We start from the raw sequence: 72,089 nt of genomic DNA on the forward strand, positions 1-72,089 counted from the left end.
TCGACGTGTGATCGAGGCTCAACTCACCTCTCGCAATCTGAGTTGACTTTTTGACAATAGAAATTGAAATTACCTCAACAGTGTCCCGAGGCTCAACTCACCTCTCATAATATGAGTTAATTTTTTGAAAGGAAAAAATTGAAAACGGAAATTGAAAATACCTCGGCGTGTGACACGAGGCTCAACTCGCCACTGCAATCTGAGTTGATTTTTTGACAACAGAATTGAAATTACCTCGGCGTGTCACGAGGCTCAACTCACCTCTCGCAATATGAGTTGATTTTGAAAAAGTAGAAATTAAAAGGTTCAACCTACCTCTCTAATATGAGTTGATTCTTGAACAACGTAAATTGAAAGCAGAATTGAAAATACCTCGGCGTGACACGAGGCTCAACTCACCTCTCGCAATATGAGTTGAAATTAAAACACAAAATTGAAAATACCTCAACGTGCCCGAGGCTCAACTCACCTCTAGCAATATGAGTTGATTTTGAAAAACAAAATTAAAAGGCTTAACTCACCTCTCGCAATATGAGTCAATTTAAAACATAAACTAAAAATACCTCAACGTGCCCGAGGCTCAACTCACTTCTCGCAATATGAGTTGATTTTGAAAACAAAATTAAAAATACCTCAACGTGTCTTGAGGCTCAACTCATCTCTCGCAATATGAGTTGATTAAAACACAAAATTGAAAATACCTCGGCGTGCCCCGAGGCTCAACTTACCTCTAGCAATATGAGTTGATTTTGAAAAACAAAATTAAAAGGCTTAACTCACCTCTCGCAATATGAGTCAATTTAAAACTAAAATACCTCAACGTGTCCCGAGGCTCAACTCACTTCTCGCAATATGAGTTGATTTTGAAAACAACAATTAAAAATACCTCAACGTGTCTTGAGGCTCAACTCATCTCTCGCAATATGAGTTGATTTTCCTTGAAAAGCATGAATTAAAAACATCAAAATACCAAAACACGTCCTTTGGTAGAATTCGGTGTCTTTTCCTTTGATTCGATTCGACTTTCATTCAAGATTTCTTGCTCGTTGGAGTACTGATATGCCATGTATGATGTTATCATGATATGCACATGTTTGTCTTAAATGCTTTTATGCCTACATGATTATGCAAAGTGCTCCTTAAGCATGTTTGTCGTATGTCCATTTAGCCACGATTGTTGAGGATCTGTGTTCATTGCTTTGATTATCGACTTTCTCTTCAGCCTTATACATCTTCAAGCTTCACAAGTAATCGACGTTTCTCGATATCACTCTTTTGCCCCGATTGAACTTTGTTCTTACTTTGAGACTCTTGTGCTTATCAAATTTTCATCCGTAATGCTTAACATTTCTTTTGCTTAGAGTGTGTCATTTCACCATTTATCATGTAAATAAACACATAATGAGATGCATGAAAAAGGTCGATAGGGACAAAATGATATTTCATATTCATCTATTTCAAATGTGGCAAACAAAGCAAGTTAACCAATGAGAGTAAAAAATGTCAAAAGAAAGAAAGGATCGTATTCAATCGGATACAAATGCTCTAGATATTCAACACATGAACTCTTCCTCGTTCCTCAATCAAAATCTTTTCGAGCGGCTTCTTGTGTAGAAGATTTGAGCTTTTAGAAATGCTTCAAATCTTGTAGTCTCACTTGTTTGACCCATTGTTAAAACGCCACGCTCTTTAAGCGGGTTTACCTCATTAGGACGCCTCTCGGGTTTTCATCCTAATCTTTTGTGCTAATCAAGACGCCTTTGCGGGTTTTCGCCTTGATCCCTTTTTTTTTATGCCCTTTCGGGTTTTCATCTCAAGCATAATATTTCTTCACAAGATCATCGAGTTCACTTTGGATTCGAGAGCTCCTTGCCATCCATCTCGGTAAGGATCAAAGGTCCTCCGAAAATGCCTTCTTTCTGACGTATGGTCCTTCCCAATTTGGTGCCCATTTTCCTCGCAGGTCCTTTTGTATTGGGAGAATCTTCCTCAGTACGAGTTCTCCTTCGTGGAATTCTCTTGGCCATACTTTCTTGTCATGGGCCGCGATCATTCTCTTCTGGTACATCTGCTCGTGACAAATTACTCTTAGACGTTTTTCTTCGATGAGGTTCAACTAATCATATCGAGCTCGAACCCATTCTGCTTCTTCTAACTTTAATTCCATTAAGACTCGCAGGGAGGGGATCTCAACCTCAATAGGTAGCACAGCTTCCATTCCGTAAGCCAGAGAGAAAGGAGTTGCTCCCGTAGATGTTCGCACAGATGTGCGATATGCAAACAAAGCAAATGGAAGCTTCTCGTGCCAATCTTTATATGTCTCGATTATTTTCCCAATGATCCTCTTAATATTTTTATTGGTCGCTTCAATGACTCGCTCATCTTTAGGCGATAGGGCGAGGAGTTATGATGCTTTATTTGAACGCTCACACACTTCTTTCATCATCTTATTGTTCAGATTCGTGGCACTATCTGAAATGATTCTTTCAGGCAAACCATACCGGCAAATGATTTCCTTTTTTAAAAACCTGCAAACTGCAGTCCTCGTCACATTGGCAAACGAAGCGGCATCTATCCATTTTGTGAAGTAATCAATGACAACAAAAACGAATCAATGTCCATTTGATGCTTTTGGAGAAATTGGCCCTATGACATCCATGCCCCACATAGAAAAAGGCCACGGAGAAGTCATGACATGAAGGGGTGAAGGGGCTACATGAATTTTATCGCCATAGATTTGACATTTGTGGCATTTTCTGGCAAAATTGATTCAGTCATTTTCCATTGTCACCAATAATAACCGAAGTCTCATGATCTTTCGCCATATTGAAACCATTGACATGCGTTTTGCAAATTCCTCATGGACCTCTTCAAGTATTTTTCTCGCTTCAACATCATCCACACATCTCAAAAGCATCCGATCCTTTCCTCTTTTATACGGATATCCCCATTAAGAACAAATCCACCGCCATTCTTCTAATTGTTCTTTTATCGTTCTCATTCGCTTGTTCGGGATACCTTTGATTCTTGATATATTCTAAGATATCATGGAACCAAGGCCGTCTGTCTACTTCTTTCTCAATGCTACAACAAGTGTGCGGGGACCTCGATATGCTCATTTTGAGGGCATTATTTCGCTTCTCTACTTGCTTTGAACATTGAAGCCAAAGTGGCGTGGCATCACCAGTTGGTTCTCTTCTCGTGGGAAGTAATGAAAAGCTATTTCTTTGAATTCCTTGATCAATCCACCACTAAATCATTGACTTAATCAATTTTGAGTCCCTCACTTCCCACTCTCCACGGATTTGGTAAATCACTAATTTGAGTCCCCGTACACCTCCAAGATCTTGATGTTTTGTTCGATAGTCGCACGAAGCCCCATGATCTGAGCCTCATATTCTCGCGATATTATTGGTAGAAGAAGTTCGGTCTTGCGGTGAGCGGATAATGATTCCGTCTGGTGATACCAGATTGCTCCAATTCCATGCCCTAAAGCATTTGACGCACCATCAAAGCACATCTTCTATGACTTCTCTTTGATGACTCGGATTCTATTTCGTGATGCATATTAAGTCTTCGTCTGGGAAATCGAATCTTAAAGGCTCATATTCCTCTGTCGTTCGAGTTGCTAAGAAGTCACTATTGCTCTCCTTTTATCGACTTTTGACTTACATAGGCAATGTCATATTCGAAAGGAGGATCGCCATCGTGCCATTCTTCCCGATAGTGCGGCGATTCCATCACGTATTTTATTGGGTCCACTTTGAAATTAGCCATGTCGTGTGATACAACATATATTGTCTGAGTCTCCGAGCTACCCAAACCAGAGCGCAACAATATTTCTCAATGGACGAATATTTTGCCTCATATTCAGTGAACTTTTTGTTGAGGTAGTAGATCGCTTTTTCTTTCTTTCGACTCGTCGTGTTGCCCAAAGACGTAACCCATTGAACTTTCGAACACGATCAAATACAATATCAATGGTCTTCCGTGAGTTGGCGGTACTAGCATTGGAGGACTGGACAAATATTGTTTTATCTTATCAAAGGCTACCTGGCATTTCTCGTTCCATTCTTCAGGGTTATATTTTCAAAGAAGCCGAAAGATTGGGTCGCATTGGTTGGTAAGTTGAGCGATAAATCGGGCGATGTAGTTTAATCTCCCTTAAAATCCTCTAACTTCCTTTTGCGTGCGCGGAGGTGGTAATTCTTGGATGGCTTTTATTTTATCTGGATCAACTTCGATACCTCTTTCACTGACAATGAAGCCTAGCAACTTTCCCGAGGTAGCCCCAAACGTACATTTGGCCGGATTAAGCCTTAGCTGGAACTTTCTCATCTGTCGAACAATTTCTTGAGTTCACTACATGCTCTTCCTCCCTGGATTTAGCAATCATATCGTGAGCGAGACCTCTATTTCCTTATGCATCATGTCATGGAATAACGTTACCATAGCCCTACGATATGTTGCTCCAAAGATTCTTTAACCCAAATGGCATCACCTTGTAGCGAATGTTCCCCACATTGTTACGAAGGTAGTTTTCTCCATATCCTCGGGGCCATCTTGATCTGATTATACCCCGAGAATCCGTCCATGAAAGAAAACAATGAATGTTTTGCTGTGTTATCCACCAACGTATCAATGAGTGGTAAGGGAAAATTATCTTTAGGACTTTTCAGGTCACGATAATCCACGTACATTCGTACTTTGCCATCTTTCTTTGGTATCGGGACTATGTTAGCCACCCATTCTGGATATTTGGAGGCTTGTAGGAAGCCAGCATCAAATTGCTTCTTGACTTCCACTTTTATCTTCAACAACATCTCAAACCTCATCCGTTTTAGGTTTTGTTGAATGGGCTTGCATTCTGGCTTTAATGGGAGCTTATGGACCGCTATATCTTCATCCAATCCTGGCATGTCCTGATATGACCATACGAATACATCTTTGTATTCGCGGAGTAAAGCAATCAAATTATGCCTAGTGCCCCTTGAAATAGAAGTCCCAATCTTCACTTCTTGCCTCCTTTCTTCAGTTCTCAGATTTATTATTTCAACAGATTCTTGATGAGGCAAAATCTGTTCATCCTCTTGTTCCACCATTCTTAGCAAATCAGAGACGAGACATAGTCTTGACGTTTTCTTGGCTTCAATTCTCCTAAACAAACAAACCTTCTCAAAATCAATTTCGGGACTCAGAACGGGTTTGTTCATCTTTGTTGACATCCGAGCACTGAAAGTTGAATGGAAAAGGAACTATAGAGGGCATCCAAGTATTGAAACCAACAAACGAAATGTTATGGCATAGGATGAGGCAAATGTAAGGATTGGCTATGACATGAGAAAATGATTATGAAATTAGTGATAATGTGAAAGATTATGACGAAATGCATCTTCATTGATATTCATTTGAATGATAAAGAGCGAATGCTGAGCTCTTACAAAAGAATTCTATTATATCTAAGGACATAACGAATGTTAACGTTTGAGCATTACTCAAGACTTATAAACTACAAGAAGGTCCTCGGTAGTCCAATTGTTCAACATGAAACCGGGAGGACAAGGCGTATCCTCGAGACGTCTTTACTCACATCAGCCCCTTTGTCAATAACATTTATACTGACATTTTGAAGACCCTTTTCAATTAACCATAGCGTGTTTCGTGGACTATCTTGTCCAGGGTACATCATTCCCGCAGATGTAAATGTTTTTGACAAAGGAGGGTACTCTATTGGTTCCCATTCTGGTTCTCGGCCCAAAGTTCTTACAATCCTTCTTTCCGATTTTTTTCGTCTTCTTCTTTGCGCGATGTCATTTGGAACCCCAAACCGTATCGGGCCTGTGGTAATCGGCTTTAAAGCCCCGACTATTCCTTGCAGATATCTTCCTAAACCTCTTCTCGCCGAGCTCCCTTCCTCATCAATTTGACACCCATTCTAGTATTTCTCGACGCTTTTGGTACCGAATTGTTTCTCTCAACGACAAAAGTGGCATTGACAAATTCAAGGGATCGGAAGGAACATTCCAATGCGTCTTTGTTCACTTCAAGTACGGTGCATCAGCAGAGACAGATGCGACAGTGTCTTCTTCTCCTCAAAGGTGACCAAACAACCGTCCATGATAAATTTCACCTTTTGATGGAGGGATGATGGGACCGCTCGGCGAGAATGGATCCGTGGTCTTCCCAAAAGGCGCTTATAAGAGGGTGTAATGTCCATGACTTGGAACTCGACATCATAAATGTAAGGCCTACTTTCAAAGGATTTCGATCTTTCCCATGACTTCGCGCCTCGTCCGTCGAATGCCCTTACCGTGGAATGACAGGCCTTAAGTAGGACAAATCCATCGGTATTCAAAAGCGTGGCCAATGGCATAACATTTAACGCCGACCCATTATCGATGAGCACGTTCGGTATTATGTAGCCCTTGCAATGAGTCGTGATATGCGGCGCTTTCATCGAGCCTCTACCATTGGGCGATATTTCATCATCACTAAAAGAAATGAAATTATCCGCATTCAAGTTGTTCATCCATCTAGTCGGTTTTTCAACGGATACATTGTTTGCCACATAAGCTTGATTTAACACTTTCAGCAGAGCGTTTGGTGTGGTTCAATTCAACAAATAGAGATAATCTGAGATTCGTGACCGGTCGCTTACTCAATTATTCTACCACTATGCTTGATAAATTTTAAGAATTCTGTGCTTCCTCCTCGTCCACGTGATTTTTAGCTTCTTGTCCGGCAGATTTCATGCTCATCATCATCCGTGCATCGGTGCTTTTCCTTTTCGCTTTCAAGTCAACGTTCTTCTTTATCTCCTTGAATAACATCTTCCACTAAGAGTGAAATGACCTACTTCCCGACGTTTCCAGTCATGGCTTTGGGCTTTTCATCTTGGTGTAACAATGTTGACATCGTACTTCCACAGATCGCTTTTATTGTCCTTATAAGGGAAAGGAGATGGTACTTCAATTATCATTTTGGTTTCACCGGCTCCTTCTTCGTGTCATAATAGATTATTAACGATTCGGTTGGCGCTTATATGGGAAACCCGATGATTGATTGTGAGAGGCACATATTTCTCTTTCATTAGTCTCTTCCCTTTGTTAAGGACCTTAATCTCTTTATTATCCATCCGGTCTTGAAGCAACCTTTTAAATTCCTCACACGATCGAATGTCATGTCCCACAATTCCATGGAAATTGCAAAAATTTGACCTTTTTCTCCGAGAATTCTATCGGGTGACAAAGTAATCCTTTCTTAACTAGTACCTCCAGATTCTCTGCAGAGGTGTTTTATTTCAAGAACCCATCTTCCGACTTTCCATTCGTCCACTTTCCCCACTATGCTCACATCCCTTTCGGTATGGTTAGGGAATGGGTTCCCGATTGCATCATCGCACTATCGAATCATAGGATACCGCATCAATGAGTCCTTGAACTCTTCTCTTAAAGACTAGGCAGTTTTCCGTGGAATGTCCCTGGTTTCCCGTATGGTATGCACAACTAGCTAATTGTATGTTTTAACCTCAGCGAACGAGTATGGAATATGCAATGAATGAATGAATGCATAAATGAATGCATGAATGTTAAATGAATGTCAGTCATGAATGAATATGCAAAAATTTGGTGTTAATTTCAAGATAGCCCCTATTTAGGCATTTCCTTAATCAAAGGAGTATTACACAACGTTTGGTCACTCGATAATTGACTCCTCCATTAGAAACCCGTTTTTGGCAACCAATCTCTAATCAACACCTTCCTAACAAGATGCCTTCGATGCATGATGAAAAATAAAAATACAGACAAACGACCTTGGTTAGCGCAACACATATAAACATAGAAAAACTGTGGAAAATCTAACAAATTAAGCTACTTGGTCCAGTGGACTCGATTCCTTGCTTAGAAAGCACAAATGTAAAAGAAATAGAAGGTAAGATGTGCTTTTCCGTGTACTTATTTGGTGACTACTAAACGAGCGGAGGTTCGGCATGGCTCTAGTTAGGTGGCTCGATAGTTTATTATATGCGGTTTTGGTTCTAGATAGGTACTCGAATTGTCCGCATTGTCATCCGCTAAGATTAGTACGAAGCCTCATCATAACCCATCACAGCTCACGAGTTCAATTCGAGGATTACATTTACTTATGCCTATGCGGAGGGACAAGTTAACTCACGAAAGCATAAGTCATATGTAACCCAAAGTATTCACTAGCTTTGCAAGGAGGGACGAGTTAACTCACGAAGGCGTAGCGTTTACTTTCACTTAAACGGACGGAGCCCGGGTAGAGAGCTCATGTTATGCAACAAAATGCACGTGCACGGTGTGTGGGGAGAAACTTGCAAACCTTACGTTTTATTTAAAAACTAAACCAAACTAAAATCACAAAAATTTAAAGTGAAAAACAACCAGATAAAACAAGTTAGAATATATACAACACGATGCAAATGCATGATTTTTTTGAAAAAAAATTTGAAGATCACGACTAAATGTTAATTTGAACAAGGAACTTTGAAAATTTTGACAACGCGAGTTTAATTCGACTCGACTCTCAAAAGGGTCCCCAAGTGGAGTCGCCAAATGTAGCGACGTAAAAAAAAATTAGTTTCGCTTGGTCGCTAATTGTGGCGATTTATTAAACATTTGAAAACCAACTTTCGATTTTATTAACAAAGGAGTCGCCATCGATCCTTTTTATAGGTGTGATCGGACACCTAATAAAATTATTTTAAAATAAAAAGAAGGCCAAATTTAGGTCTACGTGAAAGTCCAGAGAAAAATTGGGGTTCGAGTCGATTCGCTGAGGAAGGTATTAGCACCCTCGCGACGCCCAAAATTGGTATCTCATAAACATTTGTTGACTTGATTTTCAAAATACGAGTTCAATATAATATTTAATCGTGATCCGATTGAAAATGAGAATTTTAGTTTTCGATTTCTTTTTAGAAAGGGTGTCCTGCTTTTTAACACAAGCCGATGAATTTTACCCAACATAGCGATGAAATCGATGGCTTAATATTAAATCGGTACATTGCCTTATTTTTGAAATTAATTAAAACATGAGAAAAAATATTCCTAAAGTGAGAAATTAAAATAGATAAAGGACTTAAAAAAATGATATCATTAATGAAAAATATTAACATGGAATACTAGAATATTAGAATAACAATAATAATGATATTTACAAAATAAAAACAAATCATGTACTAATAATAAAATAGGAAAAATGATATATTTGGTAATAATAATATATACACAATATGGTATTTAAAATATATATATATATATGTATATAATAGTATTTAAGAATATATACATAAGAAATATATAACTAATGGCATTAAAAATATATACATAATATATATAAAATACCTAAAAAAAGAAGGGGAAAGAAGAGAGAAGGGAGGGGAAAAGGAAATCCGGCAAGGGGGTCATCCACCGGTTGATCGTTGGTCGTCGCCGTCGTAAGTTAAATCATCCATGCCACCGCCTACTGATGGTAGGAAAAGTTAAATTTTTTAACAATATATGTATATATAAAGAAAGAAAAAACAATACAAAAAAGAAAAAAATTGAAAGAAGAGGAAAAAGAAAAGATGCAACCTTTTTATTGATGTTTCTTTTGTGTTCAAAATTTGAAGGGAATTTTATGTTTTTTTCAATCTTTGTAAAATCCCCCTCCTCTTTTTTTTTACATGATTTTTGAATGGCTTTTTATAGCCATCTTTTACATGATTTTCTTTTTTTTTTTTCTATTTTGTAGGTGGTGGTGGTAGACAATGGGAGGAAAAATGGGGCAAGTGGGAAAGTGGTTAGGTGGCTAGGTTTTTTTATCTTTTTTTGTTAGGTTTTTCTTTTTTCTTCTTTTTTTTTTTTTTGGGGTTAGGTTTTTTTTGGGGTAGGTTTTTCTTTTTCTTTTTTTTTTTCTTTGTTTTTTTTTTGGGTTAGGTTTTTTTTTGGGGGGCTTAATGGGCTTTTGAATTGGGTTTGGGTAGATGTAAATGGGTCATGGGTTAAGGGTTTTAGTGGGTTTAGAGGTTTGGTTGGGTTTTCATATAATTGGGCCCGGGCAATTTGGGCTTCTACACCCCTTAAAGGATCACTACTTGCCCTCACTTATTGCTTTTTCTCTCTCTCTTCCATTTCAGGACAGTCTCAGATGAAGTGGTCCAATAACCCACATTTGAAGCACCCTCTTTCTTTACCTTGGCACTAACCGAAATGCCGTCTACCACATTGCGAACATTCTGGCCTATTTGGCCGAGCACTGCTGACACTTGCGACAAAAATGGTCTGGGCTCTAGAAGTCGTGTTCTGCTGGTTCTTGTTTCTATTTGAAAACTCCATCGAAGCATTCAATCGGGTAGAGAATTCCTTAAATTTCTTAGATAAAAACTAATCTGATTTCCCTATCTGTCTTTTTCTTGAATCCCGCGACTCAATAACTGCCTTTCTCCTCTCTTTAACCAACTCTTCTGCCTTGCATGCTCTCTCAACGAGCTTTACAAATTCTCTTAGCTCTAAAATACCAACAAATACTAGGATATCCTTATTTAGACCATCCTCAAACCTTTTACACATGGTAGCTTCAGTGGGTACACACTCTAGCGCATACTTGTTGAGTTTCACAAATTCACGTTCATACTCGGTCACAGTCTTACTACCTTGCTTCAGCTCTAGAAATTTCTTCCTTTTCTGGTTTATGAACCTCTGGCTAATACACTTCTTTCGGAACTCTTCCTGGAAGAATTCTCAAGTTACTCTCTCTCTTGGTAACACAGACACGAGAGTGTTTCACCACTGGTAGGCTGAATCTCGTAAAAGCGATAAGCATATTTCACACACTCCTCACGTGTGCACGACAGTTCATCAAATACCCTGATGGTATTCTCTAACCAAAACTCTACTTTCTCCGGGTCATCATCTAAGTTAGCCCGAAATTCTTCGGCCCTTTACTTCCTAATCTTGTTTACCGGAGGCTTCTCCCTCTTGATCAAGTCTGCGCCTTGCGGAGCTACTGGAACATACTGAAGAATCGGAGGAGGTGGGGGATGTGAAGTGTTCGGATTCACATGAATGAACTTTGTATACCAAGCATCCATCATTTGGAGATAGGCTTCTCTAGCCCCTCCACCTTGGCCCATAGCCACGGGCTCACTCTCAACTGGCGCGGTCCCTTCGGAAGGAGCCGGTACGTTACTCTCCACGTCATCCGCCATAACTCTATCAGGATCCATTTACTATATGAAAATACAATTTATAATCATCAGAAATCACCACACTATCAATATACCATTATGGCATGTATAGCTAGACTCGTACTCTCGCTAGGTTAGTCCTAAAACTGACTAAACCATAGCTTTGATACCACTAAATGTAACACCCCATACCCGGAACCCCCATCGGAGTGGAATACGAGGTATTACCTAACTTGATCTCATGCATACAAACGTTCCCCAAGTTACCAAGACTTGGTCCACTTTAGAAATTTTTCAATTTCTACTTTAAACTTCTTATTATGGGCCTACGAGCCCCAAATCGACTATTGAAAACTATTCGGAATCAACCTGGGTCCATAAACCATCTATAGAAAATTTAACTTTGAAACACGGCACACGCCCATGTGGCCATTTCAACATGGTTGTGTTGATGACCCGTGTGGTTCACACGGCCTAAGCAATATAGGGACACGCCCGTGTCCTCCACCCATGTGGAAAGAATTCTAAATGCATACCTATAGGGGTTTTCACACGGCCATGACACACTCGTGTCCCTGGCCCGTGTCCTTCACACGGCCATGACACGCACGTGTCCTAGCCCGTGTGCAAAAACATGGACATTCTGTTTCTGATGTCAGCATCTCTATAATGTCACACAGCCAAGACACACGCTCGTGTGCTAGGCGGTGTCCCTCACACAGTTGAGACACACGGCATGTTTCTGCCCGTGTGTTTACTATCATGCATACTGTCTTAAAATTTTTACGTGCAGGAGACACACGGTCACACCACACGCCCATGGGCAGACCGTGTGTCTACCCGTGTGGACAATATAAGGCTATTTACCAAGCCTTTTTGCCACCCTTACTTACACAACCTACACAAAAGTAACCAAAACCAATATAAGACTATCTCATGCAACCAAATCAACCATAATAGACGACATTCCATTTGTGCATTTCACTCACCTATGACAATAACATCTTTGTATATAAATCAAAATGAATGCTAGCCATCATTCAAGGCTTAATACAAAATGAAGGGTTTCCAACCCAAGCCAACACATTCGGCCAATTCTCAATGACACAAAAATAGTCATGTCTAAGCCCTATACATGCTATATTCAAAAATATAAATCAAACTATACTGAATGCTTCGATTGATAGTGTGATCGATATCTTTGACTTTTGTTGATCCTTGAGCTAGATCGGCGACACTATAAGAAAATGAAAAAGGAGAGGGAGTAAGCATAAAGCTTAGTAAGTTGCACATAAATAAATATACAACATAACTTTACCATTCATCAACAAGTATCATAATACACAAGTGGCATAAGCAATACTTACTCATCAATATTCAATACACCCCATATACCATATATTGAGTTCACATTTCATACATTCCATATAGGTACTTGTGTCACTCACAACACGGTTAAACTTTCCTTGTTAACTTGAAATCTTGCTTTCACTGTTGAACCATTTGGAACATTATCGAATACTCATTTAGCCTCAAACATGAGGTCAGGTACTGATGCCATGTCCCAGACACGGTCTTACACAAGTTCTGACATATCTGTGCCGATGCCATGTCCCAGACATGGTCTTACACTGACACATCTCATAGCCGATGCATGTCCTAGATATGTCTTACACTGGCTTACGTCTCGAGGCCGATGCATATCCCAAACATGTCTTACACTAGCAATCGTCTCAATGCCGATGCCATGTCCCAGACATAGTCTTACATTGGCTCTCATAATGTAGCTGATGCATGTCCTAGACATGTCTTACACTAGCTCACATAACCCATATGTTATGGCATGAATATCCTATTTATTTCCTAGGTTCAAACGGGAACTCTACTATCTCTATTACCATCAGGTTTTCTCAATTCCACAATCAACCAGTTCATGCTATATTAAATTCAAGTACAATTCAACCCATACATTAACATTGTAGTTGTATTATTTACATACAACTTGCCTCGGATTACAACATGTGGCGACTAGTCGATTTAATCGATTTGCTTGGCTTTCCCCTAGTCTAGGTTCAGATCCGGTATTTCTTGATCTATAATAGCAAAATGTCCTTATTTAGTCACTAATTAAAATTAGGCAATCAAAAATCCATATCTTTGGTAAAATGACCATTTTGTCCCTAGACTTTAACAAAATGACCATTTTGCCCTTAGGCTCAAAAATTAATTTTTATCGAGTTTCTTCATATCTTAAGCCTATCCAAACCCTTTTTACTCTTATAGAAACTCCAAATTCCCACTATTCCATATACTTAACATCTATTTTACAACTTACACAATATAGTCCTTTTAGATGTTTTCATACTAACACCTTTCACAAAAGTTGTTCATAACACACCCAAAACTTATTTTATTCCATAAAAACTCAGCAAACATTACAAATTATTTAATGGAAAAACCTTAAAATCTTAATCAATTTGGGAAATAGTACCCTCATTTGAAAGCTTATGCTTCAAGGGTCTTAAAAATGCAAAAATCATCAACAAAGGGTATGGAAATCACTTACTTCTAGAGATGATAAGTTGCTGAAAATTTCAAACTTCCAAACTCCTCTATTGGCTGATATTTTCAGTTAAGAAGAAAGAATAGGTGAAAAAGATGAAGGCTAGGCACTTAGGGTATTATTTTATCACATAATATGACATCACGTACCTAACATTTTGACCATTCACTCTTCTTTGTCTCATAGCTGGCCAAGCTCTTTCAAAAAGGTCTAATTGCCCTTTAAAGACCCCCAAATTTTATTCTCTAGTATTTGACACTTCTAGCTATCAATTTAGGACATTTTAATTTTATGCGATTTAGTCTTTTTTCCCAATTGAGCTCACGAACGTCAAAATTAACTCACCAAATTTTTCATACACTAATATAAACATACAATAACTTTAAAATAATAGTAAAATAATTTATTCGACTCCAGATTCATGGTCTGGAGACTACTCTTCTGACTAGGCCCTAAATCAGGCTATTACATTTCTCCCTCATTAGGGATTTTCGTCCTTGAAAATCTTACCGATGAATAAGTTTGGGTACAGATCTCTCATTGTCTCCTTGGGTTCCCGTGTGGCTTCCTCGACTCCATGTATCTACCACAAAACTTTCACGAGTGCTATGCTCTTATTCCTCAAATGTTTGACTTCCCGAGCTAAAATCTTGATCGGCTCTTGATCGTGATATTCGTGTGATAAGTTTTATAAATTTATAATGAGTCGCTCTTGAGCCTAGACGAACCCTTTTTACTCTTATAGCAACTCCAAATTCCCACAATTTCATATACTTAACACCTATTTTACAACTTATGCAATATAGTCCTTTTAGATGTTTTCATGCTAACACCTTTCACAAAAGTTGTTCATAACACACCCCAAGACTTATTTTCTTCAATAAAAACTCAGCAAACATTACAAAATTTTCATGAAAAAACCCTAAACTCTTAATCATTTTGCGAAATAGTACCCTTATTTGAAAGCTTATGCTTTAAGGGTCTCAAAAATGCAAAAATCATCAACAAATAGTATGTAAATCACTTACTTCTAGAGATGATAAGTTGCTAAAAATTTCAAGCTTCTAAACTCCTCTCTTGGATGATATTTTTGGTTAAGAAGAAAGAATAGGTGAAAAAGATGAAGGTTAGGCACTTAGGGTATTATTTTATCACATAATATGACATCACTTACCTAACATTTTGACCATTCACTCTTGTTTGTCTCATGGCCGGCCAAGCTCTTTAAAAAGGGTGTAATTGCCCTTTAAAGACCCCCAAATTTTATTCTCTAGCTATTTGACACTTCTAGCTATCAATTTGGGACTTTTTCGTTTTATGCGATTTAGTCATTTTTCCCAATTGAGCTCACGAACGTCAAAATTAACTCACCAAATTTTTCATACACTAATATAAACATGCAATAACTCTAAAATATTTATTCGACTCTAGATTCGTGGTCCCGAGACCACTATTCCGACTAGGCCCTAAATCGGGCTGTTACATGATCTAACAGCAGCCGGATATCTTCGAGATGCTTCGATAGTTACATGTAACTCAACCCATGATTCCACCTATTCAAGCAATATGTTAATTCAAACATATAATAAACAAACAACATTTATTTTACTAACTACATATTATTATCAAATGATTTTTACTTTGTAACCAATGGGAACGTGTATAAGTCATTCACTCGGGGACATAGAAATGATAGTCGTCATTACGCCCATGATTGCAGCAGGAGCAGGCAACCACTAATTGACATCTTATAAAGTTCTGTCGCCCAATACAACTCTCAATACAACGTGGCCAACACGGTTGATTCTCAACTTAGTCGTCCGCATTTTTTAAAGTCGGCTAGGTATAGTAGCCACTTTATGTGTACTATACTTCGAGATTTATCAAACATTAGTATGTCCTGAATTAACCTTAGAATGAATGCTCGGGCATATTGTTCTTTACCGTCATTGGGCATGTTTAGAAGAAGATATTTGAAATTTGGTTTCCAACCACTTCATATCTAACTGACCACCTTGAAACTTATTTGGCACCTTCCCCAAAAATGCCTTGCAAAGGTCCTCTTCACTAGGAACGACGGACCCATCCATTGGTAAACCGAGTTGTAAAGCTATGTCCTATCGAGTCTCCATCTTTCCACCAACGCACTGATGAGTGTGGGATCAAGTTTGCATTCCCCGAGTATACGAGACGCATGCAAGAATCCTACATCTTGCAAGTAACGACGAATTTTGGTGTCTAGGCTCTTGGACAAGTTATGTATGAAACCTTCCAAAACACAATCATCTACCTATTTACATCGAAAAATAAATTAATTTAAAATATTTTAAAAAATAAAAAACTTTAAATTTAACTTAATTGAAAGTAACAAAATTTAAAATTTTGTCTTACCAGTATTGCTTGGGCGACGGAAATGTGCTTGTCGTCAAAAAGAATTAGAGAGCTTGTCATTTCTTGAAAATTTAATCGAAATGAATAACATACGAAATAATTAAATAAAACTATAATATTTTTAAACAAGTATATTGTAAAATTTAGAACAAAACTTGAGAAAATTGAGAGAGTTGAGAGTTTAGAAAGAATAGAGAGAATTGGATTTGAATGAAAATAATAAAAAATGACCTGGTATTTATACGGAAAAAAATTACCATTGGCCCTTAAAAAATTTTACTGTTGCCAACATTCAAAAAGCCGTTGGGGAAATGACATTTGGAGGAAAGTGCGTCTAGCTAGGTGTGCTTTCACACACTCCAAAAATAACCTATTTCCCAAATTTAAAAAAACGACATAAATGCCTAATTTAGCATAAATTTTTACTTATATTTTTTTATTCTTCATGTTGATTTTGCAATTTGTATTTAATGTTTATAGCCATTCCTCTCAATAACATCGTTTCTAAGATCCGAACTTGTGTATTCTTAAAGAATGCAATGTGCCTTATTGTAACTAAATCTTGTTAGTTGGATGCGCTTTTATACTCTCTATCCAAAAATGACCTACTTCCCAAATTTAAAAAAAAAAAAGAAGACATAAATGTCTAATTTAATATAAATTTTTACTTATATTTTTTTATTCTTCATGTTGATTTTACAATTTGTATTTAATGTATATTGTCGTTCCTCTCAATAACATCGTTTCTAAGGTATGTATGAAGTTATGTATTATTGAAGAATGCAAGCCTTTCTGCACCCAAACCTTAGGTGGTTTTACTTATTATTTTTAATATATAAGAATATTATACATTTGTTGCATATACCATTAGCAGTTCATTGTAAATTTATAATTTACACGACCTTTGAAATTTCTCCCACACCTGATGTTACTTCGCCTTTAAGCTCGTCATCATCATCTTGAGCTACTTTGGTTGCTGGTGTCTCCTCAGTATGTGTCGGATCGTGCTGTTGAATTACCAGCACCGACGATAAAACACGGTGACTCGATGAGGCCAACAAGTCTCCTACAGGTCCTAATTCCGGATGCTCGACTTGGTGGTCTGCTAATTTTGCCACCATAGGTGATGGAAACCTCCCTTTCCCGACAACTATGAGATCATAATCCCCACATTGTCCCAGTCCTAACACATCATCAATGATGTTACTTGCTGTCTTCTCTGTATACTCCACCATTCCATCCCATTTACTTTTGAATTCTGCTATTACAGCCACATCTAATTCCTGTTTTAACCAAAAAAAAAAAAAACATTTTCTTAGCATAACCCAATTATCGGCATTACAAGATGTTAAAACGCTCAACAAACTTAATATTATCTTCTGTCAGAGTTTTATCTCTGCTGAGAACTCTAACGAATTCACAAAATTAAAACATTTTTTATGCTTAAATAGACGGAATATATATTATTGATAAGGAGTGTGTTACCAGTAGAGCTAGCACTCGAGACGTTTCTACTCTATAAATTTGTTTGGAGACAGTACTCTAGGATGTCTTGATTTTTGAATCTCTAGGACCCTCGGGAGAGCCGACGTAGGTCAAAACAATATAATAAAAATAGTTAAAAGGACTTGCCTTCTCTTTTTCAGGGTTCAATTTGGCAATGCAGAAGCTATAATTCTTTTCATTCGACTTGCTTGCTGAAGGTCTCAACAATACACCGTTTCTTTCCGATCCTTCGTTTTCGACGAACCTTACAACGGTCACTTTCACTGCTGGGTGCTCAGCCATTCTACCACCTAACTCCAAAGCCTCACGATCATCAGCTCCACCAAAAAACAATATGCAAACACTTTGAGCTGTAGTAGTGGCAGTGGGCCCAGGGGTCTGGGCTCCGTTCCCGAACCCACGGTCCACGAGCACTGCCACTGAACATGGTGCGTTCTTTAGCACCCTTTGGTTAACCAGTCTCCACCCGTGGCCCACATTTTCTACCGTCTGCTCATAACCTTCTCCCCTCCATTGTTGTTTGTGGAAAGGCAAGACGATCATCGTCACCTTTTTGGTCTCGGCCACATGGCAAATATCCTCGTGAATGGTAGACAATGCAGAGATGGCTGTTGTGGGTCTGACCGAGACTCGACCCAGTTGACTGTAGGCTTGGAAAGCTCCAGTAACTCGGTCGTGCCACACACCCCTTCGAAGTCTGTTAATGAAAGGAAGTCCATTCCTCCGAGCACGATGGACCATGATGATTGAAGAAGAACGTTCGGTGAGTTCCACAAGGTGCATAATAAAAAGTTTGAGTTGGGATTTTTTGGTACTTCGTGTTGACTCAATGAGGGTGATTATGGAGGGTACGTTGCCAAGGCCATGGAGGCAAGCCAAGATCCTAAGCTCCTGTTTTGACTCATCGGTGTTGGTCAAGTCACGTAATTTCCGGTGAGTAAGGGCGGACGAACCACGAGCCGGTTTGTAAATAGCCATAACGGTTGGGGTTGTGATAAAGGTGGTGACGAGCGCCATTAGAATAAGTATAGCAAAAACCTCATCATTAAGTACCTGCAAAGTCCAACACCATTAATCGTAGACATTAAAGAAAATGTTGTATAAAATGGGTCCCATTTTGTCCTAAAGCCTCCTTGGTCGTGGGAATGGAAAATTTTATTTTAACCTATTTTTTTTATTAATATTATGATATCAACTAGTTGAATTAAACTTCACGTTATGTCCAATATATCTTAAATTAAGCTAATTATTGATAAATCAAACACTAACGAAGTCTATATATAACTTATCTCTGACGTGTAGGAGAATTATTCACCATCAATTTTGAAATTTCAGCGCTGTAGAGTGTTAGTCTAAAATGGCAATGGCCGACACAAGGTTGTCAAGAAGGGAGGCAAAGGGTAACTCAAAAATCTCAACTTTGTAATACAAGTCCCACTTACGTGTGCTTATAAATTATGTAAAAGAAAAACATGACATCATGACATGTACTGAGAAGAAATTAAAAACAAAATACATAGTGTGTCTGGTTCCGAATTTAGAGGATCGGCAAAGCTTTAGATTTAGGTTCTTGAATGTGATGAAAATATATCATAATCAGGGCAAAAAAAGAAAAACTGTCAAAATAAAATTTTAAAAGTTAATTTATTTTATTTTTAAAAAACATAACTTTTATTGAAAAAATATTAGTTCTACTATTAATATTGATTATTTCTTTAGACTTCTTGATTGTCGATCTTAATAATATTATCTTTAATATTTAAAAATTGTTAATTAAAAGAATAAATTTTAATTATAAATAAATTAAATTAATTTATTTGTAATTTATTGATCAATTTTAGTGGAATCAAAGTATTTTCTATGTCCATTTTGCAGTCCATAAATATTAAACCTTTCAGAGTTTATTATTGTTTATCTTAATAATATCATTTCTAATGTTCATATTTAAGTTCTCTCTGTAATAATTACAGTTGTTGGTATTTATATAAGATATTATATAACTACTTATATAATTTATATATGGATTCTCCTAAAATTTATTCTGATTAGTAAATTTAAATTTATTATTTATTTTTTTAAAAATAAATATGATTATTACTTAAAATGAAAAAAAGTAATAAAAATATTATTAAATAAAGAATAATGCGCACTCACCTGCTTCTCCTTGCCGATGTTGAGGACGATGAGTTCAACCAAGCCTTTTGTATTCATCAAAACGCCAAGCGCCAACGACTCTCTCACCGCCATTCTAAACATCAGAGCCACCGCAAATGTCCCTATAATTTTGCCCGCGCAAGCCGTCGATATTACCAGCATCAGTAGTCCCCAAGCCCTCCCACCGCTTATTTTAGCCACGTCGGTTTTCAACCCGCTGGAAGCGAAGTACAGCGGAAGGAGCAGACCCGACACGAAATCTTCAATCCTCTCTATCAATCTCTCTGCAAATTCTCCTTCTTTAGGAATCGTTAGTCCGAAAATAAAGGCACCAAAGATGGAATGGATCCCGATCAGGTCGGTCATGAATCCGGATACCATTACACCAGCTAATGTTAAACAAATATATGCCTCATCGACGACATCTCTTTCGGGTGAGCATCGGCGAGCGACCCATTTCATGGCGGGTCGGATTACGACCATCATAAAAACGACAAAAGCAACACCCGAGAGGAGGACCCATACTGATATTAAGGGGCTTTTCTGTTCACCAGGGCCATCGCCAGCAAGAGCAACGGCTAAAGCTAATAAAATCCATGCAGCGACATCGTTGAATGCGGCGGCTGCCATGGCGATTTCTCCCAATTGCGTTGTTAACAATTTGAGCTCAGCTAATATTCGGGCGAGAACGGGGAAAGCAGTGATGGAGAGCGCGACTCCCATGAAAACAAGAAACTGGCCGAAGCCGACTTTGTCAGCTCCTTCAACGGTTTTTCTAATAACAAAGGCAACGCCTATGCCGCAGATGAATGGAAGGGATATCCCGGAAAGTGCTATGCCGAAGGCTCTCTTGCCTGTTCGACGAATAGAGCTTAAATCCAGCTCGAGACCTACAAGGAAAAGGAAGAAAAGAAGACCAATGCTTGCCACGGTTTCCAGTATGGGCATACTCCATGATGGAAATATCCGATGCAAGTAGTCTTTGTTTCGACCAAAAGCTGAGGGCCCAAGCAGAATTCCCCCCTGAAAACGTAGAATCAATATTCATCATCATAATCATCAAGTTTAATACTAATATAAAGATACATAGAATCCAGATACGTACAACAATTTCAGCAATGACGTTGGGTTGGCGGAGGGGTTTGAGAAGAAAAGCAAGGAAACGGCTAAGGACAAGAATCAAAGTGGTTTGAACTATTAACAATGGGAAGGCAAAATCGAGAGGATTATCACCTTGCCAAGCTCCATTTGATGAAGTCTTAATGGAGGTCACGTTAACACCCATTTTGGGGGGGGGGGATACTTTGGGTCAATTTAATTTGTTGATCACATGCAGTAATGGTGTGGATGGAGGGAATGAAAGATGAAGAGAGGAAAGCGAGGATTTATAGCAGGGAGCTGAGCATACTGGGTTATACTGTTTAAGCTTGTAAATGTCACGGAGTATGGATGCACATAGCGTAAATTGACTTTCTTTGCATTCATTGTCTTCCGAGGTTAGACTGAAAACGGAAATTCAATCAAATAATAATACTTTTTATAAAATTATATTGTTTTGAGTACATATCAAATATAAATTCTTATTTAATATATATATTCATTCTAAACACTTTGTTTTCTTTTTAATTTGCGATTAAAAGTTTGAAATATTAAAGAAGTTTAATGTTACATATTTCTTAAAATTTGTGAAAATTAATACAGGACTTGGGAATAATTGATCGCCCACCATAGCTTTAAAATGTTGTGATGATTTAATTAAGTGTTCTAAAACCGGTAAGTACTAAAATGTGAATCATTGCATAAAATGTTTACGACACCTTACTCCTTTCTAATCAACATTAAGCTGACGTAAGGCTTTGAAGGAAGATGATGTCACCCACACCACTCCTACCATATATAAATATTCAAACATTCCAAAAACCAATACTAAAACAGATGTTAAAAGAAATTCCTTTATTTCTTTTTATAACTTTATCTCATTCCATTTTATGGGTTTTTATTGAAATAAATTAAAAAATTATATATTAAAATAGGTTGCCAGTTAAATTATTTATCAAAATGTGTCGTTTTTTTCATTCGCGATTATTAAAAATATTTAAATTTATATATATAAAAATACGATCAACGGGTTAAAATACAGGTAAAAAATACCTGAAAATGGGTCGAGCCTGACTGGTAGGCGAGAATGGATTGTTCCCTGAGCACACAAACCCCCCGGCGTGCCACCTGCTGCTGCTGTATGCCTCCCTGCTCATGGCCCCCCTGCTGTTTGTTGCTGAATGCATGGCCCCCTCATCGATCTTTGCTTTCGGTGGTGTTGCTTGTAGTAGCATTGATATTTGTTGTCCCTTCAAAGGGAAAAAGAAGATTGCAAATGGGACCTTATAAGCATGGTTCCCCAAACCAAACACCACCCACTAGAAGAGAGAAAGAAAAGAGAGAAAGGAGAAGAAAAGAAGAAGAAGAAGAAGAAGAAGAAGAAAGAAAGAAGAAAAAAAGGTAATGTATTATTTTAGTAAATTATTTTATATTTGAGATAATCGAAGGTCAGAATCGAAACCCTCTAATGGACATTGATGGCTTGTTTTGATTATTTAAGCTTCACTATGGTATAAAAATAATATTTAAAAAAAACAAAACAATAAAAATGGTTTGATAAGGTTATTTCGCATCCCTTTCTAATTTTTTTTTGGACATGCATTACATAAAACGAGTACATGTAAAAATTAACCTTGAAAAATAATTATGTTCTTAACAAAATCGAACAAAATCTACATTTTAATAGAAAATAAAAAAATAAAAAGCTATCTTTTAGAAAATTTAAGGAATAAAAAACTTTAGAAACATAATATTCTTTAAAATTTAAAAAACATAAGTTGAGTCCTTATTTTTCTTTATTTTGTTTTTGGTTTTTGCCTTGATTTCGATTTTGTCTAGAAAATATAATTTTCTTCAAGATTAGTATTTAATTTATATAAACTATTTTTGTATATGATTATTTGTCTAATTATATATCCAATAAAAAGTTAGACATATATGCTAAAAGAAAGAATTTTACCGGATTTAAATTGAATTTAAACAAATTAGATATACTGAAAATGATTATTTTGTGAATTTAAATATAAAAATAATATTTAATTCAAAATTGAATTTAAATAACAATACTTGAATAATTTACAGATATTAAATAGATGTATATTTTTAAACAGATTCAAATAATTCAAAAATATAAATACCTAACCTCCTATCTTTCTTGAAATAAGGAAAAGACAATTGAATTAGCCATAAATTTGATTAAACACTGATTAGTGTAGCATTAAACTGAAACACATGTCACAAATATATTATCGGGGCATAAATAGGGGTTTAAAGAGTTTATTAAGATGTTATAAATTTTTTATTAATTATTATTTATAAATTATTTATGTTTAGTGTTTATGGTTTTAAGTTAATATTTTGTATAAATGTAGTTTTTTTATTTTTATAATAATTTTAAAATTAATTTGTTAGTAATTTGGAATTATGTTATTAATTTTGTGTTTGTAATTATTTTAAAATTAATTTATTAGTAATTAAGGATTAAGTTATAAATTATTGTGTTTAGTTTAGTATTTGGTGAGTTTAAAACATATAAGCTTATAAAAAATTAAAAGTCATTTCAAAATGAAAATGAACTTGGACAGTGTTTAAGCTCATTTAATTATTTTAAGTTGTCATAAGTATTTGTATGTTAATAGTTGCTGTTAACTCATTTAATTTTTTATATCAATTTGGATATCAATTTGTCCAAGTTTAATCATAATGACTCTTTTCATAAATTTATATACTTTAAAATTATTTTATAAAAAATGATTGTAGAAATATTGAAGAATATAAATCAACTTATATGACAAGGAAGTCTTCAAATATTTTTTCAATCTATATAAATTGCTAATGTTTAGTTATGTGTTTTGTGATTTTTAGTAATATAATTTTTAAAAATAATTTTATAGTTATTTTGTTAGTAATTTTCATTAAGTTATATAAATTGTTAGTGTTTCTAGTATTTTGTATTTTTAATGTAATTTTTATATAATGTAATTTTATTTAGTTTTTTATTTATTTGAAAATTTTTATTGATTTATTAAAATGTTAATTAAATTTGTTGTTATTTTTATAGGTTGTTTGTTTGAAGAAACTAATCAAGTATGTTTCTATTTCTATTTTTATTTTTTAATTGTATGTTTTTATGTTTAGATAGTTTATATTAATTTTAATTATTTTATTATTGTAATCTAACATAAATTTTTATTGTAGGTAAATTATGGGAAATTATTAGATATTTACAGTGTTTTGTTTTCTAAAATTTGAAATAATTTATTGTATTTTTTGAAACAAATTAAATGAATTCATTTTTTTAAGTGCAGATTTGCAGCAAATGGGTTCTTTGATTAATAATAATAATCACATATCAAGTACTATTAATGAGATGGTAATAAAATTTTTATTTGATACTCATGTTATTTGCAGAATTAAATAATGTCAAGGCCCGTACCGCGTATTGAGGGGCCGTGTTAATAGTGTAGGGTTTCTGCCAAATGAACGCCTAATACCATACTTGGAGTTAGCCAGGTTCGGATCAGCGGTATTGATCCAGACTTTTGATCTGCGATACGACTTGATTTCCGCTTTAGTCGAATGATGGCGTCAGAAGACCCATACATTTCATTTGCCGTGCAGGGAGTGCACCATCACTCTAGAAGATGTTACACTACAGCTCGGGTTTCCCATCGACGGGAATGTGGTCACGGGCGTAAGTTCGATCTTTAGGCCAGCTACCCTTTGCTATGAATTAATTGGACGCTCACCAAGTGAGGAGAAATTTACAAGTTTGAGGTTTTCATGGCTAAAGGCTAATTTTGAGCATTTGCCTAGTACTGCCAATGAATGAGAGGTGATGCAGGCTGTTCGAGCTTACATTATGCACCTTATAGGGGGTGTACTCATGCCGGATGCAAACAGTGGTACGGTCCAATTGATGTACTTACCCCTATTATCCAATTTGCATAACACTCGTTCATACAGCTGGGGGTCTGCAGTGTTAGCCATGCTGTATCGCGAACTTTGTCGGACGACAGATCCTTCTACGATGGACATAGGTGAATGCCTTATACTGCTGTAATCGTGGGCACTTTACCGGATGCCATTCTTAGCATCCATTAGTCACCAATCATATATATTTCCACTCGTTAATAGGTGATGAATTTTTACTCGTTATAAGAATTAGTTGACTTTTTCTCAGATTATATTGTTCTAACAATTTGTTTTCGTAGATAGAGCACTAATCCGGGTATCGGGAGGTCATATACGATTCCGATATACCGTCTGATGATTGAGAATCATGCTGGAGAGGGGGTAAATTTTTCTAATATAAACTTAATTTTATTATTTTATCTCACTCGACCCGCATTAATATAACAATGTTATTAACTGTGCAGTTCATTTGGATACCGTATTCTATTCCAGAAATTATGGTGGTTATTCCTTTATCTGCCTACGTCCACTTAAACATATGGTGCATTAGCGCACCTGTTATCAATTTTCAGATAGTGGAGTGGTATCATGGCAATCGAGTACTCCGGCAGTTCGGTTGCATACAGTATATCCTGATACTGCCAGTACTATTGGGGAGATCCATGGGATGAGCAGGAAGAGGCATATGAAAATGATTGAGGAGAAATGCATGAAGAAAATATTACGATGTGGAACAACCAATTGGGGAGGGTACCTCAGATGGATCGTGCTTTGGATCTGCAGCCCTCGTTAGAGTACATACAATGGCACTCTGAGATAGGGAAACCATTTTTGTTTGGTGGGCGGTTGATGGTAGTCCCTCTGTATACGGCACGAATTGGGCAATCCCTTCCAGATCCGCATCATGCACCAGAGCTAGAGTCGGAGCCAGAGCCAGAACTACAATCTGGAGATAGTTTTTATCGTCCATATTTGGGGAGCGATGACTATTTCCCGGGCTCATCAGGCCACAGATATCATTCAGAGTTTTATATCTTCAGCCCACTACCACCTCAGTACTCTAGTCATCCTGGCTCGTATCCACCTTAGTACTCCACTCATTCCGACCTGTATCCACCGCCATACTTTACTCCTTCTGGCTCAAGTTCATCGATGGCGTTTGAGACATATGATTTTCCATCTATGTTTCGCACACCCCCACATAGAGATGAAAAGAACGTTGATGCCGTAATCGCCCGCAACGTGAACTTCGAGCTCTACAAAATATACCCCTAGAACGACTCCATCAAACCATCAATTTTAGGGGGTTTTGTAATATAAATAACTTCATATTTATGTAATAAATTTTTTGGCATTTTATTTATCAATTTAAGTTTTTTTTGCAATTTAAATAGTAAACTTTGTATTTATTTAATGACTTTTTTGCCATTTTATTTATCAAATTTATGGTTTTTTTTATTTTGAAATTTAAATAAATAGACTTTATACTAACTATGTAAGTCAAATTAGATTAACTGTAACAAATTGTAGACAAATTTGTGATCCAATCCTCTCAATATGTAATGAACTACATTTCAATTTCTACCCGGTTGCGACGATTGTCCAACATGGTAGTTTTGGAGTGGATATTTACTCCGATTCTGACCGACTAATCTGCATACTCCACACAGCTTCCCGTCGGATTTCTCTCTAATGTCCATTTCGTTATGGATTCTGGATGATTGCAGACGACCTTTTGGGTTCCTATGCAACCCTTTGTCTGGGACAAGCTCAAATGTCGTCGGAGGTACCTCCCAAGTAGATAGGTTAGAAAGCACGGGGAACTCATTCTCCCATACACGTAACGTGCGTTCGAGGGTGGACACTTCATCGATAAATTGTTCTATATTGAGTGAGACTTTAGCACAAGCTGCCACAACATGTGCACATGGATAATGAAGTATTTGAAACCTTCTACAATCGCAACGTTTGTTTCGAATATCAACTCCGTAGGATCTAGGTAGTATACCGGGTAGATGACCGATGGTCTCTGTAACTTGAAACGTTTCATTACGTCATGAATATACTTCTACAATCATCGACCTTGCTATCCGACAATTTGCAGCAATTGCATCCCTGACATCTTCTACAAACACGTGTCCCGCCTCCATCTGGTTGACTTGTTGTTGACCCGTTCTTGGAATCAAGGTAGCCAACCTATAGAATGTAGCTGAGAAGACAGATGAAATTGGAAGATGTGGTGTTTTTAACAACACATCGTTGATCCCCTCCACCAAGTTTGTGGTCATTTGACCATAACAAAAGCCCTCGTCAAAACTTTGAGCCCATTGCCACGGCTCTATAATACCCAACCACTGTCAGAAAGATGTGTTCGTTTGACCCTCCATGTCGCTCTCAAGTCTAGTCATTCTTTGGCGGAAAGTATGTGGCTCTAGTTAATGCGCTGCATATGTATTAAGAAAAGATAAGTTACAGTTTTACCTTGAAACATTAAAACTTATATTGAAAAGATAAGGTAATCTTTTACCCATTCTCACAACTTGTCTCTTCCAGTCTACATTCTTATAATCTCGCTAGAAGTTAGACTCGATATGCCGGATGTAGTAAACGGATTTCCATGGCACACTGGAATGCCTAATAGCGGCAATTAATCCTTTCCCTCTATTGAAGATGATGCAAATATTATCGTTGCTAATAAAATACCTCCGTAGGTTGGTAATGAATAATTCCTACGATTCCATGTTTTCCTTATCGATGATGGAAAATACTATCGGGAGCACGTTCCTGTTGCCGTCATGAGCGACCGTAAGAAGTAAGATCTGTGTATATTTTCCATATAACTAGGTCCTATCTGCTTGCACAAATGGCTTGCAGTGGGGAAATGCATGCACATATGGATCAAACGTCCAAAACATCTAATGGAAAATTCTTTTTCTCGATTGTTGTTGGTCATTCGGCCCGTAATAAGGTCGTGTCTGCAACTCAATGACAGGGACCCGGCACGTACTCCTTCATAGCGACTATCCATCTCTGTAACTGATTGTACGATGCATCGAAATCTCTGTACAATTGTTCCATTGCCATTTGTTTAGCTATCCATGCCTTTCGGTATAATACTCGATACTGGAATAGTGTCTGCATTTCGGCAATCAATACCGAAACTTTAATGGTAGGTATGTCTTTTACAATTGGCATGATGCATGTACAGATAGTTTTGGAATCAAGTTTTCGATGATCTTCTGTCATACGTGTTGAAGTAAATGTATAAGACCCAACAAATTTTCGTATCTCCCACATCTGCGACTTCTGGATAAATGTAGCTCTTATCCGCCAATTGCAGCCTTTCACCGACCTCCAACACTCTCCAATATATAATATCGGTTTAGACACTACAACTTTGTAGTATACTGATATATTCATGCTATACCGCTTAATGGCAAATATGCATTCTTCCTTACTTTCGAATCTCTGGCCCACAAACAACTCCTCAGGATCAGAATATACAGCCATCCGGTGAGCAGGTAGTATTTTAAGGTACTTCAGAAACTTGGCTGCGTGCGCCACATCGGAGTTTATGTGAGACATGTGTGCCCCAGGATTATTGTGTAACACAATACGATGAATCTGGTTCCCGACTGAAGATGCGCTAATGTTTCAATCATTATTCACGCCTTCGTCGTCAATATCATTTGGGACTTCGTCCACATTAATATCACTCTCACTATCGACTTCGTGATCAGAAGGATCACTACTATGGTATGCATCATCACCAACCACATCAGTCTCGGGTGCAGCATTAAGATCAATGTCGATCTCGTGTATAGTTGATTGACTATCAACGTACGATATCGAAACTACCATACACGGCTCTTGAGCTCCATCTTCTTCACCTAATGGAGTGGGATCTTCAGTTGCCACTACACCAGTTAACTCAGCAAATAACTGAATCGGTGCATTTTAGTTGCTTCGAGTCCCACAATAAAGAGCGACCATTGTCTCCACGTCTTCATCGTCTACAAGTTCCATTTCGGTGAATTTTATGGGATCCGTCGAAACTAGAAACTTGTAGAAAAGTTTCGAGATCTTTTTCCCACAACGTCTATAAATTTTTTCACTAATTTTTTTCTTCATATCATCAAACGAGATATTTTTATTAAATCTCATTGTTACTTGTTTGCGACATTTAAATATACATCTCACAGTTTTTGTCAAAATTTCTCCATCGAAATAAACACATACGAAAAATTGATTCTCCATCTTCAAATACTAGATCTGTTAAAAAATTTTCAAAATTCTCAAAATAGTTTCGAATAGAAAAAAATTACATAAAATTTTTAATGCAAAATTTTTTATTCAGAAGCTAACAAAATTAATACACTGACAACATAGCTTTCAAATAATAAAATTACTAACAAAACTTTACATTCTATTTAAAAAGAAATAAACTAAAATACCTTATCCTCCTTCTTGCTTTCCTTTTTTTTTTTCTTCTCCCTATCTTCTTATTTCCGTTCAACTAAAATTTGTTTCTGTTGCTCTGCTAAATTTTGTGGCTGTGCTCATTTGAATTTTTGGGACATATATAGGGAAAAATTAAGCAACAGATGCTCTTGTGGGTCCCGCCATTTGCGCCTCTGAGATAGGCACAATTAGTCGTGCCTTTGAGATAGGCACAATTAGTCGCGCCTCTGAAAAAGACTCAACTAGTCGCGCCTCTGAGAAAGACTCAACTAGTCGTGCCTCAGAGATAGGTGCAACCTGTATTCGTATTTATACACGGGTCATACTGATCCAAAAATAAAAAATAATATCTTATTTAAAAAAATAAAAAAATATATTTTCATATAAAAAAAGTCGCGTTTGTCTAATGGGCATGAATAAAAAAACAAACCATTTTGATAAATAATTTAGTTGACAACCTATTTTGATATATAAATTTTTTTAATTTATTTCAATAAAAACCCATTTTATGGAAATAAAATTCAATGCAAAAGTTTTGTTGATAGAAGTAGTACAAAAATAAATAAATTTATGACTTTTTTTCTTTACTAAAATTCTATAATCAAAGGGTAGTACGTAAAAATCATGACGAAATTTTATTTTATGTATTGCCTCAAATTTTACATTGGACTTGCTTTAAGCGGTAAATGCGACTAAATGTGAGGTTTCACAGTAAATATTATGATGGAGTGTCAAAGTGTATTGTTTACACGTTTCTGTTTTTGCCACATCATGCTTTATTAGGAAATAAAATAGCAATTTGGTAAGTGACTGACCAATGACTAGCTAAGCTAAGTGCAGCGGCCTGTTTACGCATGCTTTGCGTTGACGAGTCACAGGAGCTGCCACTTTTGTTGCTATTTTAATTTTTTTTAACTTTATATTAAAAATATTTTATATTTAGTATTAACATTAAATTTTAATTGCGTTTATCAGAAAAATTATTCAAGTGTATTCGGAGATATTTATCAGCCGGTATTTAGAACAATTTTTCAAATTTAAGTTTTACTTGTCTTAAAATATAAGTTTATTTTTTTTGTCGATTTAATTTAAGAAAGATAAATCTAGGATCAACTCGGCCTACCCATATTTAATTTTTAAAATTAATTTTAATTTAAAATAAATTTTAAAAAATACAATATACTAAATGCACCAAAAATATTAAAATAAAATTTTCTAATACATTAAAAGTATTTATATTAAAAATATTATCATAAATATAATAAATATTTTATTATATTAATAAACACAAATAAATATAAGAAATATTTTATTATAATAAATATAATTTTTAAATTTTTATATGTTGGGTTAGGTTATTTAGTTGGATAATTTTTTTTTAGGTTTAGGGTAATGAGTTTAATTGTTATTTGGTTAGTTATTTAATATTAATATATTAATTATTTAGTATATAATTAATATAAATATTTTTACAGCATAATATATTTGGGCTAGACTAGGTCTGGACAAAAAAATTGTCTAAGGCTCAGATCATATAGAAAACAAGTCTTAAATTTTATTCAAATTTATTTTTTGAGTCTTATATTTTATTCAAATTTTTTCATTTTCAAGTAGACCTTTGAGCCTACATAAAAAACCCACCTCATGAGCAGTGTAGCAATGGTAGATCAATAATTTTTTGTGAATATTTATTTGGGTAATCGATGGTACATTTGCCTGCTCAGAGGCGTAGCTAGGGGGGCTGGCATGGACCCCGCCCCCTAAAATGTAAAATTACATTTTAGGCCTTTAGATTTTTTAAAAAAAATTTAAATTAGTAAAGGTAAAATTTCACTTTGGTCCCCTTAAAATTATAAAAATTTGATTTAATCATTTATAAATTATAAAGATATAAATTATAAAAAATTAAAATTTCTTCCGGCCCCTTTTAAAAAAGTTTTCTGGCTTCGCCTCTATGCCTGCCGCTTCTATTTTCAGCTTTAGTGATATAGAGTGTGAAATTGGAGGAACAATTTTGTGATTAACTATTATCTCATAAAATTGTTTATTTGTTTCTTATGTGGTATGACATGCAGATTTAAATGACACTGAAATGTTTAAATTATATGAAAATAATTTTAAAAAGTAAGGATAGAAATGAATATCTCAAAATAAACATGATAAAGGTGAGTGATGTGCCTCTAATTAAGTATTTGTCAAATAAGAAAAGGTATAAGGTTGACGTGAATTAGGCATGGCTTCTTGAGTTTGAAAAGTCTTTTAGTGAACTGATAAGAATACACTTAAATAATATTCTTTTATAAATATAAACGTGAGAATATAATAAACAGATTAATGTTTTGCTTTTACAACTTAACCAGTTAAACTCATCTTCATGACAATTTCAAAAGTTGAATTTGGGGATTTTAACATAACATAATAATATACGCAGCCAATATATAATTTTTATTATAAAATAAAAAAGTTCCCAAGTTAATTTTATTTACATATATAAAATATTAATATAAATTAAAATTTCAATATTATCATACTTAATCATTTTATAGGTCTTGCCAAGTCAACCACTTTGACTATGAAAAGTTTTCTTATAGAGACACTTGTCATATTTCCATGTGCTTTACATGTGGGCCAACACCAGCTCATATTACTGTTTTTTATAAAAATAATATTAAAAATTAATTAATTACTTATTTAAATAACTTATTCTTTTGATAAATACGAAAATAATTCAAATTTTATAGTAAAAATTGGTGGAGCCAAAGTGTTTGGCGCCACTAACATACCACGTTAGTAATCTACATTAAAAAATTAATTTTTTGGAGGAGTCATGTACAATGATACCACTTGTACAAATATTAAGAAAATACTGTGATTTTTAAAAGTATAAGGGAGACTTTAGCAATTTTACCTTTTTCTGGTGGAGCCAAATAAATTGACGTCATCAGATTTCAAAAAAAATAAAATTCTATCTTCTAACAGAATTCATCTTCAATTTCTAATTCTTATAAATTTTACTAAAGTTTTCATCAGTTTGCGAATAGACCCACACTTTAGCAAATTGAGGTCGAAAATAGCAAAAAATTTCATGACGTTGAAAGACAAGAATTATAAAATCCGCTTTATCTAAGAACACAAGTACAACCAGTCGATTTTTATTGAAATTTTTTAAACTTTTCATGTCCCTTAAAACACTGTTTTCAAACTGATTTTTCCAACGGGGGGGTGTTCCCTCACCATCTTCCCTACTTTGCATCAAACTCCGGGACTTGCTTTTGCCATTTTTCCTTCTACTTCTCAATCGAGGCCACCTTCGAGCTCTCTTCTTAGAACCAGGGATTATCTAAGGGGAATACCAAATCATTCAACACTCCAACCGAACTAGGGATGTGAAAAGTGGTAACCTGCTTCAAACACGTAAAAGGGTAGATAAAACCCCTTCCCCTTTCCACCACATCACTAATCCAACCCTAAGCCATCTTGTTTGAATTCTCTTTGAGAAAATGAAGAGAAATCAATTATTAATTAATTTAATAATTATCCATATTTTTTCATAAGTTCAAATCTTGTATCTTCACCTTTAATTGTCAATTATTTTCAGACAAAGAAAATCAAAGCTTACACATAAAAGGAAGATTGAAAATGTTAAGAATCCAAATATGTCTAATATCATCTTAACGATGATATGGACCAACCCAGCTAAAAGTCTTAGATTCTTTTGTTGAATTTTTAGCCTAAATGAAAATAATTTTATCAAAATTGAGTCTAAAATGAGAGAGAATATAGAACCGAACTAATTTTAATAAATAAAATCATTATTTAAATTTAATAATAAAAGTATATAAACGCAAGAATGATTTCACATATTAATCTTTAATTATATTCTAATTAGTAAAATAAAATTTTGGAACTCGATCAATCAGACCATATCTTGAACCTATAAACATGTGTAATTACTTTTGATATTATATTAAACTACAACCATAGTCAATTGATATAACACCTATAGAATAGGCTGCAAGCTTCCAACAAAAAATCAATGACCAACAACTTTAAAAAAGAACAAAAACACAACAACTTAAGGCAACGTGTCCGTGGGTCGATACACAGTCGAGTTTATGTATTTCTAAAGACAAATGGAAACGTGTTAAAAGAGTATGTATGTATGTATCGACAATGATTAAGGCTATATCAAAACATTACTGTTCGTTGACATTTTTGTATTCAACTGTATGTATTTCTTTTACCATTTCAATCTTGAAGGCTAATCTGGCTGGCAAGGCATCCGTGAGTTGAAGGCTTAAAGCATCGACCTGCACTGTAGCCATGGGATGATAGTCAATAATAGCTTGCTCTATTCAGCTGGAAAAGGGATCGTATGGTCACGTTTTAACTTCCACTTACGAAATATATCAACCACGTATTACAATTTACAAAGCAATCAATTTGTTTTGTTTGTCTTTTTACCATTCAAATTAATTTTTTTTCGACATTTCTGGTTATCCTTCCAATAATATCATCTTTGGAGTTTAACTTAGATCTTTTCGTTAGGAGTATAATGTATATTACTATTACAACTAAAACTTGTCGATGTTTTGAATTTTTTAAAGCTTAAAGGACACTTCAGTTCCCGAAGTATACCACTTTTTCCAATTTAGTTCTTAATTTTTTTTGTCCATTTCAGTGTCTAATGTTATCAAACATTTTCAGTTTAGTCCCTAATGTTATCAGTTGTTCCTAGTTTAATCCTTTGCACATAAAAAAAACACTTACTGAGATATTTATTCAATCATATGTTACAACGTGATATACAATGATGTCATTATGACATCATCATCCAAAAACTTTTATAATCTTTAAAAATAAAAAAAATACAAATAATTATAAAAATATAAAAATATTTAAAATTTACAAAAAATATTAAAATAGAAAAAAATACTAACATTTTTTTAAAATAAAATAAAACTTGATAAATCACATTTACAAGAGCTTGAATATGAAATTGTTGTCTCATGGAAGGATATCCACCTACAATAATTATTTTAAAATTCAATAAATCGAATTTATAATTGGTAGATTTTTTAGGTGATAAATTTAGATAATTTTTAAATTATTTAAATAATAAAAATAATGTTATTAAATTATTTAAATAATTTGAAAAAAAATTTATCTAAATTTATCACCTAAAAGATTTACCAATTATAAATTCGATTTATTGAATTATACAACAATTATCATAGATGAGTATCCTTCTAAGAGACAAAAATCTCATGTTCAAGCTCTACTAAATGTGGTTCAGAAAATTTATAAAATTTTTAATATTATTTAAAAAATTAGTAACCTTTTTATATTTTTGTATTTTTTATATTTTTCCAATTTTTAAAATATTTTTAAGGCTTCACGAATGATGTCATTTATGATGACATCATAATATGGTATGTGATAGCGTATGATTGGTTGACTATCCGATTCGATAATTTTAACATTTAAAAACTAAATTGGGTTTAATAACATTAAATACTAAAGTAGATCAAGAAAAATATTAAATATTAAAATTTGAAACGGTTTACTTTAGGGACTAAAATGTGCATTAAACTTTTCTTAAAGTAGTTTTTGTTGCTTAGATTTGTTCCTCGTTGCACGTAAATCATTTACTATCAATCGTTTTTTTTTTCTTTATATGGCTAGGATTCTCACCCTAGGGCTAGAAAAAATTGTCAAAAAATTAAGGATTAAGGGTGTAAAAAGCCCTCAAATTTAAAAAATAATAATTAAGTTCCTAATTTTTTTACACTCAATTGGGTATTTGAGCTTTCAAAATGTATCAAAAATGTAATAGCCCGATTTAGACCCTAATCGGAACGGTGGTTTCGGGACCACGAATCCGAGTCAGAAAAATATTTTAAAATTATTTTCTATGTTTATTTTGTGTGAATTTGTATCTATGAAATTTTCGTGATTTAATTTTATCGTTTGAGTGTCAGATTAAATAAAAGGACTTAATCGCGTAAATTGAAAATTTAGTAGTTTAATGTATAAAGGGCCGAAATGCTATTGGCTTTTTAAATGAAAGCCTTTATGTTATAATTAGCCCATTGATTTATTAAATGGACGACATTAGGCTTATATTATAAGGTTTTGATATAAATTCATTAAGGTTAATTTAGTAAACTAATATTATAAACTAATATAATATAAAATATATCATAAAAAAACCTTAGTGTTCATACTTTCTATACATTGCCGAAATAACAAAATAAGAAGAAAAGAAAAAGAACTTAGGGTTCGACTACTTACAAGCTCAATCAAGGTATGTGTTTAGCTTGGTTTTTGATATTTTTACGTTTTTGAGATCGTTGCTTCGAGTACTATAAAACTCATACTTGTATTTTTTATTTTGGTGAATATTTTCGGATATGCCATTGTTGAGAGCTTGTGACTTTTGTTGTTTGATGATGAAATATGAAAGATATGTTTTAGATTAACATGTTTTGTATTGGAGTTTTTGATTATTTTGAGTAATTAGGACTAAATTACAAAAATAACAATTTGAGGGACTAAAATGTGAAACAAATGAAATATATGGATTTGTATGGGTATGGGTAAAATTTGGCCCAACATGGGTATATTGAAATTCTGTATATTTTGTGTTTTGTGCAATAGGGACTAAATTGTAAAAAGTGTAAATGTCAGGGTAAAATGGTAATTTTTCCATTTATATGTTTTTGGACTAAATTGAATGAAAATATGTTTTAATGAGCTTAATTTGAATATGTTTAGATCAAGAATTGAAGAAATCAGATTTGGATAGGGGGAAAACGAAAGTTGTCGACTAGCTGCCTTGTTCCATTCTGTATCGTCCGAGGTAAGTTAATAAGCAAATAAGTGTACTAAATTTAAATTAAATGCTAAGTATATATGCTGGAATAAAATATATGAAATTATGTATGCTATGGCCGAATGTGAATAAGTTTGGCTGTTATATTTTCGAACTCGTTTCGACCGAGTTACGACGTCCGAAAGCCCCGTATGAACTTTAGGAATAGTTAGGATATATATGTCATGACATAGGATTCCGATTTATGTGTGCGAGTAAGACCATGGCATCGATATGTGACTCCGATATATGTGTGCGAGTAAGACCCTATCTGGGACAGTGGCATCGATCTGTGATTACATGTAAGACGACGTCTGGGATGTTGGCATTCTACAATATATATGTGATTATCCGAGTGTCCTATCCAATTCTGAATGGTTCATCGGGCAAAGATAAGTTATGTTCGAGTGTGTAAAACGAGTTAAATGACCAGGTATGAATTAACTTGATGTTTACTTAAAATAAGGTAAATGTGTAATTTGATACTCATTACAAATAGTGTGTACTGCCAATGAGGATTATATGTGAACTAGGTATGTGTATTCAACCTTGTGAATATTATTGGAATGATTCATAATTATGCATGGGAATTTATGTATTCGGTCACATAATCAATATATGTATATGAAATTATATGGTGACACGTGAGCTTAAATAATTGTGTGTATGTGAATTAGATTTGTAATGACTATTTGGCTTTGGAAATTAAATGCTAATATGTTAATTTGGCTATATAGACATTCAGTCGAGGTGATATTTATAATGAATATATATGTATATATGTATAATATGAACTTATATGTGCTTGGATTTAAATGTGTAATGATAATATAATGTGGTTTAGTTTAATTAAGTTGATAACATTGTTGAATTGTTTATTTACTATGACTTACTAGGCTACAAAAAGCTTACTCTGTGTATATATGTGTTTTGGTTTTATAGATTTTGGATCAAGTTACGAGCTATGGGATCGTCAGTAAGTTCCTCACACTATCTACTATTTTGGTACTTTATAAGCTAAACTCAATTTATGGCATGTATGTATATTGGCCATGCGAAAATGGCTTAACTACCTTGCTTGATTTTGGTTTCGGTTTAGTTATGGTTTAAGTCTATTTTGAACATGATGCCATGTGCTATGAATAGTTATAAGTTGTATTATGTGATGGTACATTAAGGCTGTTTTATGACTTTGTATGTGGCATGATTGAATCGGTCATGAGTATGTTTAGTTAGTTTGGAGGTGTTTCATACTAAGATCAAGTATATATATATATGTGTGTGTGTGTGTGTGTGTGAATTTGCTTAATATGCTTTGACTTAATCTCGTATGTTCTTAGATATAATGTTTAATGAGCTTAGATTTAAGTATTATAATTCGGTGATGAAGGGTAACAAGTATTGAATATGTTCCATGATTGTTTGGTCAATTCTCTGGCATGTATTCACATGTTAAGTGTGGCTTTAAATTTTGGGTAAATGCGCACTACGTATATACATGTATTAATAGCATGTACGGCCATGTTATATTGCATCAGTGATGCACATGTGATTGCTTATTAAATTATGTATTATGATTTCTACTAGTTTATTTATGAGCCTGAGCAGAGGTTAATATTTGTGGTTAAATGGCAACTTGATGATTTAGTGAATTATGCATGAACTGGTATTAAATTATTATTAGAGGTGTTATAAAAAAGGCCCTTAAACTTTTTCAAAAAATGCAATTAAGCCCCTGTTTTTTCTTTTTGCACTCAATTGGGTACTTGAACTTTCAAAATGCATCAAAAAGACCCTAAAAAAGAAGAAGAAGCAGTTAAGTCCCTATTTTTGCACTCAATTGGATACTTGAACTGTCAAAATGCATCAAAAAAGCCCTTTGATTGTTATCTTTAATAGTTGATTGTTAAAGTTAATCGCCCCTAATTTTTTCAGTTAAAACCACCCTGTGTCACAACCACAACATGACATGTTGCAAAAAAATGATAAAAAATAAAAATCAATAAAATTTATAAAATTATTAAATTTCTAATAAAAATATAAAAATATTAAAAATTAGAAAAAATTATAAAAATCGTAAAAAGCTATAAAAAATTATAAAAATCATAAAAAATTATAAAATGCATCAAAAATCCTTTTAACCATTAACTTTAACCGTTAATCGTTAAAGTTAACAACTCTAGTTTTTTTTTTTCAAGTAAATCCATCATGTGTCGCAACATGATTTGTCATAATTTGATATGACAAATTAGGCTTTTCCGATGTACTTAAGGAGCTTATTCTCAAGCAAAGTAGTCTCATTTTCATAAAATTTTGTAATTTTTAGGTTTTAATTTAATAAGTGTAAATGTCTTGTTTTTACTCATTTTGAGACCCAATTTGACCAATAGTGTCATTGGAGGCCCTAACCTATGGTTGAGTGATGTAGGGATGTGTTGGAGGCTGAAATCGGGTCAGAATGGCACCAAAGGAGAGGGTATTGCGATATCTAAACCTTGAAATTGCGATACCTCCAACAGACCCGAGATTCGAGGCCACCACTCAGTGGTATTGCAATATTCACTTGCCAAGAAGCACCCCCAAGTTTGAAATTGTCTGAGGTATCTCAATATCCTCTTCTTTGGTATTGCGATACTGATATTGTGAGGGGGCAAAAATTGACGAAAAGGGTAGTCTTTGTCCACCTAAAGCACCAATCATAGAAGACCCATTCAAAGGTATTTTGGGCACAAGAATTAGGTCAAAATAGCTGCTATATCAGCCAAATTTTGGTTGAGAGAGAAAGAAAAGGTCACATTATCTTAGTTTAGGTTTAGTTTTCTCTAGGTTTTCTCTTAGTTTTTCTTCCTCTTCTTTTAGGGTTTCTTACTTTCATTTCCTTAGTTGTAGATTTTACATTTCCTATCAACTTTTCTTCTTGTTTTAGTTGTTCTTAGTGTTAGTTAAGTTAACTATAACTGTAGCTTAGGGTTATTTGCATTTTTAGTCTTTGTACCTTGGTTGCAAGACATTTTCAGATTTAGTTTAATGTATTTTAGTTTCTTTTACTTTGCACTTGTTAAAGTTTGTTCCTTTTATATTTATTGCTTTAGATTTTATTGTTGAATTTCTCTCTTTACTTGCCTTTTAAGTTTTCTTGCATAAAAATCCCAACTTTTATAGTTTTCTTAAGCTTTTTTTAATATCTTCCATGTTTTTCATTTTCATTGTTGTTAGCTTTTATTTCAAGCATGAGTAGCTAAACCTTTAAGGGGGTTGGCTGATGGAGATGTGGTGAGCTAATCCTTGGATGAAGGATCAAATCATAATAAATTGGACTAATTTGAATGAAGCTAAAAACTTAGGATTGATGACCCTAAGGGAACATCTAGGCAAGTGAGATTGAGAGGAGATCTTGTTGGGCACCAATTCATTAGTTTCGGGTTAACCGGTGAGACCAAGAGATAATCTAGATTAATTTGTCTAACTTGGTAGAGTTGAGACTAATAGGTAAAATAGAGCCATTTTGGGAGTTTAAGCGATTTGGATCACTAATTCGAGAATTAGTGAACCATATCAATGTCAACCAACCACCGTTTGTTATTTAATTGTTAATTTCGTAACTTTACATGTTTTACAATTTAGTCCTTGCTAGCTAGATAGTAAATTAGATTAATTTCTCTTGACTTCATGATTAGTTGTAATATAATCTTTTGCAATTAGTTGGTTTGACTCTTTATTTTATGAACACATTATTTAGAAATCGTTCAATCCACGATTCTCTTAGGTTCGATCCTTGGAATACTCTAGTGTTCCATTATAACACTACAAATATTACAATTGACCTGTCACACTTGCAGTAAAACCGCAATTATTATATTTTATTTTCATTTTCGAGTGTTGATTTTATCTCTCCCTCATTGATCGGGGGAGAGGCGGTTACAACACAACGTGACATGTGAAGAAAATGATAAAAAATAAATAAAAGTTATAAAAAATTATAAAATGCTTCTTTTGGTACGATAATTTTTATATTTTTACTTAATTTTATATTTCTTTACATTTTTTTATAATTTTCTTACAGCTTAAAAATTTTTATAATTCTTTTTCTATATTTCAATGTATTTTATTAATTTTATTATGATTTTTATAAACTTTTACAATTTTTTACAATTCTTAATGATTTTTATATTTTTTCTAATTTTAATAAAATTTAAATATATATTTTATTAAAATTTACTAATTTTTATAATTTTTATAACTTTTATTGATTTTTATTTTTATCATTTTTGTCACATGTTACACCGTGGTTGTGACATGTAGTGGCTTTAACTAAAAAATTTAGGAGTAGTTAATTTTAACGGCCAAAGGGCTTTTTGATGCAGTTTAGCGATTCAAGTATCCTTGAGTGTTAAAAAAAAAGCAGGGACTTAATTTTTTTAAAAAAAGTTTGAAGACCTTTTTGATGCATTTCGAAAGTTCAAGTACCCAATTGTAGGGCTTAATTTTTTGAAAAATTTTGAAGACTTTTACACCCTTAAGTCAAAAATTAAATACTAAATTTAATCTTAAAACTTAAAATATCTATATTATTAATAAAATTATTGGTTGAGTTGGTTCGACGGATTAAAAGTTAAATATGAAATTTAATCTAATCAATTAATGATGCAACTATTAAAATTTAAAAATATCTATATTATAAATAAAATCTTTGAATTGGTGTCATGAGTTAATTGAGCAATAACTCGGTTAGGAAATCACTAATATATTCTTTTAATAAATGATTACTATTATTATTTTGATGACATTTTTTTTGTCTTTTCATGCTTTTATATAGCTTTTAAATAAAAGAACTAAAATTAACATGCCCATGTTTAATAGATTTATAAAAAATTTACCACTACATCGGTAATAATTCTTAAGTAACCTTTTAATATAAAATGTTTTCTCTCACCCATTTGTGTATCTAAATAAAATTACCGATTATGTATCAACTTGATATTTAATTTTTTAATATTGAATTTCTTCACTAACTTGAGAATTTTTTGACTTGCTATAGAAAAAAAATTTAAAAATAATTCAAGTGCATTTAATATTCTTAATATGATGCATCTATTTCAATTTTCTTTTACTCACAAATTTTTTAATTTCGTATATTACATATATATTTTTATTAATTTTAAACAATACATTTTATTATTTAATATATACTATTTTTAAACACATATTTATATTTAAAAATTGTGACAACCATCAAATGAAGGCCCACGCACAAAAAAATAGCCGAAGTCATTATTACACGAAAATAATTATAGAATCAGTAAAGGAGTTTGGGAGGCAATTACATATTTGAACCCACTAATATTAGCAATGGTAGGCGTTTCCGTGGTGTTGTCATTTTCTTCGAGTGTTTCTATGGCCGTTATACAACTAATTTTGGCTTCATGGTTACTGTGTATTGTCTTTTCACTTCGACAAGGAAGAACAATAAAGATGTCTCCATTAAAACATGAAAGTTGACTTTGCATTTGTCATCATTATGTCTTCTGAATAATGGGATGCCATTAACTATTACAACAAATTCATCACAAATTCACATTCGTTCTCAAGTTACCTTTCCAAATTTTTCCTTAAATTCTTTAAAAGAAATTATTTAGTATCTTTTCAATTTTCCACAAATTCTATTTTATACTTTTTACCATACTAAAAATTTGAGATATTACAAGTCTCTAATTCTTAAAAGATTTCATCTTCAAAATTTTTACTTATGTAAAACAATTGAGAATAACATAGTCGAGTAACTTTCTTAAGTCTTCGAGTAGCATTTTCTACAATATGGTTCATTCCAAGGACTTCTTAACTAATTATATACTTTTGGTTCTCTTTCCCTTATTTCTTGAGAAAAAATTCTAATTGGTTCCACTTTATACATACTAGTTCAAATTATGACATTATCACTTTGGTGATTACAACAAGGTAGAGATTAAATCTATTCCTTCAAAACACTTACACATAGAGGACATTATGGATTCACTTCAATTATGATGACCCATTTAAACAATACATTGCATAATCTAGTCTATCTTAAGTTTAATATGGTCTAATGAATTTAGAGTTTAGTTTCCCTTAATTCCAAAGTAGAGAGTCTTTCTTCACAATGACTGTAAAAGCCCGTTTTTCATCAAATCAAAATAGTAATTTCAGGACCACAAATTTGAATTCAAAATTATTATTTTATTATTATTTTAATGTCTATAGCATGATAATATGATTGTGTGAAAATTTTGTTAAGAAATTTTATCGTTTGGTTGATCAATTTGATAAAAAGGACTAAATTACGAGCAAAAGTGTTGTTCTATTAGTTAAAGCTGTCAAATAGCTTTGGTTTTTAAATATGGTTGCCTTAAATGGCAATTAAACCATTTGAAACTTGAGTGGACATTCTTAGACAAGGTTAGGTAATGTTTAAAGGTTATTATTAAAGGTTAAAATGGTAAAATTGTTAATAAATGATAAAATAATTAAACACAAATGGCCATAATCTTTTATTTTTTTCTTTAACCAAATTTGAAGAAGAAAAAAATACATGGTTAGGGCATGTTATTCGGCCAAGCATTGTTATCTATTAAGGTATGATTTTTGTCCTGTTTTTGATGATTTCTATGTTTTTGTGATCGTTGTAACTAGTATTAGCTAGCCCAGGGACTATTTTGCAAAACTGTTAAAGATTTTGAAAGTTTCCATTGATAAAAATATGTGTTCTTTGATGTTTGATGATGAAATATGAAATCTTTTAGTTAGATTTACATATTTTGTAAAGTGATTTTGAGTAAAATTGCAAAATAGGGATTTATTTGTGAAAATGTGAAAATGTGTGGTTAAATGTGCGAAAAGTTTATAAATTTGGGTTGCTAGAGGCATTATGGTAATTCGACTATCTTAGGTATTGAAGAAATTTCATGAATTTGTCATTTTGTGTAATAAGGACTAAATTGTAAAAATGTGAAAGTTTAGAGGCAAATATGAAAATAACCCTAATGTATATTTTGGATTGAATTGAATAAATAGATGATTAAATAAGTTAATTTTGAATATATTTAGATCAAGAAAAACGGAATTTGAATCTGGATCGGGGGGAAAACTAAAGTTATCGACTAATTAACTTCTTTCATCATTTCCACATTCGAGGTAAGTTTGTATGTGATAAATTTCAATACAAAATGTATTTCATATGCTTGGATATTGCATAAATTGCGAATACGAGACTATGGATATGAACGATAATGATTCGACGAAAATTCAACATTCGAAATCCCGGTTGAACCTTAGGAATAGTTTAGGATGCTAGTGACATGTCATTAGAGGATACATTGAGTTGGCTGATTTGGATTCGGGCCATGATATTAGTACTTCAGAGATAAGTTACCTTGATTTGGCTTCGGGCCATGGTATAGGTACTTATCGTGTGAAAACCTTGAGTATCCGACTTCTATTCCTAATGGTTCAACGGGTATACGAAAGAGGTGGATGAGTATGAGATTGATGTTAAATGATACAGGTACGTACATGAATTATATAAGTTTCAAATCGAAGAAACTTGTGAAGGTAGTGTATAATCTCACAATTGGGAACTGGAAAGGTTGTTAGCTAATATAATCTGCATATTGTTGTATTGTATTCAAATTATTGAGTTATATTAAAGTGATTACATTAAGTTTATTTCATACGAGCTTAGTAAGCTTTATAGCTTATATCATTTATTTTTCTATGTTTTGTAGTGAACTTAAGGCTAGCTCAGATCCGGGGATCGTTGGAGAGCACTTCACACTATCTACCTATCACTTGGTACCTATGAAAATTGGTATTTTAAGTATATGGAAATTATAGGTATTTTGAGTCATTTTGATTATAGGTTGATAATGATTTTGGTTATTTGTAATGGCTTGTAAATATATATATTTTGGTTTGTAAATATAGCCATGAGATTTGGCTTAATTTGGTGGATTTAGTTATGTACATATATGTGCATATATGGTTGGTATGGTGAATTGATGGATGGATATGTGAATGGCTTATATTATGAGGCTTGTGGATATTGATATCGTAAATGTTGAATAGTTGATATTAGACATGAATTGTGCTTGTGATTTGGTGTAAAATTATGTATTTTTGAGAAAGGTTTAGTTAGTTGAATTGCATATGAATTTTAGTACAAATGGTATAGTATAGTTTAAGATTTGTGTATTGAGAAAAGTGGTTTAGATCATGCATGAACTAGGCTTGAATTGATTATTTTAAAATGCCTATTGATGCTATATATATTGGTATAATTGAGTTGATGTAGGTGAGCACATATTTGGGTGGCAAATTGGCTTGGTAAATAGCCTATTTTTGTCCACATGAGCAGAGAGATTCCAGTTGCCCTCACCCAATAGGCCTTGCCCTTGTTAGGTATCCCATCCCTATGAGTTGGTCTGAATGGAAGCCCTTTGAGATAGCTTTCTATTGCACGCATCCTTTGCCCTATTCCAGTTATTGACCCAGAGAAAGACTCGGAAACAGAGGTGGCTGGGGAAGCACCAGTAGCAATTGCATTTGCACCAAGGTTCTGAAAGAAGGAGAAAAAAGAGGCTATTATCGATATCATCATAGCAGTGTTCTCACTTCCAGGAAGACCTACATCTGGGAGGAAAGCGGCATAAAGATGTTCTTGTTCCCCTCTCTACAGTACAGGTTATAAGACTAGGCGATATACTATAGACTGGGTGAAGCGAACTAATAGCAGCTCATATCTCTCTATAGAATAACTCTCTTCCCTTGCCCACGGCTTTCCTCACTCGAACTCAGTAGGAAGCCAAGCACGCTGGTCCGTAGAATCCGAAACTCGCATTAAAAGGGGATTGGCCATAGGGACTTGGCTCTATCATACATAAGGGAAAGGAGATAGACGGCTCTACCTCAGAAGATAGTGGATTACTGGCGTGAAGCAATGTGCCCCGGAGGTCTAAAGCTAGCTCTTTAGTTGATCCTGATCCTACGTGACTAGGCGTGTGTCTCAGCCGTGTGTGACACACGGTCATGTTACACAGTTGTAAGGCCCAAATTTTGCCCGGGCCCGAGCAATAAACCAAAAAACCATAAACATAAAATAAATAAAATTATAACAGTCCCTTAAATATTTAAAGTCCAATTACATAGTCTAAGCCCAATTACATGACCCTATAACTAATACCCTAGCCTAGTTACAAAACAGCCCAAAGCTCCAAGACCCAAACGACCCAGAAACTAAGCCCCAAAAATTACAACTTTAGAACCCTAGGGTTCTTTCCCATGCGCCAGAACCAGCAACGCCCAGAGCCAGACAACCCCACCTCGCTCAAAGACGATCGTCAGCTCCACGTCAACAGCCCTCGTACGCTAGCACAATCTCCGTACGATGCCAGCATGCACCCGTACCTGCACACCAAACACAAAGAGGCAACAGACGCAAGAAAATAATTTTTTTTTTGTATATTTTTATTTCTTCTTCTCTCGGCTATAAAGCTAGATTTTTTTCGATTGTAAATCCCTTGGGGGGGAAAAACGCACATTTATACAACAAAAACACAAACGCATGATTATGAACGCACATATTCAGCCACAATACTCGCATATTGAATACAAAGAAATAGAAAAAAAGGTGATTTTCAGATTAAGAAGTACCAGATTTCTTCTTTTTTTTGGTTCTTTCTTTCCGAATCCTCTTTCCTTTTTTTTTATTATCCTTTTTTAGCATTTGAATGTATAAAAAAAAGAGAAACAAAGTTTTACCATGTAAATGCACCACAAAACTTCTTCTTCTCCGTCAAAATCGAAATATAGGAGGGGTCTGAAGGCTGAAAAATAACCCCGAGGCCTGGATGGGCTTGGTCTCTTTTCACGGTGGCTGATCGGTTCTTGGGGAAGTGTTAAGGGTCGGCCATGGATGGAAAAGGGAAGGGCCAGGGCTACTCTAGGGTTTCGGCTGAAGGAGGGTGTGGTTTAGCCTTTTTATAGTAGAGGAAACGGCGCCGTTTAAACCAATCTTCATGGTTTGAAAAAATGACACCGTTTGGACAAAGCCCGACCCGATTCGATTCCAAACCCGATGACCTCGTATTTTTGCAGTGAGGGATTATTTCAAGCTGGATCCTTCCCCTTTTGCACCATATCTCAATCAGCCCGCATTCTTGTTTAGTTTGCTTTTTAATTTAGACTCATGATTTGTGCTCATTTGCAATTAAGCCCACGCTTAAACGCAGTACTTTGAGACTTGGCATATTGCCAGTTTTAGTCCCTCTGCACATGCGTATGGCACATGGGTCCTCAAGGCCATTATTGTTTTATTTTCAAATTACCCCATGTATTTTAGTTTAATTTCAATCGAGTCTTTTATTTTGTAGCCCTTTTATGTTATTTTATTTGTACATTTTAATTAATCTTGATAATTGTTTCTTCATTCTTGTATATTCTTTTTTTTGTAATATTGTTATCATATTTCGCACTCTTTAAATATTTATCTCCTTTATATTATTATACATATACATATGTTATAACAAAGTTAATGTATTTGCATGTATATAATGATTTTGACTCAATCTATGTATTTTGGTATATATATTTTTGTTATTCCAACGTGTTTTATACATATGTTTTGCATAAAGTTTACATTATTTTTATACTTACTTATATTAGTACACATATTTGATATATATTTCTAAGTCTATTTTAATTAGGTTTTATTTGTATACATATACATTTTACATGTATATATATTTTTCACTCATAAGCATGTTTTTTAATCTATCGTTTAATTTATATTAAGATTAATTTAGCCCTATGCACATTATCATTTCTATATAAATTTGCATGTACATATGTTTTATAAATCTATTTTGTGTGTTATGTCTTGTCATATATCCTCATTATTACTCTTTTATAATATATGTATTATTTTTCTTAATTATCATGTAGTTTGTCAAGTTTTAAATATATTTGTGTTTAAAATATTTTATATGCAATTTGATTCAAACTTTCATTCTATGATATCGGTTTCAAAAAAGGTTACATATATATCCCTAGTTTTATACAAATTTGTCAACCTATGTTTTATATGTTCATTTATTCGTCATTATTGTGAAATAGTTTTATACCATATTGCTTCTTTGGATTGCATTTTGTTTTGTGCCTCTAATAATTTTATTATGCCATGTATGTTGTCGTTGCATTTTATTTATTCATTATTGCCATGTTAATTGTTCTCCATGCATGATTGAAGTTGAGTTATATTTCCAAGTTAATTTTATTTAATTGTTTATTTTCTTAGTTGATTAATATTCTCATTCATCAAACATCGTACCTCATATGCGCCTATTATCTCGTCTCATCGTTTTCATTTGATTTCCGAAATGTGGTTTTATAAAATCCAAATTTTATGATCAATTCCATTTTATTAATGCGTTTTAAGCTAGTTTTATTTAAATTTTTTTTTCTTTAAAACGAAGACTGTAACACCCCAAACCCGACCTGGAAGTTTGGCTCGAACTTGGCGTGTCACATCAAGTGTTTTTCAAAACCATGTTTCCATTAAAACCCTTCTTAATAATTAAAACTTATACCCTTTTTAAACCTTGTTAGAAAACCTCATTGAATAACATTCTTAACAACTTTGTAAAAATCTTGGTAGTTATGAAACTTACTTTAAAAATAATTGCGGTTACGTGATGTTTTGAATAACAGTAGTTACTTTGGAAAATCGTGTTCTAATACTAGCAATTATAAGAACAATAAATAAAATTCCAAATTTGAAATCCAGAAAATTACAACGGCTTTACTACAACCCATATAAAATAATTTAAAGGTAATAATCAAAACTGTAACATAAACAGTGTGTGTGGCTTCCTCCGAGCCCCTAGCAACCCCGATCCATCTAAGGCTGGAAATTACCTGAAAGGTTAATAAATGGGGTGAGTTTACGAAAACTCAATGTGAAATCCCCTACTATAAAAAGGAACAATCAGTCATCTAAAAGAATTAAAAGTCCGCCCCACTTTACTTACAATTTCAAGTACCAATCGGGTCTTAGCCCATTACAATAGACGATGCAGATGGACCTTAGCCCATTACGTATCAAGAAACATTATCGAATTGGAACCAAAATGAGAATCGAATCGAATGTGAATGCAATCCCAACCCAATCCACCAGATACACCCCGCACCAACCTTACACCATGTGGGAGACAACTCGACCCACCCATCCGCTACACATCGCAGAATTTGCAAGATGGTCGCTGTAATCAGATATCGTGTGAGTCACCAGATCTGAGATATTGTGGCGAGCCACCAGAATCGATAATGTGGCAAACCCACCTAATGTAATACGTGGCACAAAGCCATAGATAATCGTAATAACTTCGGCACATAGCCATCGGTGATGGTAATATAATCTGGCGCATGACCTTCGGTAAATATGATCGACACGTAGTCGTCAACAAATATGTTAGGCACATAGCTACTGTGTAAATACGCTTGGCACGGTTATAGTCAAGATGGCACAAAGCCATATTTAGGTTGGCACAGAGCCATTAATAACGGGTCTATAATCGCACGAAGCCCACAACAATAACACACAGCCTTCGGTAGCGTGATCGGCACTTAGCCATTGATCGGTCAACTGATATTGTGACAGAGTCACCAACTGAGATATTGTGGCGAGCCACCGTATCAGATATTTGTGGCATAGCCACCGTAACGCTTTCCGTACAAAATCCCAACCCATGCAACATGTCATGTATGCGTAATGTCATGCCCATATTTGGATCAAACAATCACAGTCAAGTCATTCATATCACCAACATATATTCACAATCAACCACAAACACACGGTCCAAGTCACCACTTGCCCACAAGAGCAAAACAATCATTTAACACCCTAGGGGCAAATGGTAATTTTACCCCACAAGGGTATCTCGGTAATTCTACCCTACAGGGGTATTTCAGTATTTCTACCCTACAAGGGTATTTCGATAATTCTACCCTACAGGGGTATTTTGGTAATTCTATCCTATAAGGGTATTTCAGTAATTCTACCCTATAGGGGTATTTCGGAAATTCTACCCTACAGTGGTATTTCAATAATTGGTAAACTAAAGTATTCTAAACATGGATAACAATACGAATGGGCCTAAAGCCTATTTTCGGCCCAAATGGGCCCACACGCTCGTGTGACCCTTTTAGCCCAAACCTAGCCACAGATATGCGATTCACCTAGCCTAGTCCAATATTTACTACACAATCAAACAACTTATCCAATTGGGCCTGTAGGCCCATTGGGCCCACATGGCCCCTTTTGGCCCATCGCGGCCCGAAGTAGCCATCCAACAACAAGAGTAGTGATAAATACACACCTGATTGGAGACTAGAGTTAATCCACGCTCCGAGCACTCTTAGCCGACGCCCAACCCAAACGAGCACGCCATAAAGCGAAAGGGATCAGGCAAGAAAGGTACCTTTACTCTCCTCATGGTTCTCTCTATTTAAAGCCAGCTTCTCATCCACTCTTATGTTAGCTTCCCGAAGTGGGATCCCTCCAACATCAGAGTTTAAATTCAACACCAACTCTTGCCGCCCCCTGTTAGCAAAATAAATGCTCTTTGCTTGCTATGGGATTCGAACCCATGCCTCCCCTCAAATGCTCCACACGTCACTTGCCACTAAGCCATAAGGTTTTTTTGTGTCACAATTTCTCCAACAATATTCTTAAGGCCTACCTACTACACCTGTGGTTTGATTCACCTTAAACCAAATTTTTGCTAGAGTCCGTGTTTAAACCCAGGACTTCTCCAACACTTCTCAACACACTTAACCACTAAAACAAGCCTTCATTAACGAAATTTGCATGCACAACAGAATATTATAAGCTGCCTTCAACCGCTCCCATGCTCAAGGCCTAAAACTTCTAGGCCCAAATTCAGGGTGTTACAAAGACGAGATTCGATATTTGGCAATTCATGGAATCGTGCCCTAATGTGTAGGGTTGCAATTTCGAGTTTGCTCAAAATAATCGAATATCACTTCAAATTTCACTCATGTCTTTTAAAATCCCTTAAACGAAGGCGATGTGCGATATTTGGCAACTCGTGGAATCGTGCCCTAACGTATTGGGTTGCGAATTTCTCGTTTGCTTAAAATAAGCAAATATCCCCTCAAAATTTCACTCGTATCTTCTAAAAAATCCTTTAAAACGAAGGCGATACTCAATGTTTGACGATTCGGGAGTCATGCCCTATCGTGCTGGGTTGTGATTTCTCGTTTAGTCAAAATAATCGAATATTCCTTTAGGTTTTCACTCATTTTTTTTAGAAAACATTCTAAAACGAAAGTGATGTCCAATGTTTGGTGATTTGAGAATCGTGCCTTATCGTGCTGGGTTGCGCATTTTCATTGGTTTAAACCAATTGAAGATCCCTTCAGAGTTTCACTCACACTTTCTAAAAACTCTTAAAAATGAAAGAAATGTCCGATGTTTGGCAATTTGGGGGATAGTGCCCTATCATGCTGGGTTGTAATCTCCCGTTTGTTCAAAATAATCGAATATTTCTTCAGAATTTCACCCGTATTTCTTAAGACGAGGCAATGGTCAATGTTTGGCAATTCGAGGAATCGTGCCCTAATGTGCTGAGTTTCGGTTTTCCGTTGAACTAAATAGTGAACATCCTCCTGTGAGTTTCAAATAAAAATTTCTTTTAGATGTCAAAACAAGAGTATTTTTTAGCAACTGACTTGGGTTATTCAAATGTTATTAAAAAAGAACCACATTTCAAAAAGCGTTTTTGATTTTAAACATAAAGGCAGTATTTAATCGATTTGGTACCAATTTTGGGCGTAGTGAGGGTGCTAATCCTTCCTCATGTGTAACCGACTCCCGAACCCATTTTTTAAAAACATTCGTAGACCAAAGTCATTGTTTTAGTAAACTAAAAATGTTTTATTAAAATAACTTCATTCTTAGGTGATCCGATCACACCAAAACAGGGATCGGTGGCGACTCCATGTTTTATTTTCAAAAGTCGATTTTCCATCTCTTTTAAACCTAAAAAAAAAATTTGAATAAAAAGGGTGGTTTCGACAGCTTGGCGACTCCACTGGGGACTTGAGAGTTAGCCATAAAAACCAATTATTTACTGTCCTTTTGTCAAAAACCGAAAATGCATTTTTAAAAAAAATCATTTATCTTTCGATTGCATTTGATTGTATGATTGTTTTGGTGCGGGTCTTGTAGAATAGCACTGCATTCCATTGCATGACCACTGTGGTCACACCTTCTAAGTGGGAGTAAGAAGCTACGCTTTCATGAGGTTTTCACCTCCGCATGGGCTAGTGGATTGCTTCCGGGGTACATCCGTACCTATGATTTCGTGATATTTTAATCTCCGCATGGTCATAGGGAAATGTATCCCCCCGAACCGAACTCGATCTATATGAGCCTATAATGGGTGAGGATTGAGGAATCTGCTGGTTCGGGTACCCCTCTTCCTAGAACTAAACCACATATAATGAACCTTAGGAGCTATCCTTGGGTGAAGCCACGTCAAGCCTTAGTACTTACCCGTATATGCGTCATGATTATCGTTTATGTGCTTGCATTCTATCGCTATTATTTGGTACTAACCGGTGTTTTGTTTTGATTGTCTTTTTTGCATGACATTGCATACTAAAGGAGGTGTTAATCCGTATTCAATTACTAAGTTAGAAAGTTTGACATGAAGAATGAATTTCTTAGTAAAGTCGAGGATAACGTGGTCGTTCGTGCATGGTCGGAGAGGCTACAATTAGAAAGAGGGAATAGCCTGGCAGAAGGGTATGTATCGGAGCTGCAGGATTTCACTCGGGTCAATATAGTACAGAATGAGTTGCAAGAGTTGAGAGACATTTGGGCTAGTTGGGATGAAGGGATCAAGCAGTTGTTTTACCAAAGCTATGGTGACATATCCTACCTACTAGACATTAGAGTGGACAAGCATTTGTTCCGAGCCTTGGTGCAGTTTTGGAATTCTGTGTACAAGTGTTTCACTTTTGGAGAAGTGGATTTGGTACCTACCATAGAGGAATACACTACGCTGCTTAGGTGTCCAAAGATTCAGGTCCGGAAGACTTATACCCGAGTTTTTAATAGTCAGACTTTTGTGAAGAAGCTGATGAGCATTTCTGGGATGAGCGAGACTTGGGTCACTGCTCGGATTCAGGAAAAGGGAGATAGCAAATGTATCCCTTGGGAGAATTTGCGAGATTTGATCTTGACACATCTAGATGAAAGAAAGAGGGTCGATATATTTGCCTTAAGCATCTATGGATTAGTGATTTCTCCTAAGGCTTTGAGGTACGTGGACGAAGCGGTCATTGACTTGTTCGATCGCCTTGAGAAGGGAATCACACTGGTACCGGCGATATTGGTAGAAACGTTCAGATCTTTGAGCTCATGTCGAAAGACAGGTGAGGGACGATTCATTGGATGTGCGCAATTATTGATGGCATGGTTTCACGGGCACTTTTGGAAGGTAGACAAAGTGTCCTATCGAGTCTTTTCCGAGGGTTATTCCCCGTTAAAAGAAGAGGCAGCTATACAGAGGAGAGAGGATATCTCAGAAGAGAAGTGGATGGACATTCTTCAGAACCTCAAGGAGGGGGATATCGAGTGGAGAGCTTATTGGATGGTTCCCGACGAGAGCATGTACCGTTGTGGTAACTTCGATTGGGTGCCATTGTTAGGAATTTGGGGAGCTACCAAGTATACTCCGTTGATAGCCTTGAGGCAATATAAGTAGAGGCAGTTTGTACCCACGACCTATGGACTTGCTCAGAGTGAATTCTCCCGTTTAAAGGTGCTCACTATAAGAAGAGAGTTCAGGAGATATCGGATGCTTGGAAGCAAAGTTGTTGGATGAAGAGGTTAGCCGTCGGTTCCATGGTAACACCCGAGTACAGCGAGTGGTTTAAGAAGAGGATTAATGATAATATTCCTAGGCCAACCTTGGAGAATGCTCGACCTATCGGGGAACAATTACAAGTCGCCCCATCAGAATTGGAGATTATAAGGCAAGATTTCGAGAAGAAGAGTTTGGAGTTTGGGAAGAAGATCGAACAATTGGAGGAAGAGAAGATGCACCTGAGATTAGATGCTGATGTTTAGAGGTTAGTGGCTGAGGAGTGGAGAAAAGGGAAAACTAAGGCCGAAGAGGATCTAGACAGCTTGAAGACGGACTACAAGAAGCTGCGCCTATCTATGAGGACTGCGGGTTTAGGTAAAACTTTCGAACAATGGTGCCATGAAATTCGAGAAGAAAAAGCCAATACCGACCGGTGGGAAAGGAAATTCCGAGAAGCTCAGGCACGAAACGAATATTTGGAGAAAAATCTATCGGAAAGCAGAAATGAGCGAGGGGAATCAAGGGCTAGAATGGCAGAACTTGAGAAGTCTTTGCATCAATACCGAAACCGCAACACCGCAATGGAATTGAGGGAAAGCTTGAGCAAGATAGAAGAAATGAAAGGAAAAATAGAAGAGTTAGAGGCGTCACTGCAAAATTGTGAGATGCGGATCCAGTTTTTCGAAGGAAATGAGGATCGTTGGAAAGAGCAGCTTCACCGTGCGCAAGACCAAGTCAGAAATAGAGATTACCTTATGGGGGAAGCCATAACCCAGATTCGGGAAGTAGCGGACTATTTGCAAACTTTAGTGGCCCAGGCTGACACATTGAGTGTGAAGTATGAGTTGGAGTCGGACCACGGACAAGAGCTGGCCTCGTTGCTTAGAAAAATTAGGACTTTGAGTGTTAGAGCAAAATTCTATTTGTAACTCGACTTTATGTAAAAGATTTTATTTTCAAGTGAAATTTTCTAAGGGCAATTGAATCAAAATTGATGCCTCCTTTGCATTCATGCATTTGCATTACATCATATCATTATGCATTAAAAACCATAAGGGTTTTCTAATTAATTAATTAAAAATCATTTTAGTAACCCAGAAACCAACGAAAACCAACCAACCACGCACCCTTACGGTATAAGAAAAAAATCAATGGATAAGAGACTCGAGAAATTGGAGCAAATGCAAAAGGACATGCAAGAACAAATGCAATCTCAGATGCAAAAGCAACTAGCCAAGATTCAGCGAGAGATGAAGGAACAAATGATGGAGTCCCAGAGAGAAATGATGTCCCAGTTATCCAAATTGCTGTTGGGAGGAACGGATAAGGGAAAAGGCCCCATGGACAAAGTTGAAGAAACTAATGAGGATATCCAATACCCCCCTAGCTTTACTCCGATACATATAAATCCCGAGATCAACCCAAAAAAACCATCTATCACAATCATGCCCCAGCAAGTCCAGGCCGAAGCTTCAATTCCGATGAACTTCCAGACCAGCTCAGGCTCTAACTTTGTCAACAACCCAAACTATCCGCCTGTTCCCTACTTAGATGAAATTGCTGAAGAAGAAAAGGCAAGGATGGATTCGCAAAAACAATTGGAAGAACGGTGTAGATGGCTTGAGAAGAAATTCAAAGCCATGGAGAGCGCGGATCATCATCAAGGGATTGATGCCAAGGACCTAAGTTTGGTCCCAGATTTAGTTCTTCCCCCTAAATTCAAAATGCCCGAATTCGAGAAATACAATGGAACAAGTTGCCCTGAAGCTCATATCACTATGTTCTGCAGGCGAATGACGGGATATGTTAACAATGACCAGCTATTAATCCACTGCTTTCAAGATAGTCTGGTCGGGGCGGCGTCTAAGTGGTACAACCAATTAAGCCGCTCTAAGATTAACTCATGGAAGGACCTAGCCCAGGACTTTATGAAGCAATATAATCATGTGACGGACATGACCCCTGACAGAATCACTCTCCAGAACATGGAGAAGAAATCGAATGAAAGCTTCAGACAGTACGCGCAAAGGTCGAGAGAAGTGGCCATACAAGTTCAGCCACCGCTTCTAGAAAAAGAGACGACAATGCTCTTTATCAACACCTTGAAAGCCCCTTTTATCACCCATATGTTAGGAAGCGACACAAAAAGCTTCTCCGACATAGTGATGACGGGGGAAATGATCGAAAATGCTGTGAGGAGTGGTAAGATAGAATCAAGAGAGAGTGCTAGGAAGTCGGCCCCGAGGAAAAGAGACAATGAAGTAAACAACGCGAGCACATCTGACAAAGGTCAGTCCAAGTCATTCACCATAAATCAACCCAAGACGGTGACCACCAATCAGCAAAGCTCTGTAAGACAAGAATCCAATGCGAGGGAGAACACAGAAAGGCCACAATTCACCCCTATACCCATGACGTATAGGGAGTTGTACCACAACCTGTTCAACGCTCATGTGGTGTCCCCTTTCTACCTGAAGCCATTGCATCCCTCGTATCCCAAATGGTATGATACAAACGCCCAATGTGAATACCACGCGGGAATCACTGGGCACTCCATCGAAAACTGCACTGCGTTTAAAAAATTAGTCGGAAGACTCATTAATATAGGGATCGTGAGATTTGACGACCTAGCCACACCCAATGTAGCAGGAAACCCACTCCCCAATCATACTGACCAGGGAGTGAATGGGATAAGTTAAGGCTTGAACAAGAAGACCAAGTGTGAGGTGGCAGAAGTCAGGACCCCGTTGAGGCGAGTATGGAATGTAACGCCCCAATTTTCGGGAATTCTGTGAATGTTGGCATAGGTTTAATTATGTTAGTGGGCCTCTAGAAGGCCCAAGCTTAAGATAGAACCTGGCAATTTTAGTTAATTTATATTCCATAAGAAAAAGGGGGTGAAATTATGAAAAAAAACCTATGTGAAAATGTTTGAAAATGCTATAGGCTAAATTGAAGTGGCCAAATAAATAGGAGTGCAAAATAGGAGGATTTGCATGACAAACCTCCCATTTTACATGTAGTGGCTGGTCATCATGTTGTTGTAAACAAAATGTGCACTTGATATCCATAATTTATGGTACAAATTGATACAAATTGATAATGGGTTAGGTAAATGTTCCATGATAATGGGTTAGGTAAATGTTTCATGAATGTTCCATGATAATGGGTTAGGTAAATGTTCCATGATAGGAATTTCATGTCTTTTGTATTAAAGAATTAAATGGATGAAATATGAAATTTTATTAAAAAAAAGGGGTGAAAAGAACAAAGTTTTGTCCATCTTTGTTCATCATAGCCTAAAGTTAGAGAAGAGAAAGGAGAGGAGAAAGCTCTTGAATGTTCGGTCACTTGGGGAAGAAAAATTGAAGGTAAGTTCACGGTAGTTTGCTTTTATTTTGAGGTTCATGAGTTCTTCTTGATTCTACCTTAACTCTTGAAGCATATTTTGGTTTTTAGTTGTGTTGTGAGCATTTAGTTATGAATTAAAATGAAGGAAATGGTTGCTGTTTCATGTTCTTTTGATGAAAAATGGAAGATAGGTGAAGTTGAGCCAAACAAATGAGCATGCATGTGCCTTAGATGCTAAGGGAAAAAATCGGCTAACATGTTGTGCTTTAAAATGATGAAATGGAGATTATACTTAAGTAAAATCATAGATATGTGATGATTGATTGGTGATATACATGTTTAAATAACATGCATGCAAGTTATGTGTGAAAGAGTGAATTTGGTAATAAATCTGCTTGGGACAGCAGCAGTAATGTGACTTTGGAAAATCACCATAAATTGTGAGAGATGAATTAGAAGCTGAATAAATTATGTAATTAAAGCTTGTTGAGTCTATTTTCAAATGAAATAAACGAGAACATATTTTGAATTCTGTACAATGAGAAATTTGATTCGTAATGAAGAGTGGTTAGATTAGTCAAACAGCGAAACATGCGAAACTTTGAGAAAAATCTGGTATTGATTGACCAAACCAAAAATTCTGAAAATTTTATGGGTATAAGATATATGAGTTTATTTTCAGGGAAAATTAACGGCACTTGATTTGGAGGTTCGTAGCTCCAGATATAAATAATTTAGTGACTGTTGCTCAGGAAGACAGCTTGTGGTGAAATTATGATTATGTGGTAAACATTGACAAAAATTTGTTAATGAGTTGCTTATTGATTTCTTATAAGCTTACTATGATCTGTAGGTGTGGTTGGCCGAATATTGTAAGGGGTTAATACATAGTTTGTATTGGAATAGATAGATTAACGTGTTAGTAATCCAATTGTAGGCGGTTCGTGTGTGGATCTCGTCAGCCTATCGTCGCAAACAGGTGTGTAACTAACACCCTCTTTCTTAGTCTGGATCGGCAAAAGTCGAAAAGCCAAAATGCCGAAAACTGGTATTTTGTAGATTTATGAGTGTGCGAATGCTCGTGAGGTAAATCGATTAATATTTTGGTAAGCTGCAAAATTTGAACCGCAAAGTGCATGATTTACGTGCCCTCGATATTTTTGGGCTTAATAGGCCAAAATTGGAATGATGGGCCAACGAGCCCAATTCGTAAGAACTCTCGACGTGATTACGTTAGTACGTGAAAAGTAGGAATATGCATGAAAACCCCAAAATAGATAAATTATGAAATACCTTTAAAAGTGGAAAATTTACGCTTTACCTATAGTAGATAAATTACCGAAATACCCTAGGGTTAAATTGACCTAAATGCATGTTTGATATGTTGTTATTTACTGAACCGCCATGTTGTTATTATCGATGCATGGGATTGGGATATTGACGGAGGAAGTACTGAAAGTGCCTTGTCCACGATCGAGGCTTTGCCTCAATTTATTGATAATTGAGCAGCAAAGGCGCAATCGTGGAGTGTTAAATTTGGGTGGGTTGAGCTATTCCCACATGGAGTGTAGAAATGGTACGGTGGAGTGTAGTGGTTGGTGGGTTGAGTAGTCTCCCAAATGGGCTTGCATATGTTATTGATGTTGCATGTATTTTGAAATGGGCCTATGGGCCATCTTGTTATCTGAATAAGGGCTAAGGCCCACTTTATTATAATCTAAAAGGGTTCGGTCCAGACCACTTGTTACACGAATGGGCTTAGGCCCAATAGGCTTGAGCTGACTTGGGCTTTGAATGGGTTTTCCTTACACACTGACTTTCCCCAAACTCACCTTTTTTATTTTCATCCACGCAGGTAATCCCCAACCGTAGTGGGCTTGAAGCTGTGAGGGAATTCGGAGTGGCCACCCATTCTGAAAGTTTGATTTTCTTCTGGTGAACTGGACATCCTTTTATTTACGTTTGAAGTTTTGGGTTTTTAAATATAATAAGGCCGCTTAATTATTTTTGATGGATTTAATATGTATTAGTAAGATAGGTATTACTTATTTTAACTGTTGAAATTGGATAGCTTTAGAGCTCGCTTTCAAAAAAAAAACAACAATTGATTTCAAAATAACACGACAACAAGCAAAGCTTCCGCAATGAAAGTATTTTCCAAAATTAATCACTTTTCCTAAAAATGACTTAATCAAATCGGTTTCCTAGAAATATACATGACGTTAAGGTGTGGCAATGGCGGTGTGCATGCCTAGGATTGGATCTGAAGGGAGCTTGGTACTTAAGTAGTCCGATAGACTCACCTCCTCTTTTTAGGTTTCCTACCCGGTGCCTGACTTCCATTGACTTTTACCTATAATGAAATTATCTTTTAAAACACTAAGTAGGTTTTTCTGGATCAACAATATAAAATGTTTTGAACGCTTCGATGTGGCATGTCGGATCCGGCCATAACGTCTGGGCCGGGTTTGGGGTGTTACATTTAGTGGTATCAGAGCCTAGGTTGCAACAACTCGGTTGTGGAATGGGTTTACAAAAACAAAGATTTTCGAAAACAAAAATTTTATAAACAATGCGAAAAACTCGATTTTTAAAATTTAGATCTTTAGAAGGTGGCATTCCGAATCTCTGGCTCAAGTCTGTAAGTAGTACTCTGAACTTTTCTGAATATTTTCCTGAATTATCTGTCTGTACTGAAACCCTATTAGGATACTCTAGATAGGATGATATCGAAACCATAGGAAAATCGATAAGAGATCAGCGTAGCTAGACTTCGATTCTGCGAAAACAAACTCGAACTCTTCATTCGATTCATAAAACATCGTAATAAACACTGGAATATTAATTGATGCATAAAAATTCATAATCAAGATAATACGATATGAGTACAAGAGGCCGTGGATGGAGCCGAGGATGTACTCGAGCGAGATCTTCGTCTTTGAGACATATGCCGGCGGTGGATGCACCGGTACCACCGGCAACATAGGTAGAGTCTCATGACTGTGGTGCTGAGGATGATGCCCTGTCATAGGCAATGCTTTGTGTTCTGGAAAGGGTTGCCGGGGCAAGTACAGGTAATGGTGTTCGGGGATCTATTTCTGAACGACTTCGGGCTAACGGAGCGGAGATCTTTAGGGACGTGTCTGGTATAGCCCCGAATATGGCGGAATATTGGTTGGAGGCCACATAACAGATTATGGACAGCTTGGACTGCTCTGAGGAGATTGTGAGTGGGGTATCTGTACTAAGTCCTTTGGGTCACTCGGTTAGGGTAGACAAACTATATAGGGATATACCCTTAGAAACTCAAGGCAAGGTTTTCCTTGGAGATCTGATGGAGTTACCGTTCGGAGAGTTCGACCTCATTCTGGGAATAGACTGGCTTGTTAAGCATAGGGAAACTTTGGATTGTTCTGCTAAACGAATGGTGTTAAGAACCACAAAGGATGAGGAGGTTATGGTGATAGGTAAGCGAAGGGATTATTTTTCCAATGTGGTGTCGGCATTAAGAGCCGAGAAATGGATTCGGAAAGATTGTGAGGCCTATTTGGCATTTGTAAGTCAGTCAGAAGGGGAGGGATTGTCAGTGGATAAGGTTAGGACTGTAAAGGAGTTCCAAGATGTTTTTCCAGAGGAGCTTTCAGGATTGCCTCCGAATCGAGAAGTGGAGTTTGGAATCGACTTATTGCCTGGAACGGCACTAGTGTCTATCGCACCGTATAGAATGGCACCGAAGGAGTTGGTGGAGTTAAAGGCACAAATTCAAGAGTTGTTGGATAGGGGCTTCATTAGGCCAAGCGTGTCTCCATGGGGAGCACCGGTGCTATTCGTGAAGAAGAAGGATGGTACAATGCGGATGTGTATTGATTATCGCCAGTTGAACAAACTGACAATTAAGAATAAGTATCCACTGCCAAGGATTGACGATCTGTTTGACCAGCTTAGAGGGGCTTCTGTATTTTCCAAGATCGACCTTCGATCTGGATATCATCGCTAAGGGTCAAGGAGGCAGATATCCATAAGACAAAGATTCGAGGACTTGGTATGGTCATTACGAGTTTCTGGTTATGCCATTTGGACTGATGAATGCTCCTGCAGCGTTTATGGATCTGATGAATCGTGTGTTCCAACCATTTTTAGATCAGTTTGTAGTCGTCTTTATTGACGATATCCTGGTATATTCTGAAACTGAAGCGAAACATGATGAGCATCTCCGTATAGTGCTGCGAGTGTTAAGGGAGATGGAACTCTTTGCGAAGTTCAGCAAGTGTGAATTTTGGTTGAGGGAGGTAACTTTCTTAGGACATGTGGTCTCTGCCGAAGGGATTAAGGTGGACCCTCAAAAGATTGAAGCAATTTTGGAGTGGAAGCCACCTAGGACGGTGTCGGAAATTTGAAGTTTCCTAGGGTTGGCAGGATACTACAAAAGGTTTGTGGAAGGTTTTTCTGTGATGGCAGCACCTCTGACAAAACTCATAAGGAAAGGAGTACCGTTTGTATGGACTGAGAAGCAGCAGGAAGCTTTTGAGAAGTTGAAGAAAGTTCTGACTGAAGCACTTGTGTTAATTCAGCTGAAGTCTGGGAAGGATTTTAGTGTGTACAGTGACGCATCACACGTGGGTTTGGGCTGTGTGTTAATGCAAGAGGGTAAGGTGGTTGCATATGCATCACGACAGCTTAAGCCTCATGGGGGGAACTATCCGACTCATGATTTAGAGTTGGCAACAGTGATATTTGCACTTAAGATTTGGAGACATTACTTGTACGAAGAAAGGTGTATTATATACATAGACCACAAGAGTCTTAAGTATTTGTTGACTCAGAAGGAGTTGAGCCTTAGGCAAAGGAGATGGATTGAGTTGCTTAAGGATTATGACTGTTTGATCGAGTATCACTTAGGCAAGGCTAATGTGGTAGCCGATGCTTTAAGTCGTAGAACCGTATCTGATCTGAGAGCAATGTTTGCTCGTTTGAGTCTGTATGATGATGGTAGTTTGTTGGCTAAATTGCAAGTAAGGCCAACCTGGGTGGACCATATTAAGGAAAAGCAGTTGGAAGATGAGTCTTTGGTTGCTCGTTTTCAACAAGTTAAGGAAGGGGAAACTTTTGAGTTCGGTTTAAATGGTGATGGAGTTCTGTGCTTCCGAGGAAGAATTTGTGTTCCGAAGGACTCTGATTTAAGGCAAAAAATATTGAAGGAAGCTCATGGGGGACTATGTGCCATGCATCCTGGAGGGAATAAGTTGTATCACGACTTGCGAGAATTGTACTGGTGGCCTGGACTTAAACGAGAAGGTTTGTAGGGAAATGTCTAACATGCCAGCAAGTGAAAGCTGAGCATCAATTACCCTCTGGACTGTTACAGTCAATGAAGATACCACTTTGGAAGTGGGAAAGGGTAACCATGGACTTTGTGAGTGTGCTGCCCTTGACACCATCAAAGAAAGACTCGGTGTGGGTGATTGTGGATAGGTTGACCAAATCGGCCCATTTCATACTTGTTCGTACTGACTTTTCACTTCAAAAGTTAGCCAAGCTGTATGTGGCAAAGATTGTACGACTTTATGAAGTCCCAGTTTCAATTATTTCTGATCGGGATCCCGGATTTACATCTCGATTTTGGCAAAGGTGGCATGAGGCGTTGGAGACGCGATTGAATTTTAGTACGACTTTCCATCCCCAGACTGATGGTCAATCGGAAAGGGTTATTCAGATTCTGGAGGACATGTTAAGGGGATGCGTGATTGACTTTCGAGGTAGTTGGGAGGATTACTTGCCGTTGGCAGAATTTGCATACAATAACAGTTACCAGACGAGTATTCGAATGGCACCGTATGAAGCACTGTATGGGCGAAGGTGTCGTACACCTAGTTGTTAGACCGAACTAGGAGAGCGACAATTTCTTAGACCAGAGTTGGTAGCTGATACTGAGGATAAGTTCAGAATAATTAGGGACCGGTTAAAAGAAGCATCTGATAGGGAAAAGTTGTATGCAGATTTGAAGCGTAAGGAGATTGAGTACTCAGTAGGTGATATGGTCTTCTTAAAGGTTTCTCCTTGGAAGAAGATATTAAGGTTCGGTAAGAAGGGCAAGTTGAGTCCATGGTTCATTGGGCCTTATCGGGTTTTGAAGCGAGTAGGCCCAGTGGCTTATCAATTGGAATTGCCTCCAGAGTTAGATAGGATTCACGATGTTTCTCACGTCTCCATGTTAAGGCGTTATTGTGCTGACCCTACTCATGTCCTGCCAGTTGCAGAAATTGAAGTTCAGATTGATTTGACCTTTGAGGAGGAGCCTGTGCAAATATTGGCTCGAGATGTTAAGGTTCTCAGAAGGAAATCTGTCCCGTTAGTGAAAGTACTTTGGTGTAATCATGGAAGGGAAGAAGCTACTTGGGAATCAGAAGAGACTATGCGTCAACAATACCCTCAACTAGTTGGATCAGGTAAATTTCGAGGACAAAATTTCTTTAAGGAGGGTAGAGTTGTAACGCCCCAATTTTCAGGAATTCTGTGAATGTTGGCATAGGTTTAATTATGTTATTGGGCCTCTAGAAGGCCCAAGCTTAAGATAGAACCTGGCAATTTTAGTTAATTTTTGTTCCATAAGAAAAAGGGGGTGAAATTATGAAATAGGACCTATGTGAAAATGTTTGAAAATTCTATAGGCTAAATTGAAGTGGCCAAATAAATAGGAGTGCAAAATAGGAGGATTTGCATGACAAACCTCCCATTTTACATGTAGTGGCTGGTCATCATGTTGTTGTAGACAAAATGTGCACTTGATATCCATAATTTATGGTACAAATTGATACAAATTGATAATGGGTTAGGTAAATGTTTCATGATAATGGGTTAGGTAAATGTTTCATGAATGTTCCATGATAATGGGTTAGGTAAATGTTCCATGATAGGAATTTCATGTCTTTTGTATTAAAGAATTAAATGGATGAAATATGAAATTTTATTAAAAAAAAGGGGTGAAAAGAACAAAGTTTTGTCCATCTTTGTTCATCATAGCCCAAAGTTAGAGAAGAGAAAGGAGAGGAGAAAGCTCTTGAATGTTCGGTCACTTGGGGAAGAAAAATTGAAGGTAAGTTCATGGTAGTTTGCTTTTATTTTGAGGTTCATGAGTTCTTCTTGATTCTACCTTAACTCTTGAAGCATATTTTGGTTTTTAGTTGTGTTGTGAGCATTTAGTCATGAATTAAAATGAAGGAAATGGTTGTTGTTTCATGTTCTTTTGATGAAAAATAGAAGATAGGTGAAGTTGAGCCAAACAAATGAGCATGCATGTGCCTTAGATGCTAAGGGCAAAAATCGGCTAACATGTTGTGCTTTAAAATGATTAAATGGAGATTATACTTAAGTAAAATCATAGATATGTGATGATTGATTGGTGATATACATGTTTAAATAACATGCATGCAAGTTATGTGTGAAAGAGTGAATTTGGTAATAAATCTGCTTGGGACAAAGAAAGCAGTAATGTGACTTTGGAAAATCACCATAAATTGTGGGAGATGAATTAGAAGCTGAATAAATTATGTAATTAAATCTTGTTGAGTCTAGTTTCAAATAAAATAAACGAGAACATATTTTGAATTTTGTACAATGAGAAATTTGATTCATAATGAAGAGTGGTCAGATTAGTCAAACAGTGAAACATGCGAAACTTTGAGAAAAAATTGGTATTGATTGGCCAAACCAAAAATTCTGAAAATGTTATGGATATAAGATATATGAGTCTATTTTTAGGGAAAATTAACAGCACTTGATTTGGAGTTTCGTAGCTCCAGTTATAAATGATTTAGTGACTGTTGCTCAGGGAGATAGCTTGTGGTGAAATTATGATTATGTGGTAAACATTGACAAAAATTTGTTAATGAGTTGCTTATTGATTTCTTATAAGCTTACTATGATCTGTAGGTGTGGTTGGCTGAATATTGTAAGGGGTTAATACGTAGTTTGTATTTGAATAGTTAGATTAACGTGTTAGTAATCCAATTGTAGGCGGTTCGTGTGTGGATCTCGTCAGCATATCATCGCAAACAGGTGTGTAACTAACACCCTCTTTCTTAGTCTGGATCGGCAAAAGTCGAAAAGCCAAAATGCCGAAAACCGGTATTTTGTAGATTTGCGAGTGTGCGAATGCTCGTGAGGTAAATCGATTAATATTTTTGGTAAGCTACAAAATTTGGACTGCAAAGTGCATGATTTCTGTGCCCTCGATATTTTTGGGCTTAATGGGCCAAAATTGGAATGATGGGCCAACGGGCCCAATTCGGTAAGAACTCTCGGTACGTGATTCTGTTAGTACGTGAAAAGTAGGAATATGCATGGAAAACCCCAAAATAGATAAATTACTGAAATACCTTTAAAAGTGGAAAATTTACAGTTTTACCCATAGTAGATAAATTACCAAATACCCCTAGGGTTAAATTGACCTAAATGCATGTTTGATCGTTGTTATTTATCGCATGCCATGTTGTTATTATCGATGCATGGGATTGGGATATTGACGGAGGAAGTACTGAAAGTGGCTTGTCCACGTCTTGGAGGCTTTGCCTCAATTTATCGTTAATCGAGCGAGCAAGGTCAAGAATCTGTAGAAGTGTTAAATTTGGGTGGGTTGAGCTATTCCCACATGGAGTGTAGGGCTAGTACGGTGGAGTGTAGTGGTTGGTGGGTTGAGTAGTCTCCCAAATGGGCTTGCATATGTTATTGATGTTGCATGTATTTTGAAATGGGCCTATGGGCCATCTTGTTATCTGAATAAGGGCTAAGGCCCGGTTTATTGTAATCTGAAAAGGGTTACGGTCTAGTACCATTGTTACTGAATGGGCTTAAGCCCAATAGGCTTGAGTGACTTGGGCTTTGAATGGGTTTTCCTTACATCGACTTTCCCCAAACTCACCCTTTTTATTTTCATCCACGCAGCAATCCCCAACCGTAGTGGGCTTGGAGTCGTGAGGAATTTGAGTGGCCACCCATTTCGAAAGTTTGATTTTCTTCCGTGAACTGGACATCCTTTTATTTACGTTTGAAGTTTTGGGTTTTAAATGTAATAAGGTGCTTAATTATTTTGATGGTTTTAATATGTATTACTAAGATAGGTATTACTTATTTTAACTGTTGAAATTGGATAGCTTTAGGCGCGTTTTCAAAAAAAAAAACAATTGATTTCAAAATAACACAACAACAAGCAAAGCTTCAGAATGAAAGTATTTTCCAAAATTAATCACTTTTCCTAAAATGACTTAATCAAATCGGTTTCCTAGAAATATACATGACGTTAAGGTGTGCCAATAGCGGTGTGCATGTCTAGGATTGGATCCGAAGGGAGCTTGGTACTTAAGTAGTCCGATAGACTCACCTCCTCTTTTAGGTTTCCTACCGGTGCACGACTTCCATTCACTTTAACCTATAATGAAATTATCTTTTAAAACACTAAGTAGGTTTTTCTAGATCAACAATATAAAATGTTTTGAACGCTTCGATGTGGCATGTCGATCCGGCCATAACGTCTGGGCCGAGTTTGGGGTGTTACATGGAAGGAGATGGCTAAGAGAGGATTGATCGCGTTGGATTCAACGGAAGAATCTGAAGAAGAGAGGGACTACTGTGAGTTTCATGATGAGGTGCAGGATGAAATCCAAGATTGCGTGGAGTTTAGGGCCCTAGTACAAAACATGATGAATAATAAGGAAATAGAATTCTATGAAGAGACCAAAGACCCCGTAGAGGGAAATATATGTGCATCAAAGGGAGGATCGATAGCGTAGAATCAAACGACCAACTATCCTGTGGTTATCATATTGAGACCCAAAAATAATGAAGCTGGAGTTCAAATGTCACCAAGGGTCATAATCCAAAGACCTGCAGTCTTCTCCTATAAAGACAACAAAAAGGTCCCGTGGAATTATGATTGCAATGTAACGATTCTGGGAAAGGAAAGCTTGGTAGATGCTTCAAAAGAGGGTCAAGATAGGGGTTCCTATACACGTAGCGGGAGGCATTACAATACATCAAATGAGGAGGCACAACCCACAAAAGGAAAAGCCCTAATGGTCGAGGAAACGAAGAAAAAAGCAACCAAACCTGTTAATGAGCCAATTAACGAAGAGGAGGCCAAGAAGTTTTTAAAATTCCTAAAGCATAGCGAATACAGTATGGTGGAACAGCTTCGTAAACAATCAGCCCGTATTTCGGTGCTGGCCTTGCTTCTAAGCTCAGAAGTTCATCGTAGTGCGCTAATGAAGGTCTTAAATGAGACATATGTTGCCAACGATATCTCCGTTAACAAGCTGGACCATTTGGTAAGCAACATAAGTGCCGACAATTATATCTTCTTTAATGATGACGAGATACCACCCAGGGGCAGGGGTTGACTAAAGCTCTGCATATCACCACACGCTGTAAAGGGTATATGCTGTCAGGCGTACTAATTGACAACGGATCGGCTTTGAATGTCCTGCCATTGACCATGCTGAACAGATTACCTATAGACAGCTCTCACATAAAGGAGTGCCAGAACATCGTGAAGGCATTCGATGGCACAGAGAGAAAGGTGATGGGCAGAATCGAAGTACCTCTTCAGATTGGGCCAAACACGTATGAGGTGGATTTCCTTGTAATAGATATCAAGCCCTCATACAATTGCTTGTTGGGGAGGCCTTGGATACATTCAGCTGGGGCAGTGCCTTCCTCGTTGCATCAAAAATTGAAGCTAGTATCAGAGGGGAGGTTAATAACGATCAAGGTTGAGGAGGATATTATTGCAACTGTGAGGAATAATGCACCCTATTTGGAGACAGATGACGAAGCAATCGAATGCTCATTTCGATCTTTGGAATTTGTTAATGCGACATTCATCACCGAGAGAAGCAAAATTCTGGTGCCGAAATTGTCCAAAACCATGAGGATGAGCCTCCAGTTGACGATTGGAAAAAGGGCCATACCCGGAAGGGGACTTGGGAGACATCTACAATGAAGGATTGAAACACCGATGCTGAAAGACAAGAGAGACCGCTTTGGCTTAGGATTTAAGCTGGATGCGAAACAAAGGAGAAGGGAGCTGGAAAAGAAGCAAGAAAGAAGGAGAGCTCGATTAACGGGGGAGGAAATCAAGTGGGAACCAATGATATTCCCCCATATATCGAAAACATTTGTGTCTAGGGGAATCATTCATCCCAAGAGAGACACGCCAATGATGGGAGCTATAGAATAAAGGCTAGAAAGCTTGGACATCAACGTCATGTACGAAGAGGAGACTGAAAGAGAAAATTTATCGGGCATTTGCCCGTACACACCTGGAAGTGTTCTGGACAACTGGACTGCGGAAGAGATTCCTGTAGTTTTTAGAGTGGATTCAGAGTAATGTCCAAAACACACTTATTGCTCTAGGCCTAGGAGTAATAAGAATCTTTTGTGAAATAGGCCGATGTTTAAAAACGTTATTTCAATAAAATGCACGGTTATTATCATTTTTGAGTAAATGTTCTCTCGTCCTCTTAATTTCATTCATAACCATACAAATGATTACTTGTGGATTCTTTTAAATATTCTTTCATTCGTCATTCATAATCATACCAGGCAAACAAATGTTTCGAATTATTTTGATTCTTTGTATCTGCCTTCATCCTCATAACAGGTCCCCAGATATTAATGATACGATAGCGACTCAGAATTTCCTTTCGAGCGAGATGTGTGTATGGATGATTCTCAGGATTTTGAAGATGACCAAGGCTATAACCTATCTCCTGATTTGTTGAGGATGGTAGAACAAGACGAAAAACAAATCCTACCTCACAAAGAATTAGTTGAAATTGTGAGCTTAGGAGAAGGACAAAAGGTGAGGATCGGAACATGTATCACTATAGAGATGAAGTGAGACCTCATTGAATTACTTCAAGAATTCAAAGATGTCTTTGCATGGTCATACCAAGATATGCCCAGGTTAGACACTGACATCGTGGTACACCGACTTCCCATAAAGGAAGAATGTAAGCCAGTTCAGCAGAAACTCTAAAGAATGAGGCCCGATGTTTTGCTAAAAATAAAAGAAGAGGTTCGAAAGCAGTTCGACGCCGGATTCCTGAGGGTGGTAAAATACTCAGATTGGGTAGCCAACATCATCCCTGTCCTTAAGAAAGATGGAAAAGTACGAATGTGTATGGACTACAGAGATTTGAATAAAGCCAGCCCGAAAGACAATTTTCCACTACCTCATATCGACACCCTAGTGGACAACACAGCAGAACACTTACTGTTTTCATTCATGGATGGTTTTTCCAGATATAACCAGATTAAGATGCATCCTGAAGATATAGAGAAAACCACATTTGTAACCATGTGGGGCACGTTTTGCTACAAGGTGATGCCGTTTGGACTGAAGAATGCGGGGGCAACTTATCAAAGAGCCATGGTAACCCTTTTTCACGACATGATGCATAAAGAAATCGAGGTTTATATCGATGACATGATAGCTAAGTCTCGAACAGAGAAGGAGCACATACAAGTTTTGAGAAAATTGTTCTTGAGGTTGAGAAAGTTTTAGCTAAAACTCAACCCCGCCAAATATACATTTGGAGCCAAGTCTGGAAAGTTGCTCGGATTCGTGGTTAGTGAGAAAGGGATCGAGATTGATCCAGACAAGGTTAAAGCCATACAAGAGCTATCTCCACCGCGCACTCAAAAAGAGGTTCAAGGTTTTCTAGGAAGATTAAATTACATTGCCCGGTTCATTTCACAACTGACCGAGAAATGTAACCCTATTTTCCGCCTCCTCAAGAAACACAACCCAGGTGAATGGGATGAAGAATGCCAAAGGGCTTTCGATAAGGTCAAACAGTACTTATCCAACGCTCCAGTACTAATGCCACCGAACCCCGATAAGCCGTTGATACTGTATTTGGCAGTATTCTAGAACTCCATGGGATGCGTATTGGGTCAGCATGATGAGTTAGGAAGGAAAGAAAAAGCTATTTACTATCTCAGTAAAAAGTTCACGGAATGTGAGACAAGGTACCCGCCAATAGAGAAATTGTGTTGTGCCCTAATTTGGACAACCCGAAGGCTGAGGCAGTATATGTTGTATGACACCACTTGGCTCATATCAAAATTGGACCCTTTAAAGTACATGATGGAGTCAACAGCCTTGAATGGAAGGATGGCCCGATGGCAGATTCTACTTTCTGAATTCGACATAGTCTATGTGAACCAGAAAGCAGTAAAAGGAAGTACAATAGCAGATTTTCTGGCCAGTAGAGCTTTGGAAGACTACGAGCCTCTAAACTTCGACTTTCCGAATGAAGACTTGATGTGTATTGCGACCATTAAAGAAGGAGCTTTGGAAGAACTTCCCTGGAAACTAAACTTCGATGGGGCATGAAATGCCGTGGGTAATGGAATCGGGCCAGTCTTGGTATCCTCTAACGGAGATCATTATCCATTCACTAGTAAATTGGATTTTGATTGTATGAATAACATGGCAGAATACGAAGCATACATCTTGGGTATTTGCGCAGCCATAGAACGCAAGATTAAAGTGCTAGAGGTCTACGGAGATTCTACGCTAGTGATTTATCAACTTAAGGGAGAATGGGAGACCAGAGACCCCAAGTTAATTGATTATTGGAAACTGGTCCTGGAATTGGTTAAAGAGTTTGATGACATTACCTTCCACTACCTTCCACGAGACGAAAATCAGATGGCTGACGCTTTGACTACCTTAGCCTCCATGATCAAGGTGAACAAACAAGAAGATGTCAAACCCATCCGGATGAGCATTTATTAAATTCCAGCCCACTGTTACAATATTGAAGAAGATGAAGAGAAAGATGATCACCCTTGGTATCACGATATATTGCAATACGTGAAGAATCGTGAATACCCGGACCAGGCAAGCGAGAATGACAAAAGGATGCTGAGAAGATTGGCCATTGACACGCTGAGAAGATTGGCCATTGACTATGTCTTAGATGGGGAGATCCTATACAAAAGAAGAAAGGATCAAGTGCTACTAAGATGTGTAGACGATGTGGAGGCTAATAAAATCTTAGAAGAAGTCCATGAAGGTGTCTGTGGGACACACGCTAATGGTTTTACAATGGCCAGGCAAATTATGAGATTCGGGAACTATTGGTCCACCATGGAAGGAGACTGTGTCAACTACGCTAAGAGATGCCATAAGTGCCAAATCTACGGAGACAAAATTCATGTGCCTCCTTCACCGCTGCATGTCATGGTTTCTCCATGGCCATTCTCTATGTGGGGCATGGATGTGATTGGACCAATATCGCCGAAGGCTTCCAATGGGCATCATTTCATCTTTGTGGTTATCGACTATTTCACCAAATGGGTAGAAGCCGCTTCGTATGCTAGTGTGACAAAGTCGGCAGTGAGCAAGTTTCTGAAAAAGGAGATCATATATCGATATGGAATGCCAGAAAGGATTATATTTGACAATGCATTAAACTTGAACAATAGTACGATAGCGAAAGTCTGCAGTCAATTCAAGATCAGACAACACAACTCGTCACCATATCGCCCGAAGATGAATGGGGCAGTGGAAGCAGCCAATAAAAACATTAAGAAGATTGTGGGGGAAGATGACCGAGACCCACAGAGATTGGCATGAGAAGTTACCGTTTGCCCTCTTTGCTTATCGAACGTCAGTCAGAACCTCAACCGGGGCAACCCCTTTCTCTTTAGTCTACGGAATGGAAGCGGTGTTGCCGATCGAAGTCGAGATCCCGTCCCTTCGAGTGTTGTCAGAGTTACAGTTGGAAGAGGCCGAGTGGATCCAATCTCGATATGATCAATTGAACCTAATTGAGGAAAAGAGGCTAAGAGCTATCCGTCATGGTCGGATGTACCAAAGGCGAATGATGCGGGCTTATGACAAAAAGGTTCGCCCTAGAGAATTCCACGAAGGAGACCTGGTTTTGAAAAAGATCCTTCCCATACAGAAGGATTTTCGAGGGAAATGGATGCCTAATTGGGAAGGGCCTTACGTGGTGAAGAAAGCTTTCTCCGGAGGAGCATTGATTATAGCCGAGATGGATGGTAGAAACTTGCCCAACCCTGTAAACTCGGATTCGGTCAAGAAGTATTTTACCTAAAGAGAGAGAGGCCAGAGTGAAAACCCACAAAGGGCGCTCTGAAATCTGAAAAAAAAACAGAGAGGCCAAGGTGAAAACCCGCAAAGGGCACTTTGGAACCAAAGGGGCTTTTGAGTTGAAAACACGAAAACAGGCAGCTCAAATTTTGAATATGGGGCATATGGTAGTCTTGTCCTTCCAAAATCAACAAGAAAGAAGAACAGTACACCTTGGAGCATCAACAAAATATGCAGGATCTCCTGAATACACATTTGGTTTGAAGGAGCCTTTGAGAAATTGGAATAGTGAAACTCGTGCTGCGATATCTGGGGCACCTCTTTTCTTATTTTTATTTTGCACCTTATGAGATTCGTTATCCTATGTATTCACATCAAATTTTGCTTAATAAAATTCCATTTGTCCATTATGATAATCTCTTTCGAGCATTTTTGTTGAAATCACGATTTTTGGACATGTAATATCCACATAAAAGATGTTATGCATATTACTCTAGAAAGTCTCTAAATAGTACAAGGACCTGAAACAAGGGCAC

At 36.4% G+C, this 72,089-nt stretch overlaps 1 protein-coding gene across 1 annotated transcript; it reads right to left on the reverse strand.

Annotated features, from left to right (window-relative positions):
- Nucleotides 1-16,903: 16,903 nt before the first annotated feature.
- LOC108459690 (cation/H(+) antiporter 20-like) lies at nucleotides 16,904-21,188 on the reverse strand. The gene is made up of 4 exons (XM_017759091.2): nucleotides 20,917-21,188; nucleotides 19,812-20,834; nucleotides 17,784-18,710; nucleotides 16,904-17,434 (listed from the first exon to the last, which is right to left on the reverse strand). The coding sequence occupies exons 1-4, from the start codon at nucleotides 21,094-21,096 to the stop codon at nucleotides 17,045-17,047; spliced, it is 2,520 nt and encodes an 839-aa protein (XP_017614580.1). The 5' UTR covers nucleotides 21,097-21,188; the 3' UTR covers nucleotides 16,904-17,044.
- Between the last annotated feature and the right edge of the window lie 50,901 nt (nucleotides 21,189-72,089).

Source organism: Gossypium arboreum, chromosome 4 (genome assembly GCF_025698485.1).
Source record: "Gossypium arboreum isolate Shixiya-1 chromosome 4, ASM2569848v2, whole genome shotgun sequence".
NCBI classification, from domain to species: domain Eukaryota; kingdom Viridiplantae; phylum Streptophyta; class Magnoliopsida; order Malvales; family Malvaceae; genus Gossypium; species Gossypium arboreum.

What these genes read in the sequence shown, in the direction of transcription:
- LOC108459690 (XM_017759091.2), bottom strand. Translation starts at nt 21,096, where the DNA reads ATGGGTGTTAACGTGACCTCCATTAAGACTTCATCAAATGGAGCTTGG. An exon ending in ACATCGGCAAGGAGAAGCAG is followed by an intron (nt 18,711 to 19,811) that starts GTGAGTGCGCAT and finishes TGGACTTTGCAG; the next exon opens with GTACTTAATGATGAGGTTTT. An exon ending in TGAACCCTGAAAAAGAGAAG is followed by an intron (nt 17,435 to 17,783) that starts GCAAGTCCTTTT and finishes TGGTTAAAACAG; the next exon opens with GAATTAGATGTGGCTGTAAT.